Raw genomic sequence first — 51,066 nt, 5'->3', positions numbered from 1 at the left:
TCACACCCCTGAGCGATGCAGCTGTGCCCAGCTGGGACCCGCTCTCAGCAGTGCCTTGTGCTGGGCGGGCTCCTGTGCGCTCCCTGCTGGCCGTGGGGGGAAGGAGCGTCAATGGAACAAGGGGAAAGCCCTCGGGCCCTGGCCTGGCCTGGTGCAACCCAGCACACAAAGGTGCCGCCTTGACAGTCCTGGCCCTGCAGCTGCCTGGCCACAAGCCCTGCCCTCAGCCTCAGGGCTGATCTGTGTTATGCCCCAGTGCCCTCTTCTCTAAGCTCCCCCCACCCCACTGGGCTCCTTCCCCTTGCAATGCCTGCCTGGCCCGGGCCCAGCCAAGGGGGCCGAGGAGGTGGAGGGGACGGGCAGGTGGAGGGGGGACCAAGTGGGGCAGGGAAGTCATGGGCAGCGGAGATCCTGGAAAGGCCGGCCGGGATCACCCCCCTGGCCACGTTGGCTGAGGGACGCAGTGGGGCTCCCCGGGGCGGAGAAGCTGGTGGGTGACTCCTAAGGCCTGTCCCTGCTGCGGGGTGAGTGGCCACAGGGCCGGGCTGCGGTGTCCCGCTCTGCCCGGGGAGGTGAACACGGCACCATGATGTCTTTTGACTCCTCCTCGCGTCCCCGCTGCCCTGTCTGGGAGCAGAGTGGCACAGGCAGAGCGCGCGGTGTCCCAGCACGCGGCGGAGACGGTGCCGGCGCGGGAGACGCGGAGACGAGCAGGAGCGTGCGCGGGGTACGGCACAGAAGGTGTCTGGCAGTGCAGCTCCATGCCAAGGCTGCGAGGACTGAAAGCGCGTGGGCGGTGGAAGCCGGCAGCACACGCCGTACAGTGGGGAAGGGATACAGGACGCCCTGGGATACAGGGATACAGTGGGGAAGGGATACAGGACACCCTGGGATACAGGGATACAGGATACAGTGGGGAAGGGATACAGGACGCCCTGGGATACAGGGATACAGGGATACAGTGGGGAAGGGATACAGGACACCCTGGGATACAGGGATACAGGATACAGTGGGGAAGGGATACAGGACGCCCTGGGATACAGGGATACAGGGATACAGTGGGGAAGGGATACAGGACACCCTGGGATACAGGGATACAGGATACAGTGGGGAAGGGATACAGGACGCCCTGGGATACAGGATACAGGATACAGTGGGGAAGGGATACAGGACACCCTGGGATACAGGATACAGTGGGGAAGGGATACAGGACGCCCTGGGATACAGGATACAGGATACAGTGGGGAAGGGATACAGGACGCCCTGGGATACAGGGATACAGGATACAGTGGGGAAGGGATACAGGACGCCCTGGGATACAGGATACAGTGGGGAAGGGATACAGGACACCCTGGGATACAGGATACAGTGGGGAAGGGATACAGGACGCCCTGGGATACAGGATACAGGATACAGTGGGGAAGGGATACAGGGGGGAGTCAAGGCACAGATTGCTCCTGCCTGCCCTCCGGGCACTGAATGGCCTTGCAGCGGCTCGAGAACAGGGTGAAAGCTGAAGCCAGGGAGCAGGAAAACTCCTGGAATCGTGTCCTGAGGGAAGGGCTGGGAGCCCCATTGCATGGGGCAGGGACCAGCGAAGGTGCTCCAGGGAACAATCCTGCCCTGGGCATGGGGGAACCTAACTGGGCTTTGCTCCAGCCCCAGGCCAGCAGGGAGCCCCGTTCCCCTCAGCTGGGCCCTTTGCCCCAGGGAACAGTCTGTGAGGGGGCTAGAGGTGCCCGTGCCCCCCCACGCAGGGTCCTGCGTGACTCGCGCTGTCACCGGGGAGGCCCATGGCTCGCCCCAGTGCAGTTTGTCTCCTCTGGGACATGCTGTGCCCACATGCCCGGGCCTCACCGTCACCAGCCAGCTGTGCCAGGGGGAGTGGCGGAGGAACGGCTCCCAGCCCCTGCATGCTTGTGGCCAGGGCGTGGCTACGCAGCAGAAGGCTCTGACCGCACAGTCACCAGCTGGGTACTAGCCCATTCTAGGACTCCCTGCTATGGGGATCCCGCCGGCCCCTCCTCGTCTCCCCCAGGCCTTCCTCTGGCTCATTATTTGCACTGCTGTGGTGGCCAAGGGTCCCAGCCCAGGCTGGCTCCGCACCGTGCCCTCGGGGAGGGGACTCCCAGCCCAGGCAAGCTCAGCTTGGCCAGGGGGAGGGTCGAGGTGGGAGAGCTGCTGCCGGCAGACTCTGAGGCTGGTCTGATCAGTACCATGTGGGACAGGAGCCGGCCCCGGCTGGGGCTCTGCAGGCTGGCGAGCCCTGGCCTCTGGCTGGCAGGGGGATATCTGACCTGGCCACCTGGGGTGATGCTGAAAGGCCCCGCGGGCGCATCGTGCCTCGGAGAGGGGGAGGAGGCTGACGTGAGGGCTGGGGTGTTCCAGATCCGACTGCACCCAGCTCTAAAGAACAGGCCGCAGGAACCAGCCCTGGCGCTTAGCCTGGGACAGCTCCAGGCACAGGGGCAGCATGGGGGAAGGAGGCCCAGGGGCCCTGGCGCAGCTAGGCAGGGCCCTGGGAGTGGGACGGGGTGAAAACGGATGGTGGCAGAGCTGGCAGTGGGAGCTGGGGAGAAGCCAGCAGTGCAGATATTGCCCTGAGCCCCACGGCCAAGCCAGCCAGGAGCCCAGCTGAGGTGATTAGCTCAGAGGTGGGCCCCTGGCCCGGGGGTTGGCCGATGCACAGGGCATCCCGTGCATTAGGGACGAGGAGCTGGCCCCGGGGTTGCTCCCTGTGACGGCTGTTGGAGGACTCCTCTGCGATGTGTGTGGCAGCGTCGGGCACCTCCTGGTGGGACAGGAGTCCCTGGCCCCCGCAGAGCTCGCCAGGCGGAGCGGCCCTGGCAGGGTGGACCCTGCATGGCACTGCTGAGTGGGGTTGGCACCGGCCCAGACTGTGTGCGTGAGCGGAGCTGTCCTGCTTTGAGGCAGAAGCGCCGCGTGAGAGCAGCCTCCCTGCCTGGGTGAGTGCCACCAGCCTGCCCCACCTCCCTCCCGGCCGCCATGCCCCCCTGACCTCCCAGGGCTCTGCTCCCCAACCGGCCTCCCTGCCTGGGTAAATGCCACCAGCCTGCCCCACCTCCCTCCCGGCCGCCATGCCCCCCTGACCCCCCAGGGCTCTGCTCCCCAACCGGCCTCCCTGCCTGGGTGAGTGCCACCAGCCTGCCCCACCTCCCTCCCGGCTGCCATGCCCCCCCGCCCCTGCCCCCCGAGGGCTCTGCTCCCCAACCGGCCTCCCTGCCTGGGTGAGTGCCGCCAGCCTGCCCCACCTCCCTCCCGGCCGCCATGCCCCCCCGCCCCTGCCCCCCCAGGGCTCTGCTCCCTAACCGGCCTCCCTGCCTGGGTGAGTGCCACCAGCCTGCCCCATCTCCCTCCTGGCCGCCATGCCCTCCCGCCCCTGCCCCCCCTGGGCTCTGCTCCCCAACCGGCCTCCCTGCCTGGGTAAATGCCACCAGCCTGCCCCATCTCCCTCCTGGCCGCCATGCCCTCCCGCCCCTGCCCCCCCAGGGCTCTGCTCCCTAACCGGCCTCCCTGCCTGGGTGAGTGCCACCAGCCTGCCCCATCTCCCTCCTGGCCGCCATGCCCCCCCGCCCCTGCCCCCCTAGGGCTCTGCTCCCCAACCGGCCTCCCTGCCTGGGTGAGTGCCACCAGCCTGCCCCATCTCCCTCCCGGCCGCCATGCCCCCCCGCCCCTTCCCCGCCAGGGCTCTGCTCCTCAACCGGCCTCCCTGCCTGGGTGAGTGCCACCAACCTGCCCCACCTCCCTCCCGGCCGCCATGCCCCCCGCCCCTGCCCCCCCAGGGCTCTGCTCCCCAACCGGCCTCCCTGCCTGGGTGAGTGCCACATACACACATGAAGGGGGGAGGGCGTAGCTAAGCCCAACAGCCCGGAGCTCTCCCCGGGGAGGTTCCTTTTGGGTCCAGGAGCTGCAGGCTGCTGGCTGCTCGAGGGCGCCCCCTGCTGGGAAGATGGAGAGTGATTTCCACCCGCAACCCGCTAACAGGAGGGGTTCGAGTGGGATGCTTTAGGTTGCCGCTCTTGTTCCCCTGGGTGCATTGCCCACCCTGGCCCCGGTGCGCCCGGCTGGCAGGGGCGAAGGCAGACACAGTGTTTCTGGGAGAGATTGGCTCCCGTCTAACTCCCTTTGCCTGGTTCCCCCCAGAGAGTCCTGGGTCTTCCTGGTGCCTTCCACCCCTCCCTCCTTCCCTCTTGGCTGCCACTCCCACATGCACAAGCACGGGCAGGACCAACCCTCAGGCCCAGCCGGGCCCTCCTGGCCACGGTCCCCCGAGGAGGCAAGGAGCCGATGGGCCAGGGCGACAGTTCCCTGGAGGGCGGCTTGCAGGGGCGCTGGGGTGGCCTCCACTTGCAGCGACGGGGTGCGGTGCTCGGGGACGCTGTGCTGCTGGACGACCCAGGGCTTCTGGGGCAATCACAAAGCCCAGGGCCTTGTTCACCAGGGTCAGACCCTCTCCCCTGCAGCTGGAGGGGCAAATCAATGAGATAAGAGCAGGGGGTCCCCCTAGAGCCCTGTCCCTGGGAAGCTGAGCTGAAACGCCCCTGAGGCCCCCCAAAAGGCTGCCTGATGGGCACCGTTACCAGCCTGAGCCAGTGACCCTCACTCCAGCCCTGCCACTGCTCAGGCCCCGTGGGAACATTTCAGCCCAAGATATTGGATCTGGCCCAGGGACCAGGCCCTGAGCCCATGTGGCACCTGCTGTATGTGCCCCTGCCATGTGACTCCGTCCCAGCTTGGGGGCACCTTGGAGTGTGTGACCCGGACAAGCTGCTGTGGGCAGTGGGAGGAGTGGGGGGAATCATTACAGACCTGCAGTGGTCATCCAGGTGCTTTGCCACGGCCTGGCGTTTTCGGCGTTCTCAGCTCCTGCCTGTCCACAGCTCCGGGCTGCGACCTCCTTCCCCCGGTGACCCTGCCGTGCCCTCCATCCCCCGGTGACCCAGCCGCACCCTCCATCCCCGGTGATCCAGCCGCGTCGTTCATCCCCCGGTGACCCTGCCGCGCCCTCCCTCCCCCGGTGACCCAGCCGCACCCTCCATCCCCCGGTGACCCAGCCGCACCCTCCATCCCCGGTGATCCAGCCGCACCCTCCATCCCCCGGTGACCCTGCCGCGCCCTCCATCCCCGGTGATCCAGCCGCGCCCTCCATCCCCCGGTGACCCTGCCGCACCCTCCATCCCCCGGTGACCTAGCCGCGCCCCCATCCCCTGGTGACCCAGCCGCGCCCTCCTGGGGACTGCGGGCATTCAGAGTCTGCCGAGGAGGGACACCCGGGGGGTGTGCGGCGCTGGGGCTGCCGAGGTGCGGCTCCCCAGACATGGCGCAGCAGTGACACTCTGTGGCCAGTTGGGGTCCAACATGCAGCTGGTGCCCCAGGCTCAGGGTGCAGGGCAGGGTGATGGTGAACGCAGGGCGAGGGAGGCCAGTGCCTCGAAAAACCTCGCTGGGTGGCCCCCTCTCCCTCTGTGCCAGGCAGTGGAGTCAATAGATCAGACCAGGCCAGGACTGGACCAGGCCAGGAGCGGGTGCTGCCCCGTCTCTGGTGCTCCGGCTCTGAGCACGTCCCCAGCCCTGCTCCACGGCTGTTGGTGAGGCCCCCGCATGCAGCAGGGCCATGTGGGTGGCTGGTGCGTGCCCTCAGCCTAGGATGGGGGTTGATGGCTCATCACAGACCTTCTCCTAAACAGCTCTGCAGGCCAGCAGGGCACGGGGCAGCACGTGGGAGAGCGTGAGGGTCCCACTGGGGGCCCCTGAGCGCTAGGCCGGAGCATGGGGCCACAGGACCCTACAGCCCGGCTCTCTAAGCTGCTGCCACTGGCAGGGAACATGGGCGGGGGGCAGGAGCTGTCACCCTTGGCACTGCCTGCTGTCACCTCTGGCACTGCCCACTGCCACCCCGGCACTGCCTGACCCTGGCACTGCCCACTGCCACCCCGGCACTGCCCACTGTCATCACAGCACTGCCTGCTTTTCACCCTGGCACTGCCTGCTGCCACCCCTGGCAATGCCTGATTTTCACCCTGGCACTGCCTGCTGCCACCCCTGGCACTGCCTGACCCCGGCACTGCCTTCTGTCATCACAGCACTGCCTGACCCTGGCACTGCCTGCTGCCACCCCTGGCACTGCCTGCTGTCGTCACAGCACTGCCTGACCCTGGCACTGCCTGTGGGTGGGAAGCTGTCAATGGCCCTGAGGGGCAGCTGGGATGCTCTAGGTCACTGATTCTCAACCAGGGATCCAGGGCCCCCTAGGGGAGCCCTGAGCAGGTTTCAAGGGGGCTGCCAAGCCGGGCCGGCATGAGACTTGCTGGGGCCCAGGGCAGAAAACCGAAGCACCACCGCATGGGGCTGAAGCCAAGGCCCCGAAGCCCCACCACCAGGGGCTGAAGCCGAAGCCTGAGCAACTTAGCTTCATGCAGCCACCTGTGGTGTGGGGCCCAGGGCAGTTGTCCTGCTTGCTACCCCCTACTGCTGGTCCTGGCTTTTATAGGCAGAAGAACAGTTGTTGTGGAACAAGCAGGTCGTGGAGTCTTTATAGCATGTTGTGGGAGGAGGGGGGGCTCAGACAGAAAAGGCTGCGAACCCCTGTTCTAGGTGGCCCAGGGGCGTCACTGCCAGGCCCTCCCTCCGGGGCTAGGCTGGCCAGGGTGTGTAAGTGCCAGGAGCTGTCGCAGTGTGGCTGGCTGGCGCTCCACGGGGCACAGGACTCCTGGGGCGAGGAGGATCTGCTGGGCGAAGAGAGCCGCGGGGCCTGAGCTCCTGCCCCAAGCGAGAGGCTGGTGCTCAGAGCTCAGGGACCAGCCCATCCTCGCCAGCAGAGCGCCAGCCCGTGCCAATCGCCGGCACCGGGCCCTGGCCTGCTGCCCTCTGACGGGCACTGGGGAGAGCAGGGCGAGGCCCGCGAGACCCTCGCGAAAGAGCCATGGCCTGGCTGGTGCCCGAGGAGCAGCTGGGGCTCATTCCAGGGGGATTGAGGCTGTAAGGGGTTGTCCCCATGCGACCCCTGTCACGGAGTCCCCAGGCGATGCTCTGGAACTGCTCCCCATGAAGCCAGTCAGGACCCTGGGGAAGTCTCCTCTCTGTGAGCAGCCTGTCTGCAGGACACACAGCTCACCCGGCTCCACCTTCCTGGGTCTGACCTCGGAGCATTCAGCATCCTCTGCCCCTCCGTGCGCTTCCCACAGCGAGTCCGCCCAGCCGGGGTCCTGGGGAAGCCAGAGGGTCCTGCCCCCCAACTCCGCAGTCAGACGGGACTCTCAGCCAGCCAGGAAAACAGAGGTTTATTAGACGACAGGAACATGGTCTAACACAGAGCTTGTAGGTGCAGAGAGCAGGACCCCTCAGCCGGGTCCATTCTGGGGGGCAGTGAGCCAGACAACCCCGTCTGCACTTCACTCCATGTCCCAGCCAGCCCCAAACTGAAACTCCCTCCAGCCCCCCCTCCTCTGGGCTTTGTCCCTTTCCCGGGCCAGGAGGTCACCTGATTCCAAGATGAGACATCTTGCCAACGTCTCTGAGGAAGCTCATAGTAGGTAGGTGATATGGAAGGGGGGGGTTCAGCTGTTGTGACCTGCACTGGATGTGCCATGTTTGTCTTTCTTCCACAGGACAGAAGCGACTTTGTCTGTACAAAGTGCAAGCTGGTCTCCATATTGGAAGAGAAGATTGAAGGTCTGGAGCAACAGGTAACGACCCTGCGTTGTATACGAGAGACTGAGGATTTTCTGGACAAAACTCAGGGTAGGCTTCTAGGGGCACAAAGCTCTAAAGATATAGAGCAGGTTGCACAGAGGAGCCAAGAGGCCAGTGAAGAAGCTTGGCAACATGTGACCTCCAGAAGAGGTAAGCGGAATGTCCGGGTTCCAGTAACACAGACACAGGTAACTAACCGCTTTCATGTTCTCTCCACAGGTACCATTGCGGAGAGTGGACCAGATGATATGTCTGGGGGAAGAAAGCAGAAGGAGACTCCGCTGGTTGGAAGGCATGAGATGCGATGTCCTGAGGTTGGGGGTTCCACGACCACCACTCCCAAGAGGAGAAGGCGGGTGGTGGTGGTCGGGGACTCTCTCCTCCGGGGGACTGAGTCATCTATCTGCCGCCCTGACCGGGAAAACCGAGAAGTCTGCTGCTTGCCGGGGGCTAAGATTCGCGATGTGACGGAGAGACTGCCGAGACTCATCAAGCCCTCGGATCGCTACCCCTTCCTGCTTCTCCACGTGGGCACCAATGATACTGCCAAGAATGACCTTGAGCGGATCACTGCGGACTACGTGGCTCTGGGAAGAAGGATAAAGGAGTTGGAGGCGCAAGTGGTGTTCTCGTCCATCCTCCCCGTGGAAGGAAAAGGCCTGGGTAGGGACCGTCGAATCGTGGAAGTCAACGAATGGCTACGCAGGTGGTGTCGGAGAGAAGGCTTTGGATTCTTTGACCATGGGATGGTGTTCCATGAAGGAGGAGTGCTGGGCAGAGACGGGCTCCATCTTACGAAGAGAGGGAAGAGCATCTTTGCCAGCAGGCTGGCTAACCTAGTGAGGAGGGCTTTAAACTAGGTTCACCGGGGGACGGAGACCAAAGCCCTGAGGTAAGTGGGAAAGCGGGATTCCGGGAGGAAGCACAGGCAGGAATGTCTGTGAGGGGAGGGCTCCTGCCTCATACTGGGAATGAGGGGCGATCAACAGGTTATCTCAAGTGCTTATATACAAATGCACAAAGCCTTGGAAACAAGCAGGGAGAACTGGAGGTCCTGGTGATGTCAAGGAACTATGACGTGATTGGAGTAACAGAGACTTGGTGGGATAACTCACATGACTGGAGTACAGTCATGGATGGTTATAAACTGTTTAGGAAGGACAGGCAGGGCAGAAAAGGTGGGGGAGTAGCACTGTATGTAAAGGAGCAGTATGACTGCTCAGAGCTCCGGTACGAAACTGTGGAAAAACCTGAGTGTCTCTGGATTAAGTTTAGAAGTGAGTGCAACAAGAGTGATGTAGTGGTGGGAGTCTGCTATAGACCACCGGACCAGGGGGATGAGGTGGATGAGGCTTTCTTCCGGCAACTCACGGAAGCTACTAGATCGCATGCCCTGATTCTCATGGGTGACTTTAATTTTCCTGATATCTGCTGGGAGAGCAATACAGCGGTGCATAGACAATCCAGGAAGTTTTTGGAAAGCGTAGGGGACAATTTCCTGGTGCAAGTGCTAGGGGAGCCAACTAGGGGGGGCGCTTTTCTTGACCTGCTGCTCACAAACCAGGTAGAATTAGTGGGGGAAGCAAAAGTGGATGGGAATCTGGGAGGCAGTGACCATGAGTTGGTCGAGTTCAGGATCCTGACGCAGGGAAGAAAGGTAAGCAGCAGGATACGGACCCTGGACTTCAGGAAAGCAGACTTCGACTCCCTCAGGGAACAGATGGCCAGGATCCCCTGGGGGACTAACATGAAGGGGAAGGGAGTCCAGGAGAGCTGGCTGTATTTCAAGGAATCCCTGTTGAGGTTACAGGGACAAACCATCCCGATGAGTCGAAAGAATAGTAAATATGGCAGGCGACCAGCTTGGCTTAATGGTGAAATCCTAGCGGATCTTAAACATAAAAAAGAAGCTTACAAGAAGTGGAAGGTTGGACATATGACCAGGGAAGAGTATAAAAATATTGCTCGGGCATGTAGGAAAGATATCAGGAGGGCCAAATCGCACCTGGAGCTGCAGCTAGCAAGAGATGTCAAGAGTAACAAGAAGGGTTTCTTCAGGTATGTTGGCAACAAGAAGAAAGCCAAGGAAAGTGTGGGCCCCTTACTGAATGAGGGAGGCAACCTAGTGACAGAGGATGTGGAAAAAGCTAATGTACTCAATGCTTTTTTTGCCTCTGTTTTCACTAACAAGGTCAGCTCCCAGACTGCTGCGCTGGGCATCACAAAATGGGGAAGAGATGGCCAGCCCTCTGTAGAGATAGAGGTGGTTAGGGACTACTTAGAAAAGCTGGACGTGCACAAGTCCATGGGGCCGGACGAATTGCATCCGAGAGTGCTGAAGGAATTGGCGGCTGTGATTGCAGAGCCCTTGGCCATTATCTTTGAAAACTCGTGGCGAACGGGGGAAGTCCCGGATGACTGGAAAAAGGCTAATGTAGTGCCCATCTTTAAAAAAGGGAAGAAGGAGGATCCTGGGAACTACAGGCCAGTCAGCCTCACCTCAGTCCCTGGAAAAATCATGGAGCAGGTCCTCAAAGAATCAATCCTGAAGCACTTAGAGGAGAGGAAAGTGATCAGGAACAGTCAGCATGGATTCACCAAGGGAAGGTCATGCCTGACTAATCTAATCGCCTTTTATGATGAGATTACTGGTTCTGTGGATGAAGGGAAAGCAGTGGATGTATTGTTTCTTGACTTTAGCAAAGCTTTTGACACGGTCTCCCACAGCATTCTTGTCAGCAAGTTAAGGAAGTATGGGCTGGATGAATGCACTATAAGGTGGGTAGAAAGCTGGCTAGATTGTCGGGCTCAACGGGTAGTGATCAATGGCTCCATGTCTAGTTGGCAGCCGGTGTCAAGTGGAGTGCCCCAGGGGTCGGTCCTGGGGCCGGTTTTGTTCAATATCTTCATAAATGATCTGGAGGATGGTGTGGATTGCACTCTCAGCAAATTTGCGGATGATACTAAACTGGGAGGAGTGGTAGATACGCTGGAGGGGAGGGATAGGATACAGAAGGACCTAGACAAATTGGAGGATTGGGCCAAAAGAAATCTGATGAGGTTCAATAAGGATAAGTGCAGGGTCCTGCACTTAGGACGGAAGAACCCAATGCACCGCTACAGACTAGGGACCGAATGGCTAGGCAGCAGTTCTGCGGAAAAGGACCTAGGGGTGACAGTGGATGAGAAGCTGGATATGAGTCAGCAGTGTGCCCTTGTTGCCAAGAAGGCCAATGGCATTTTGGGATGTATAAGTAGGGGCATAGCGAGCAGATCGAGGGACGTGATCGTTCCCCTCTATTCGACACTGGTGAGGCCTCATCTGGAGTACTGTGTCCAGTTTTGGGCCCCACACTACAAGAAGGATGTGGATAAATTGGAGAGAGTCCAGCGAAGGGCAACAAAAATGATTAGGGGTCTAGAGCACATGACTTATGAGGAGAGGCTGAGGGAGCTGGGATTGTTTAGTCTGCAGAAGAGAAGAATGAGGGGGGATTTGATAGCTGCTTTCAACTACCTGAAAGGGGGTTCCAAAGAGGATGGCTCTAGACTGTTCTCAATGGTAGCAGATGACAGAACGAGGAGTAATGGTCTCAAGTTGCAATGGGGGAGGTTTAGATTGGATATTAGGAAAAACTTTTTCACTAAGAGGGTGGTGAAACACTGGAATGCGTTACCTAGGGAGGTGGTAGAATCTCCTTCCTTAGAGGTTTTTAAGGTCAGGCTTGACACAGCCCTGGCTGGGATGATTTAACTGGGACTTGGTCCTGCTTCGAGCAGGGGGTTGGACTAGATGACCTTCTGGGGTCCCTTCCAACCCTGATATTCTATGATTCTATGATTCCTTTGTTCTCCAACCCTTTAGCTTTCACCTCCCAGGGGGGAAGGGCCCAGGCCATCAGTTGCCAGGAAACAGGGTGTCGGCCATTCTCTGTGTCCAGACTCCTGCACACACCTGCCCTCTAGGGCTCTGTAATGATCATACACCCTTATCCCACCATCTAGATACTCAAGAACTGTATAGGGGAAACTGAGGCACCCCCACACTATTCAGAGGAAACATTAAGAACAGTCCCACTTCATCACATCTCTCCCCCCTTCGAGATCGAACTGAGCGGGATCACTTTAGCCGCTGACCTGGGGAAGTTCAAAGCCACCAACGTTCCCATGGATGCCCCAGCATCTCTCCCATTCCTTGGTAGGAGTTACACCAGGCCGTTCCAGTTTCACGCCCTCCCTTAGGTCAGGGGTGGTCAATAGCGCTCGCAGGCCGCATGTGGGAAGGTTTATGCGGCCCGTGCCCTTTGGCCACCCCAAAACCCCAGGGTGTCAAACTGGGATTGGGTCTTCTCCCCAACAAGCTGGCCAAACACAGCCACTTGGTTATAGGACTGTTTAACTTTCTTAACAGCTTTCACCTCATCTGAGACCTTCTCAAAGCTATCCACACTGGATCTTTCAACAGGAAAGTCAGTGGATCCATTCACAACAGAAAATTTCTGGCTGTTAGGAACTGAAACTTTCTTGATTAAATCACTTTCACACCCTTCAGTGGCAGTAAACTGCTTGCAAAGACTCCATGAGGATTTCTTTCCCTAGGGCTTTTCTATGCAACAATTCACCCCTCACAGAAATTCTGCCCTTACCCTCTTCACCTAGGGCTTGCTCTAGAGGAACACTTTCCTGAGCAACAACAGACTCTTTCTGGGTCTCACTTACATCCAGAATTACCTCTGGCCCATCAGGCGGATTCCTACACAATCCCCTTTCAGGCAAACTTACAGACTTCCTAGAGAAAAGGCTAGAAGCATTCTCCTTCCCTTTGCCACACACAAGTTCAGGAATCTTTTCCTTCTTGCTACAGGTTTCCAGACCCTCCGTAGGTAACACAATCACATCACCTTCATGCTCTCCTTGTGCCCTGGCTAGGATCTCACCCTGATTAGACAGAGTTGCGACATCCTTTTCCAGCCACACACTAGCAACAGGCAAAATACAAGCACCAGAATTGTCTGGTCTCTGGGATTTGCAGAGACACTAACTGGATGCAACCTAGTTACAGGGCCATTCTCCCGAGCAGACACAAACTTAGGACCCTTCCCTTCCTGGGCTTTAGCTGAATCCAGAACCAGCTCTGAGACAACTGCACTCCCCTCAACCGTCACAGGCTGAAAGGCCCCTTCTGTCCGCTCCACAGACAAAGAAGAGCCGGACACACTTTTTCCTTTCCCAGACACACAGCTTGGGATCACTTTCCCCTTGTCCCAGCACACAAGGCTGGTCACAGACAACTGCTTGGAGATCAGGGTAGCTCCCTCCATAGGCAAGTCAATACCCCTGACAGACACAGGCACGTTTCCTTCACTGTCCCAATTCTCCACCCAGCTAACAGGTAAGGTCCAGGGACACTCCTCTTCCAGTCTCCTCGCCTTCCCACCCTGCTGACTAGACACAGCCATCAGCTCACAAGGCTGCCTAGGCTCATCCAGACTTTCCTTACTAAGCACCTTGCCACTCCCCACAGATCCCCTGCCCTGCCTGTGTCTCCCCCCAGTCAGCTGGGGCCTCAGCTCCCCCATGTGCTCAGCGCTGCCCTTGCTGTCCCAGTGGGGGTAGGCAGCGAGCTCGCTGCTTTCCTCACTGCATCAGAGCCAGCCTGAGCCCCCTCTCCGGTGTGCAAGGGGGGCAGGGAGCCCCAGGGGTCTGGTTACAGGCAGGCAGGTAGCCTGAGCCTAGCCGCTCCTCCCCCCTGCCAGCCAGGTCATCTGCATTTTCACTGACCATTTCCCTCTCCACCGATTTGGTTCCCTGGATTCAAATTCAAACCCTTGGCAGTTACAGGAGCAGGGCCTGGATCCTGTCCCAAAGAGACACAGTCGCCCCACAACAGGGTCTCACAGCTGATGTCCTGGAGAACCCCAACGACCAGCCAGCCCCACCCCTCCTGGGTCTGCACAGGGATCTGGGCCATAGGCAGGGCGAGGGGCTTCGTCCCTGGGACCCTCACCCAGCTCACCCAGCTCCTCAGCCTCTGAGGCTGCACCACCCAGGCCTGACAACAGTTCTCTCTGTCCCATGATCTCGCCACCCCAGGAATGTCTCCCCATTGACCATCACCTTCCGCTCCCACTGGGGATCCGAGGGGCTTGACCCCAGGAAACTCCACACAGACATATAGGTTGGGGTCAGGAGTGGGAGCCTGTCCACCTCCCCACTCATCTGGCTGACGGAGTCTATGGCCTTGGGACCCAGCAAGGGAGCTAGACACCGGGGCTTTTCCGCAGGGTCCCCCTGGTTCAAATCTCCAGCCTGCTCAAAGGCAGTGAGGTGGGCATCCACATCCCCCCACTCCTTGACCAGGGGCAGCAATTTAGTCACGAGTTTCCCTGCGGAACTGGCCCCCCGGGGTCTATCCCCACTCACCCCTGGGGGGTCCCCTATGCCTCTCCGCCCCACCACCGCCAGTTCATGCTGCTGCTGCTTCTGCCACTCTTTCCCGGGCTCGCGCTGTCTCTCACAGTCCTCTGGCTCTCTCGGACTCAGCTCCAATCCTGTCCATCTCCGATCCCCGGATGGGGAACCCGATCGTGAAGACCCCCGTCTGGTTGGGGACAGGAGTCTTGGGGATGCCTGGCTCCCGCTCCAGCTGCTCCCAGATCCTGCTATAGCCCCATTTGGGGTCAGGAATCTGCTCCTTAGAGCGGTCATCCTCCTCCAGCTGCACGATGAACTCTGCCTTGGTGAACTTTCCAATGCTCAACCCTTTCTTTCTGCACCGGGTTACAATGTCCTTCTTAAGGAGACGGTGACAGGCCGTCACTCCACTCTTCCCAAGTTGTTGTGGACTCACAGGCCTGTGTGCTCTCAGCTCCCCACGGTTTCCAGGGAGAACCCCTAGCGTGCCAGCCCTTCTCGAGGTCACCCCCTCTTTGCCAGGGTCGAGCTGCAGACTCCTCCACCCCTGGGACCGCTTGCTGCAATCCCCCGGGGGACCCTGTTACTGCAAAAGTCCTTCTCTCTGGTCACACACTTCCAGGGTTAACTACCCCCTAAACCGTCTCTCTCTGAATCTTCAGCACGCCTGGTCCCCGTCAATCCCCCTTCGTTTTACTGCTCCCCAGTCACTTACTGCAGGAAGCACCGTCCCGGGGTGCAGTAGATCCCACTGCTACCACCAGTTGTCATGGAGTCCCCGGGCGATGCTCTGGAACTGCTCCCCATGAAACCAGTCAGGACTCTGGGACAGTCGCCTTCCTGTGAGCAGCCTGTCTGCAGGACACACAGCTCACACAGCTTCCACCTTTCTGGGTCCAACCTTGGAGCATTCAGCATCCTCTGCCCCTCCGTGCTCTTCCCACAGCGAGTCCGCCCAGGCGGGGCTCCTGGGGAAGCCAGAGGGTCCTGCCCCCCAACGTCGCAGTCAGACGGGACTCTCAGCCAGCCAGTAAAACAGAGGTTTATTAGACGACAGGAACATGGTCTAACACAGAGCTTGCAGGTGCAGAGAACCGGACCCCTCAGCCGGGTCCATTTTGGGGGCAGTGAGCCAGACAACCCCGTCTGCCCTTCACTCCATGTCCCAGCCAGCCCCAAACTGAAACTCCCTCCAGCCCCGCCTCCTCTGGGCTTTGTCCCTTTCCCCGGGCCAGGAGGTCACCGGATTCCTTTGTTCTCCAACCCTTCAGCTCTCACCTTGCAGGGGGGAAGGGCCCAGGCCATCAGTTGCCAGGAAACAGGGTGTCGGCCATTCTGTGTGTCCACAAAAAGAAAAGGAGGACTTGTGGCACCTTAGAGACTAACCAATTTATTTGAGCATGAGCTTTCGTGAGCTACAGCTCCCTTCATCGGATGTAGCTGTAGCTCACGAAAGCTCATGCTCAAATAAATTGGTTAGTCTCTAAGGTGCCACAAGTCCTCCTTTTCTTTTTGCGAATACAGACTAACACGGCTGTTACTCTGAAATCTGTGTGTCCAGACTCCTGCACACACCTGCCCTCTAGGGCTCTGCAGTGATCATACACCCTTACCCCACCACCCAGACACTCAAGAACTGCATAGGGGAAACTGAGGTACCCCCACACTATTCAGAGGAAACATTAAGAACAGTCCCACTTCGTCACAACCCCTTCCCCTCCCCTCCCCTGGCAGAGCTGCCCCAGCCTCGGTCCACTCAGGGTGGCAGGTGGGACAGTTCACCAGATGCCCAGCAGGTGGCACTCACAGACCACCTCAGCAGCGAGGGAGGCCTGGAGGGGCGCAGCGTAGCCCCGAGTGGGAGGCTGCGGGGGGTCTAATGCGGATCCCTTCCCTGTGCCCCCCTCCAGGCTGCTGCCTCCTTCGGTCCCATCCCACAGCCCCAGCCCAGACCTTCCCACCAGCTCCCCATTCATTGCAAGGGCCTGGCCGTCCCCTCCCCGTGCCCTCCGCCAGCACCGCCTGCCTCTCTGCCCCTCACGCATGGAGCAGCCTCCCGCACCTCGATCGCCCCTCTCCCAGCAGGACCCCACCTGAGACCCAGCCCGGCAGGACAGATGGAAACCAGGCGCCGCCTGCCCCAGCCTGGGAGCTGGGAGCACTGCAGGATCTGCCCGCCTGTGCCAAGAGCCTGCTCTGCTTGGGGGTCCCCACCCCACCCCGCTCCCCTGGCCAGGTTCCGAGTGCGATGCCTTCCCTGGGCCCCCTCTGGGTCAGCTCCGGCACCCAGCCGTCTGGGCAGCCCTCCCCCAGACGTGCCAGGCTCAGCTCCGACACCCAGCCGTCTGGGCAGCCCTCCCCCAGATGTGCCAGGCTCAGCTCCGATACCCAGCCGTCTGGGCAGCCCTCCCCCAGATGTGCCAAGCTCAGCTCCGACACCCAGCCGTCTGGGCAGCCCTCCCCCAGATGTGCCAGGCTCAGCTCCGATACCCAGCCGTCTGGGCAGCCCTCCCCCAGACGTGCCAGGCTCAGCTCCGACACCCAGCCGTCTGGGCAGCCCTCCCCCAGATGTGCCAGGCTCAGCTCTGACACCCAGCCATCCGGGCAGCCCTCCCCCAGATGTGCCAGGCTCAGCTCTGACACCCAGCCGTCTGGGCAGCCCTCCCCCAGACGTGCCAGGCTCAGCTCCGACACCCAGCCGTCTGGGCAGCCCTCCCCCAGATGTGCCAGGCTCAGCTCCGACACCCAGCCGTCTGGGCAGCCCTCCCCCAGACGTGCCAGGCTCAGCTCCGACACCCAGCCGTCTGGGCAGCCCTCCCCCAGATGTGCCAGGCTCAGCTCTGAAACCCAGCCGTCCGGGCAGCCCTCCCCCAGATGTGCCAGGCTCAGCTCCGACACCCAGCCGTCCGGGCAGCCCTCCCCCAGATGTGCCAGGATCAGCTCTGACACCCAGCCGTCTGGGCAGCCCTCCCCCAGATGTGCCAGGCTCAGCTCCGACACCCAGCCGTCTGGGCAGCCCTCCCCCAGATGTGCCAGGCTCAGCTCTGGCACCCAGCCGTCTGGGCAGCCCTCCCCCAGATGTGCCAGGCTCAGCTCTGGCACCCAGCCATCTGGGCAGCCCTCCCCCAGACGTGCCAGGCTCAGCTTTGGCATGGCCCAGCCGCCCAGAGGTGAGGCCTAGAGGGGACGTGGGGTCTCGCCTCAGCCTTGCTGAGTACTCTCCGGGCACTGCAGTCCTTGCTGTCTCAGAGGCGAGTGGACGACGGCAGACGGCAGCCTGGGCACTGCTGCTGGGACGCTGTGCCGGGCTTGGGCAGAGCTCACAGGAATCCAGCCGGGAGGCAGCGAGAGGAGGGGGCCGAGGCCAGACCTAGGCCCGGGCTCAGGGCCAGCAGGAGCCCGTTCAGGGTTCGTCCTGGCGCCTCGTCTCCTGCCGGGGCGAGTTGCTCTCAGACCCCTCGGGAGCGACCCCAGGCAGAGATGGGCCGGGACCAGAACCACTTGGGAAGTGTGGGGGGTAGGGGCTGGGCTGGAGGCTGCCCCATTGCAGTTCTGGCCCCGAGACGTGCGCCCACCCAGTTGTTTTCTCAACCCGGACCAGCTGATCCCAGCAGCTCTCCCCCGTCGGCGTGCGTGGGGGGAGCAGCCGGCAGGGCCAGCTCTCCCAGACCCACCCGCAGCCCTGATCCAAACCCTGCCCTACTCCAGTCTGGACCCAGCCACGGGTCCCCGGCCAGCTCTGCGGGACACCTCCTTGCTGCCCCACGTGCAGCTGGAAAGGGGGTGCTGGCATGTCCTGTCAGCCCTTTGGCCACAGGGCAGCCCTGGCCGGGAGGGGCCAGCCCGAGGCAGGAAGGGCAAACTTTGTCCCCCTGACCAGGCTGTTTGGTGGCCCCATGTGTGAGATGAGTGGGAGGGTCTCAGCCCCGGGCCCACGTCACAGCCACCCCCACCTCCATGGCAGGCACTGGCTGACCCTCTGGCTCGCAGAGGGGCCGGGCTCGGAGCCCACGCTGCCAGGGGCTCTCTGGTACCAGACGGCTGAGGCAGCTGCCAGGGCAGGGGGTGTGTGTTGGTCCTGCTGGGGAGGGGTTGTGGGGCGGCCGCGCTGCCTGGGGGGAGCCCTGGACGTGGCTGTTCCTGGGGCCGGGCTGCGGCCCACGCTCTGGTTCACCGCAGAGGTTGCTGAGCCGCACAGCAGTTGCCAGCCGCGGACGCTCCTGCTGCCCCCAGCTCCCCCAGGCCCCGGGGGCTGCCCATGCCGCGGAGAGTCCCCCGTGGAGCTGCTAAACGCTCCTTGCTCGCACGGGCTGCGGAGCGGCAGCCGCGGGGAACAAAGGGCCCAGCGGCTGGCAGGGGGGACGCCGGCCAGCCCTGGCCACCTGCTGCCCTAATTAGCTGGCTCCCGGCCAGCGGCAGCTGGGACTTTCCCCGGCAGGCAGGCGAGGCTGGGTGCGGGTGGGGGAAGCAGGCCCAGGGAGCGTCTGGGAGCTTGGCCTCGCCTGCATGCAGCCCGGGCGGGAGCACTGGGCACAGCAGCGGGAGCGGAGGACAGGAGCAGCCTCTCCTGCTCACCCCGAGCGCTGGACTGCGGCTGCCTGACCCCCCCGCAGGGCCTCGCCGCGGGAGCCCCCAGCTATGGGGACGTGGCACAGCGTGGCTGGAACGACACCGAGGCCCCCGCGCTGCAGGAGGGCTGGGCAGGGGGCTGGCAGAGGCTGGCACTGGGCAGGAGTCTGGCAGATCCCTCCTGTCCCAGCAGAGCCGTCTCGGTGCCTGTCCGGTTGTATCTGGCAGGGGCGTTAGCCGCCCTCCCCGGGATTCTCTCCCCCTGGCTCTGAGTGTCACCAGCCCCCAGCGGGCAGGAATCGCGCGGCAGGCTCCAGGCAGTAACCCTTTGCCGCCGAGCGCTGGAGGACCTCAGGGCTGGGGACGTCCGGGTGCTCCTAGCGAGAGCTGAGGCTCCCCGGTAGTGCCCTGGTTGCAGGAGCTGAGCTGGTGGAAAGCGCCGAGGGCGGCGAGACTTGCGGTAAAATGCCGACAGCAATTCCGGGCCCCAGGGCAGAACTGTCCATGGGCCCCCTACCACAAGCCACGCCCGCGTGGTCCGCCTGACGTTTGGTGCCCAGGGAGCTGCTGCCGTCTGCGCTGCCCCCAGCACCCCTAGTTCCAGCGGGGCTCCTCCCCCCCCCCCCAGCCTCCCCATCAGGGCGTGCCCCCCCCCCACAGCGCGGCCAGCGCAATGGGGCGTGATTGGTACCTTTCTTCTCCTCCACCACAACGCTGAGGCAGAAGTGGGTGAGGAGCAGCACCAGGACAGCGGCTGCCGGCGGCTCCAGTCCCCCATCCTGGGCTGGGAAATAACCCTCAGGGCTCGGTGCGTCCCCCCGGCAGCGCTCAGCTCCTCTCCCCGGGTCTGCGCCCCACGGCTCTGCTGACCACGCTGAGTGGGTGGGGGGCGGCGGTGGCACCGGGGCTAAGAGGCACGGGCACCGTGCTCCGCAGCGCCTGGCAGTGGCTCCCACCCCATGGGCCTGGCGGAGAAAGTGCCCGGGGTGTGGCTGGGAGCTGGCGATTTAAAAGGGCCTGGGGCCCCTGGGCAATTGCCTCCTTTGCCCCATCCCGTCAGCGGGCCTGCCCTCGCTCCCTGTGGGAAAGGGCTGAGCCTGCCCCCTCTGCGGGCCTAGGGCTTCCTGTTATAAGAAAGGGCTTATATGCTATTTTATATGAATGTTCAATAAGTTTGCTCTTATAACTTAGCATAAGTGACTAACTTAGCATAAGTGATTAAAGTAGTTGAAGCCTTAGGCCGAGGTCAAGCTGACCTGAGAGGAAGGCTGAAGAAGCAGCTACAAAACCAGCTGAGACAGCCCGTTATCCCTGAAGATAAGCAAAGAATGCAAGGAGTAGGACTGTCTCCCGGAGCACATCCAGCACCGACAACAGACTGTCCACTCAGCAACAGAGCTGTCCAACGGGAAAAAGCAGAGACCCCTACTCAAATGAGGGGATTGGACTTTGGACATGGGCGAGGGCGGTGTTACCAACTGTAGAGGGTATAATAGCTTGCAATTTCTGCGGGGCGGGGTTCCCTCTCCGGAGGCACCCAGCTCGAGCTGTATTTCTGTACACCGATAAAAGATGCCCGTGTAGATTGGACTCTGAATCTAGAACTCTGTGGGATCCTAGAGTCGAATCAAGCACCTAGAGGGGTGAGAGAAAGAGCTAATTGTTCTTTTTTCTTAACACTTCTCTCCCCGCTCACATCTGCAATTAGGGGGAGAGCGTGGCCCTTGTCTCCCCACGGGCAGCGGCTGATTGGCCGTGGCTGCTGAGCAGCATCTGGCTGGCCCGGAGGGGCCGACGCATCGGCTCGGCAGGAAAACACGCACTGACGGGCAAACGAGCCCCTGGAGCGCAGCGCCTGCCCACACAAACCGAGCAGGGTCTGAGCTCATCTCCAGCGCAGGCCACGAAATCGGACCTGCTTTTCCCTGCAGTGAGCCCAAGAACTTGTCTGCTTACAGCGGCTCCTCACAGACTCAGAGATACTAAGCCCAGAAGGGACCCTTGTGATCATCTTGTCCAATCTCCCGCAGAGCACAGGCCTGAGACCGCCCTGAATTGAGAAAAACAGCCAGTCTTGATTTAAAACTGGCCAGTGAGGGAGAATCCACCAGAACCCTCGGTAAATTGGTCTAGTGGTTAATGACCCTCACTGTTAAATGTAGGCCTTATTTCCAGCCTGAGTGCGTCTCGCTTCAACTTCCTGCCACTGGGTCATGTTAGACCTTCCTCTGCGAGACTAAAATGATCAAATTTCTGTTCCCCGTGTAGGTCCTCAGACTATGGTCAAGTCACCCCGTAACCTTCCCTTTGCTCAGCTAACCAGACTGAGCTCCGTGAGTCTATCACTGTAAGGCAGGTTTCCAGTCCTTTAATCATTCTCGTGGCTCTTCTCTGAGCCCTCTAATTTCTCAACGTCCTTCTGGAACTGTGGGCCCCAGACCTGGACCCAGGATCCCAGCAGGGGCCGCACCAGTGCCAGGTACGGAGGGAAAATCACCTCTCTGCTCCCACTGGAGATTCCCGGTTTATGCATCCTGGGATCGCATGAGGCCTTTTGGCCAGTGTCACACTGGGCGCTCCTGTTCTGCTGATTATCCACCATCATCGCCAAATCCTTTTCAGGGTCATGGCTTCCCCGGGTAGCGTCCCCCACCCCGTAAGTGTGGCCTGCTGCATTCTTTGTTCCTAGCTGTGTGACCTTACCTGTGGCTGTATTGAAATGCATGTTGCTTGCTTGCACCCCTTTCCCAAGCCCCCCAGATCGCTCTGTATCGGAGACCTGCCCTCAGGGTTACTTACCACCCCTCAATCCTGGGGTCAACTGCAAACTTCTTCAGGGAGGATTTTATGTTTTCTTCTAGGTCGCTGATAAATATGTGGGACCCAGTGAGAAGTGGGACCTCCTCCCCCTTTATGCTGGTGAATCACAACTCCTCCAGCCCCACCTGAGGGGACAGGCAGATGTGACATTGACAAACACCCGTGAAGGGAGAGCGCGGGAAGAAGCAGCTGGCTTGTGAACACTACAGCAAAGCGCATAGGGGAGGGGAGTGCAGTGCCACCCTCCTGACCCACCACCCCAGCCCAGAGCACGGGGGGTGTCCCGGCTTGGCAGGATGGATGAAATGTAATGTGGATAAATGTAAAGTAATGCACATTGGAAAAAATAACCCCAACTACACATACAATATGATGGGGACTAATTTAGCTACAACTAATCAGGAGAAAGATCTTGGAGTCATCGTGGATAGTTCTCTGAAGGCGTCCATGCAGTGCACAGCGGCAGTCAAAAAAGCAAATGGGATGGTAGGAATCATTAAAAAAGGGATAGAGAATAAGACGAAGAATATCTTATTGCCCTTATGTAAATCCATGGTACGCCCACATCTTGAATACTGCGTACAGATGCGATCTCCTCATCTCAAAAAAGATATACTGGCATTAGAAAGGGTTCAGAGAAGGGCAACTAAAATGATGAGGGGTTTGGAACGGGTCCTATCTGAGGAGAGATTAAAGAGGCCAGGACTTTTCAGACTGGAAAAGAGGTGACTAAGGGGTGGGGGGGAATATGATAGAGGTCTATAAAATCATGAGTTATTTACTTGTTCCCATAATATAAGACCTAGGGGGCACCAAATGAAATGAATGGGCAGCAGGTTTAAGACAAATACAGGGAAGTTCTTCTTCACTCAGCGCAGTCAACCTGTGGAACTCCTTGCCTGAGGAGGTTGTGAAGGCTAGGACTATAACAGGGTTTAAAAGAGAACTGGATAAATTCATGGAGGTTAAGCCCATTAATGGCTATGAGCCAGGATGGGTAAGGAAGGGTGTTCCTAGCCTCTGTTTGTCAGAGGGTGGAGATGGATGACAGGAGAGAGATCACTAGATCATTACCTGTTAGGTTCACTCCCTCTGGGGCACCTGGCATTGGCCACTGTCGGTAGACAGGATACTGGGCTGGATGGACCTTTGGTCTGACCCAGTCTGGCCATTCTTATGTTCTTATGGGTTTGTCTGAACACCTCCCTTGCTAACGCAGTGCTGGAGCCACGGAAATGCTCCCTTTCATGCCGGGCTGCCCGGTTCTGCACCTTGTTAGCTCTTTGCAGCTGCATGCTGCACCCACCGCTGGAGGAGCCCATTGTGGCTTTGTTAGCCCAGGTGGGCTGGGACTTTGGGAAAGCCCCAAGCTGTCGCTCTGGACTGGCCTGGGCCTGAAGGGGGAATAACAAGCTGTGACGAAGTGGGAATTTGGCTTAATATTTTGTATGAATACTGTTTGTGCCTCAGGTTCCCCTATGTGCTGCAGGGTTAACTAGGTGGTGGGAAAAGGTGGTTTATTTTTTGAAACGATCCAGGTGTGACTGATGCCTGGCTGTCTGGGGCCCCAAGCCCATGACAAACCCAGAAGACAATGGCCAGGACATCTGGTACCTAGCAGCTAATGACCTGGGACTGCCGGCCCCCTCTCCAGGAAGCCAGCCAGTTTTGGCCAGCGGGAGAACAAAGAGCCAAGGAGGCTGACCAGGTGACCTGTTTTGCCTGGCAATCAGAACAGAGTACGGAGGAGGGGCCCTTGGGTGCGGTATAGTGTGGGCTGCTGAAGCAGGACTCACGCTTCTGGACTGGGACAAGGAGGAGGCTCCGGGGGGTGGGGGGGGAGGGGGGCAGGACTGACCCAGCTGGACTTTGCTGTAGCCACGGCTGGCCTTAGGGAAAATGGCACCCTGGGCTAACTTGCATTTTGGTGCCCCTCACCCCCATGGGTGGGCACCCCCCCATTGCCCCTGGCGCCCATGGGCTCCTCAGGCTCCCCGCCCTCCCTTCCCCCCAACCCCTGCACTGTGCCCCCTTTGTCCCAATGCATGCTCCTCCTCCTGCACCCCTAATCCCTACACCCCCTTCACTCCCAACCTCTGCCCCCCCCCCCCCCGCACCCTAATCCCTACACTGGGCCACCTTCACCCGTAATCCCTGCACTTCCCTCCTGTGCCTCTAACCCCTGCACTGGGCATGCCCCCTTCACCTCAACCCCTGCCCTCCTCCTGTGCCCCTAACCCCTGCACTGTGTGTGTTCCCTCACCCCAACCCCTGTGCACCTCCTGTGCCCCAATCCCTGCATCCCCTTCACTCCTATCCCTGCACCTCCCTCCTGAGCCCTTAACCCCTGCACTGTGCCCCTTTGCCCCTAACCCTTGCATCCTCCTGCACCCACGGGAGGAAACTGACCTGGATGCACAAAGCAGCTGGCATTGCTGCTCACTCTCCCATTGGACTGCTGCTCCTCCACCCCTGTGCAGCCCTAGGGGGTTTTTGGGGGGGGGCAGGGATTTCCGTACACCCCTCCTCAATTTCCCCAGCACTCCCCAGTTACATGCAGTGTTGCCAGTTTAGTCGTTGGTTGGAAATTTGAACTGAAATGGAAACACTCATGAAATGATTTGTAAGCAAGGTCTGAATGAGCTCTCCCTGCCCCGACCGGTGATCAGTTTTGTAACCCGGCACCAGCCAAAATTGATCACTTGGGCAGCACAGCTCTGGCTGCTGAATACGTGTCCAGGCAGAATAGGTGTCCAGTCTGATCCGGAAGCCTTTCCACCCACCACTGGCTCATCACTAGCTGTCACGGGAGAGCTCAGGCAGACCTTGCTTACAAATCACCTTATAATCCCTGGTTAGTGCTCAGCCACCAAGCTCCCAACCCATCGCATGTAAAGATGTGGGGTTTGGAGGGACAATTTGTCCTTGATTCTGGGCGTGGACGTCTAGCCGTTAGAACAGGAGAACGGCCAGACTGGGTCAGACCAGTGCCCCGTCTAGCCTGGTGTCCTGACTTCCAAATTCCCGCTGCCCCCTCCCCCGGAGTTGCGTCTGGGTGGGAATTCCCGCTGCCCCTCCGCCTGGCAGGATGTGGTGGGGTGCAGGGAGGGGGCTGGGCTGGTGGGCTCCATTGTCAGCTGTTTTCACTGAACCTGCTGCTTCTTCATTTATGTCCCGTGCCCTGTGCCCGGCTCCCAAACCGCCTGGCGGCATCAGCTCAACCTGCCAGACTCTGCTCCCAGCTACCCCGGGGGAAATCCAGAGACATGTGCCCCATGTAAACGCCCCAGACCCCCTGCCTCAGAGCAGGCCGGGAGCGGGGAGCAGCTCTGGGCTAGGCTGGGGAGAGCCGTCAGCGGCTGTGACTCAGCACCTCACAAGCTCCATGCTCTGAAATGCAGCCTCTGGTTTTTTTCCTCTGCACAATAATCCTGTATTCCAAGACCAGTACATCCCCTCCCCCTTCCCCGCTGCATTCCCAACAGGCCCCCAAAGCCCCGGGCTGCTCACGCCCGCCTCCAAGGCGCTGCTCCATCTGCAGGACAGTAACCAGCCGGGAGCCCCCAAGGGGCTCGTTAACGGGCCAGCGGGGTCGCTGCCTTGCCGTGCCAGCTGTTCCCCACTGCCAGGCCGAGAGCACTGATCTGGGAAGCCAGACACAAGAGGGGTCATCATGACTGGGGAGGGGGGCGGGGGGGAGCATTGCCTGGGCACAGCTCCCAGCACCCCAGGGAGCAAGAGCCTGGGGCTGGAGAGAGCATCTCCCCTCTGCACTTTCCTCAGCTCCCCGCCCCCCGAAAGCTGCAGCCAGCGCGGCCCCTTCACAGGAGCCCAGCCCAAGGCAGGAGCCTTGGTGTCTCGGGCTGAGGCTCAGACAAGAAGCATGGCCCAATGGTCAGGGCACTAGCCTAGGAGGTGGGAGACCAGGGTTCTAAGCCCCTGCACTGCCGCAGCCTCCCCGTGTGACCCTGGGCGAGTCCTGTCACCTCGCTGTGCTGTGGCTCCCCAGCTGGGGATAACTGGGTGGCTAATGCTGGCGCTCAGTTACTGCGGCGATGGGCACCAGGGCAGTGCCGGAGCTGGACGGTGTCTCACCAGGCATAGTCCCGGAGGGGCCCTGGCAGCCTGTCCCCCTCTGCTTTGGATGGCTCCGTCCGAGTGCCCAGACTGGATGCGCCCACTGCTGGAGTGTATCCCCCCAGGGGCTGAGGCCTGAGCTGCACAGGCCACGCCACGGACGAGGATGCTAAACAAAGGCCCAGGAGGGAGCTGAGTTCACGTTCACAGCAAGTCCCCTGGCTAGGGAGCTCGGCCCAGGGGGTCTGGGCCTGCCCTGGCTCGTGCTGAGGGGAAGCACTGAGGACAGGCTGCTCACGGCCTCTCTGGAGCGAGGGAACCAGGAGCCACCTCACAAGCCACTGGTACTCGAGGGCAGCCACAGCGTCGAAGGACAGAATGGGCCACTGCGTGAAGTTCCCATCTCAGCAACTGGGATACGGACTCACCAGGTGCCGCGGGCCCAGGGTGCACCAGCCACGGTCACTGGACCCCTGCGTCCTTGCAGCAGCCCCCCGGGGTTACCGCCCTTAGGAACCCCCCGGAGCTGCTGGTGACTGAGCGATACCGAAATCCAAAGACCAACAGATCTATCGAGGTTGGACACAGCTGTTTAATGAACACATCTCGCTGCACAGCCCTTCTCACGCCTCGCGGCTCCTCCCAATGACCAGCCGCTGCCCCGGTCCCACTGACAGCAGGCCATGGGGCTGTCTCAGCAAACCTGGGGGGCTGACTCCCCCATGCTCCCCGCTCCCGCTGCAGCCATTGGCACCTGCGCAAAGCGGGGGTAAAATGCAGCCCAGGCAGAAGGGTCGGGCTCCACACAAGGCGCAGGGGAATGGGCCCCTTTATCTGTCCAGTGCCCCCCAGCTGCCACATGGGGTGTGGGAATTTGGGTAACTGACTGGCTCTGCCCCCCCTGACCCTGGCCTCCACGCGGCCTGGCTGGCTGGGTGTAACCCATGCACTTGTTACCGAGCGAGCCAAGCGAGACCTGTGTCCCCAGCCAGCCCGTGGGGCTCACCACCACAGGCCCCCGGAGACGACACTTCCCAGCAGTGCACAGGCTGCAAGGCATGTTGGGACGCGTAGTCTCCGCAGGTCGGGCCTCTGTTAAAGGTGGAGGCTGCACGCAGCTCCATTTCCCGCAAACGAAGGGCAGCCTTCAGTGCCCAAAGCTGGAGCATCACCCTGGGTCACCAGCCAGAGAGAAGCAGGCTGAGGGCTTCAGAGCGGCGCAGAGGGTACAGATGCAGGACTGCCCTCATATCAATAGAGAACGTGTCTAAATCCCCTGGGTGCATGGGGACAGCTCCCCATTTGGTTATCTCCTGGGCTCAAGCAGAAAGATCCAGGAAGCTACCCGCCCCCGGGTCGCTGAGCTTTCCTTTGCCCGTGTCTCCTCTGTCCCATTAACTCAGCAGTGGGCCTCTTGGAGGGAGCCCCCCGTATATTATCCCTGCCTGGTAAGTGCGCCCTCCTGCTACCCTCATTTCAATCCTGAAGTGCACTCGGCGATGTGCCAGCCCTGGAGTGGGAGTACGAGGAGCGCTCGTCCCTGGCACACCGGCTGCGAGAGCTGCCTGAGAGCCTCGGACCCACTGCGAGCGCTGCTCCCGACTCCCCCAGGGAGGAAAGGCACCGCTGGGGGCTGATGCGTGTGTGAGAGCAGGGCCGGCTCGGACGTGCAGCTCATCCGGTAGCCCTGCTGGCTGGCATCACTGCAGCTGCCTCTCGTGGCTTCTCGCCAGGCCATGTCCCGGGTGGTGTCTGTTGGGGCAGTTCCATGGTCCTTCCCTCTGCCATCGTTAAATGGGCTGCCCCACGGAGGGACGGCTTTCACAAGCAGGACCTGTAGGGGAGCGGCCTTGGCTCAGCATCGCGGTCCATGCCTGGGACGCCCACGGGCCGTACGTGACCGAGGGTGCGTTGCAATGCAGCCCGCGGCTCCACTCCTTTCTGACGCAGGGCTGTAGCGCGGAGACTGTGGGTCCCAGGATGTTGTGCTCCACCTTGATCTGGGGGGCACTGCGGGCTGGGGCCTGTTGTCTCCTCACCTGCACCTCCTCTGGGGACGTACGGGTGGGCACAATCTGCTCCGGGTTAGGCATGGTTGGTGCAGCTCGCCAGCTGTTTGCAAGGTGCCAACAGTCGTGTGGTGACAAAGTCTGGGCGTGTTGCTCCACGCCGTCTGTGCCCACGCACCAGGACGAGAGGCGCCAGAGGAATCCCCTAGATAGACAGCATGGTTGGACTCCTGTTTGGGTCACTCCTGTGCACTTGAATCTTTTACATTCAGCAGCAGCAATCCTTCAGCCTCTCCCCACGCCGGGCCCACCCCACGCACACCCTGTGTGGCCCCAGGCTACCTTCACCGTCCCAGTGGACGCGAGGCAGGGCTGCTGAGACGGTGACTCGGGCAAGCCTGTAACGAGGAAGGTTATAGTCTATAGTGTATGGACGGGGATAGAGCAGGAGAGGGCGTTGCAGGCAGCAGGGCAGGCTTCCTGCTAAAAACAGGACGATGTTCTGGGCAGGTCCCTGAGAAGCCAACAGCTGTTGTGCTCCGAATACACTTGAAACAAGGCTAATTGGCCAGTGAACCCCCAAGAACGGAGAACTGCAAGATCTGGAGTGAGCGGTCATCCATGAGCTGCTTCCCGGGAGACAGAGCGACCCCACTGGCCAGACAGTGACCATGGACTCACTGTCGTTGGGGTGGGGTTGCACCTAGGCCCTCCCGTCAGAATGGGATTGATTCCTCCAGCAATCTCTGGCGCTGTCTCCTCTCCTTTCAGCCTTCCCAAGCCAGGCCCACTGGAAGATCTAGCAAAGCGAAAGCGAAAGCATTTGCCACACTGGATCAGACAGTTGGATCCTGCCTCCGGCAAGTCTTGGATCCTGCCTGTGGCAAGGGCGGCAATCGGGTGCTTCCAAAGTGACCCCCCGACATGTGACAATGCCCCATGGGTGGAAATTCCCTCCTGAGTCCTGTGGTGCTCCAGGCAGAGCTGTCAGGAAGGACTTTATTTCCGGCGGTGGCTGGGCCTGGTCAGGAAGCGGGCCATGCCTGATGTAGCCGTTTTATCTCCGCTAGGTTGAACTGTGTCCGATTTCCCTCTCCCATTAGCTGAGCCAGCATTTGCTGCAGCCGCTCAGCTCATATGCAGCTGGCTCTGGGGATAGCCAAGTGCTTATTAATGAGAGGCAGAGCCCGCCGAGGGGGGGGCCCTCTCTGCTGTTCTCGGCACAGCTCACGGAGCCTCTGTCTACACAGGAGAGCTCTTGCTGTGGGAGCCTCACGCCTTCTGCTTTCCCTGCCCGAAGAAACAGCACAAGAGCAAACCTCAGTTCTGCCCAGAACTGCAACTGGAGAGGCCCAAGCCCGCTGATTCTGAGTCCGGGCCCTTGCCGGAGGCTAAGGGATCCAGTGACCTCTTGTTGCTCACCGTGGATCTCCTCTCTCAGGCTCTCAGCTTCTGTACCGGCTCTAGACATCGTGAATGCAGGCTGGTTCCTAGCTCCCCCGATGAGCTGCCATAAGCTGATCCAGGCCCTTTTATAGGCTTCGGGGGCGGGGGATCTGTGGGTCAAGTAGCCGGTGGAGTCCATGGCCACCTTCCTAATGAATACGTCGGCGCGGAGACTACAGATGCCAGCATGCAATGCTCTGTCTCCAACCAAGCGCCCTCTGCTTGGGTTGGGACAAGGCACTGCATTCTGGGCAGGCTGCGCCTTCGCGTTCAAGGGGAAGGTAGCTGGTCCCTGCGGCCGTGTTCTGTGGTGGGTAAGGTGGGTGGGGTGGAAATCTGGTCCCTCCTGAGAGCATCTCAGACGAGTTTGCTGATCTTGCATCATGGTGCAATACTGGCTTCTCTTTGTAGGGAACAGGAGGCACTGTTATGAACAGCTGTCGGGTCCCGAGTGCCAATGGGGGCTGCTAGCACTGGGCCTGTGAAAGACGTGCAGAGCTAGTGCACATGTGTCACCATTGCCCCCCGGTAGGTGGAACTGGAACTGCTCAGCTGTGTGTCATAGCTCCTGTACTGCTAACAGTAAAAGAAGATTCTTCTTTGACTCCGGGCACTGGCCGGCGCTTTTGGAGCAGGAGGGCATGACTTCTATCCTGGCTTATGGCTGTGAAGTCACGGGTGGCTACGGATTCCATAAAGTCTGGCGGAGGTCTCGGAATTCGCAGACATGCGATGCTGCGTAGTAAAGGCAGGTAGCTGGCGTCTGACAACTTTGAGAGGACTAAGAAATCACAAGAAACTCGTCTCCCTTCTTCACGCATGGCAAGGCCAGAAGGGACCACTGTGACCCTCCAGCCTGCCCTCCTGCCTAACCCCGCCCCATGACGCCTGCATCCAGCCCAGTACTGGTGGGTGAGCTAGCAAGCGTCTTCTAGAAAGACATCCCGGGGCGAGGCCCAGGTTACGTTCGCGGCAACGCTTCGACAACTCCTACCACGTCCTCGTTCCATAAACACAGGGGGCCTGATCCTCCTCCCCCACACTGCAGTGAACCCGACTCGCTTCACTGGAGCTGACACTGATGGGAGCGAGAGGGGAAGCCGGCCCCGTGACAAGCAGCCGACACACCGCCCAGCTCTCAGGATTGTCCTGATGGGCCCCCTGGCTGGCAGAGCAGCGCCTGGCGCCTGACCCGGGAGGTGGAGCTGCTCAAACGGAGTTCTCTGTGGCTCGTTTATGCAGCCGCGGCAGTGGGCCGGGTATTTGCCAGCCTGAGGAAAGCAGTTCCCCGCTTGCCCGCTCCTGGGGACACGGAGCCGCTCTGCCCCGAATCCACCCTGTCCCCCACCCAGCCCTCTCGGCCAGGGCAGGACTGTCACTCGGACAGAGACCAGGGTCTGACTCTTCTCCAGGAGACAGGTGTGAACCAGGAGCAGCTCCGTGGTGGCGATCACACTGCTGATCTGGTGGTGGTGGTGAGGGGCGACCCAGGCCCGGTATGCCATGTCCTAGCTGGGGTCTCACGGTGTTCGGCTCTTGCTCCATGCCAGCTCCCCGGCAGGCTGCTCTCCCAGCCGGAGATCTGCTCACACAGGGAGGCTGGAATATGGGTGTCGAGAGCCACCGTGCAGAGCGGAGAGGGTAACACTGCCCTGGCCGCTGGGGACCAGCCCTGAGAGCCTTTGGTGAAAGCGGATGGTGTGTGTGTCTGGGGGCAGGTCCCAGAGAGCAGGGGAGAGGCTGGGACGGTGCCTGGCCCAGCTTGCCAGCGGCAGGGCAGCCCCGCAGGCCTTGCTGCCCCGGCTCAGCCAACACGCCTCCCTCTGCTCTCCACCGGGCACGCCCGTGCCATTGCCGGGCCAGCAGGGGCCTCGTTAGTCCACAGCCACCGGGGTCCGCCGACCTGCCGCGACGGCACAGGGCTACCTCAACTCTGGGAACCGTCCAGCCGCGTACGTGGGGGCTCGCATGGGCTTTCTCGGCCAATCAGAAGCCCGAATGCTGCTGGACTGTTTGTGTTCAGTCCTCTCTCCACTAATCAGAAGTCTGCCGAATTTCGTGGGTGTGTGTGGGGGGGGGGGGGCAGCTCCCTCTCAGCCAATCAGAAACCAGAACTCTACTGAGCTGGGGGTGGGGCTGGGCGTGGTGCGGGGTTTGGGGCCACGCTCCACCCATCCGAAGTCTGCTGGGCCGTGGTGAGGGAGGGGAGCCGGGTGCGGCTACCTGAGGCCCATGGGAGACGGGGCAGCAGGCTGCAGCGCCCCTCTGGCGGGTGAAGCAGACTGTCAGCTCCTCCGGCTGCAAGCTCGGCGAATACAGAACACAATGGCTAGGACTGGGCTCCGTGCGTCCGGCCTGCCGCCCGCTCATGCATCGTCCAGGTTGGGAGCCCTCGCCCGGCCCCTGTCCCGGGCAGCGGCTACGCCAGGGGCTTCAGGTGGATGGCGGTGCTGTTGGGGCGGGCGGCGAGGATGTAGATGACGCTCTCTTTCAGGAAGGTCGGCCAGTCGACAAGCCTGCTGGGGAGAGCGGAGGGGGCTTAGTGTGGGGGCCACAGGGGCAAGGGCTCTGTCCCCAGCCCAGCCCATCTGTGCTACGCGGCAGCTCCCGGCCAGCCCAGCGTGGCCACGGAGCAGCAAGCCCATGGGCCCTACAGAGCCCAGCATGCCGCACTCCATCGGGGCATGAGGGGCTCTGCCTTTGTAGGGACCACTGGGGAGACAGGGTCCCCTCACCAGAGCCTGGCCTGATGGACCTGCTAAGCAGGGGTCTACATTTCCCATCAGCCCCGCCCCACTGCACATCCCCTTCCTTCTGGCCAGGTAAGGGGGCACAGAAACCCTATGAAAGACCCCGAACCGGGATCTGACTGGGCACCTAGGGGAAGCAGCAGCCGCCTGGCAAGCCAGGAGCTGCAGAGAGGGCCCCCCAGGAATTGGATGGAGAGTCCCGGATGGAAGGCTGTGACGGCCGGACGTCACAGCTGGGTGCAGGTCTGTGTGGCAGCTGGCAGGGAGCCAGGGCAGAGGGATCCTGATTAGATACACTGCTAAGGGAGCCTGCACGCGCCTATTTGCTGGACGAGAGCCCTGACTGGAGAGGGCAGCCCAGGCATGGAAGAGCCACCCATGACCCTCAAGTGGGCTGCCCCCCAGACCCAACCAAGAACCGCTATTGCTCACCTTGCACCGTACCTGTTCAAACCTCGGTACCTAGGGTATCGGCAACCTTCCCCTTCCCTGCCAGCCCCAGTAAAACACCCTTCCCTTAGCACATGTCTGAGTGGTTATGGGAACGCCAGCCTCGTGCCTGCAGGGCCTTCAGTGCTTCTCAGCGTTTGTCTCCGAGTCGAGTCGCGGTGCAGCCGGCAGGCTCCTGGCCCCGGGGGTTGGGGCACTCCCGCCCTAAGCAGCTGCACGCAGGAGCTCGGAGGGTAGCGCTCTGGGGTCTCCCCGTGATTCCCGGCCTGCGTAGCAGCCAGGGCGGTGGAGCCGGCAATGAGGGGGGCCGACAGGTGGCAGGGGCACAGAGTAGCACGTTTTCCAGCCCAGCAGCTGGTTTCTGCAGCGCTTGGCGCAGCTCCAGCGTCTTTTGCCCGCCCACCTGCTGCGTCATGCTCCGACCTTTCAGGGCCCGACACCTAAGTCCGGGGTTTGTCCGGCAGCAGCCGTGGAGCTGCTTTAGGGGTCTTTGCCTGTGCCGTGACCGTGGAAATGTAGGATCCTGATCTTAAGTTAACAATACTTAGCACCTCACAAACATGAATGAGCCGTCCCATACCCCCAGGAGACAGGGCAGCACCATTTGTACAGATGGGAAACTGAGGCACAGGGAGGGGAAGGGCCTTGGGTCACACAGTGCGTCGGTGACAGAGGACTAGAAACCAGGAATCCTGACGCTCAGTCCCCTGCTCTAACCACTAGCCCTGGCTCCCTCTTTCCTGGGCAGGAGAACGAAAAGGAAGAGAGGATTTGCTGACTATTCCATTTCAAAATGTATTCACTTGCCAGCAGATATCTGTCCCCCGAGAGGATTCTGCTAACGAGCCGGGCTCCCAAACACACCCACGCCTGGGTGCTTTAACCCGAGTGCTCCCGCCCGCCTGGGAAAGGGACGCCATCACACGATCCTTCCCGGGGCGGAGGAGCCGAGGCGTCTGGCAGACAGAGAGCCCCGCTCAGCCCTCTGCCCCTGCAGCTTTGCACTGATGGGACGCCGTTGACTTCAGTGATGAAGCCGGCCCTTTCTGCGTGGACTGAACGCCATGAAATACATGGAGCTCCAGCTTACCGAGGTGATTTCCCGTCTGGGTGAATTTCCTTAACCACCTAGTGATTTTAATAGGAGACAGAACATTTTCTCCAGACGCATGGACTGGGGGGGCGGGGGGGGATAATTACACTGTCTGCCTCATATATCTATAGTGCTTTTCATTACCCTGGAGACTCTCCAGCTGCTTTCCAGACTGAATATAAAGGGATCACTCCCTTCAGCACCACCCCACACTACAGAAATGCAGCCACCTCTGGGGGGTAGCAATACATCTGTTTGCCGCTGGCTGTGATGGGAGACCATCAGCATGACTCTGCGGGCTGAGGGGTGCAGTTCTGCTCGAGCTGTCGAAGAAGGCCATCTTGATTAAGCTGCTGCTTTCTGTGGATTCCAGGAAAGCTGCTGTAGACCAGTTTTCCTGGAAAATGTCACCACTCTTGCAGAAAGGCACCGGAGGCTCTGTGTGGGCCTGTGTATAGAGCGCTAGGGTGGGGCTCTGGAGACCGGAGTTCTAGTCCTGGCTCTGCTACTCGCCTACTGGGTCACTAGACTTTCCCCATGTGCAAAATGGGGGCAAGGACACTGGTCTACTGGGGAAACGAGCTGTAATTACTGCTGACCACAAGGAGGTACCAGCTCAGTCTGACCCGGCAGATGGCACCTCCAGCAGCCCAAACCGGCACACTGGTTTCTCGCCAGCACTATGCTTAGGAAGGAAAACTCCAGCGAACAAGGGGACGCGCTGGGTGGTCGGACTGCAGCAAAGGCTGGGGGCGTTAGAGTGGGTGCCAGCTGAACACCAGGCAACGGGGTGAGGTAGTTGTGAGACAGGCTCGTATTGTTTAGTCCTGAGAAAAGCAGGCTATGGGCGACCCACCGGATAACAGCCCTCGGCTCTGTCAAGGGCTGCTCTGAAGGGGACAGAGATCAGTGGCGACAGGACGTGATCGGCAGCAGGGGAGCTGTCGGTTGGCTCTTAGGAAAAGCTTTCTAACGCTCAGGGTGTTAAGCTCTGGAGCAGGCTCCCAAGGGAGGTGGTAGGATCCCCGTCGCTGGAGGTTTTTAAGGCCAGGCAGGACAAACCCCCGCAAGGGGGGTCCAGGGTTACTTGGCAGGGGGCTGGCCTAGATGAGCTCTGCAGGACCCTCCCAGCCCCACCCTGCTATGATACCCCTTTAACACCCCACCCCCCAGCAGTGGGGCGGGGCCCTCCGGACAAGCTGCACTGGGATGTGGGGGAGCCCAGCTAGCCCGTGCCCAGCAGAGCTGAACGGAGGCTGCGGCCATGGGCCTGGAGACTCCTACGGCAGGACCCATCTTCCCCCCACGCCCCGCCCCACTCACCTGGATTCCTCCTGCTCTGTGCCCAGCAGGGTCTTCTCCTGGCTCTGGCTGCTGCCACTGCTGGCTGGGCTGCTCTCCGACATGGGCCCCACGTGGCTGATGCTGCGGAGGAGAACGGGCATTTCCCGCCTTTGCAGACGTGCCCCTGGGCACAGGAGCCGGGCTGGGACGCCACCCGTGCCCTGGGGTCGCCTTATGACGAACGCGCGTCGCCAGGGCCGGCTGCGCTGCAGCTGTGCCCCACACGCTGGGCACGTGGCGTCGGGGGTGTGAGGGGAGAGGGGGGGCTCCCCATGCCAATCTCAGGCAGCTGGGAGGGAGATGCGGGGACGCAGAGGGAAGTGGAAGCTGTTGCTTGGGGGGGTGCGGGGGGAGGGCCGGGGGGTCTGGCTGACGCTTTGGCCTGCGCTGGGAAGACACAGGGCAGGGGTTCCGGGTAGAATCGCCCCGCTAACTAACCCCAGGAGTTTGGGCCTCCTGGTGCTCCCCCGGCTCTGGCGTTCGTCCATAGCACGTGTGGGGAAGGGTTCTCCCCCTGGGCAGCCCGGCCCCGTTACCTGACATTGCAGGACGGGGCCTCCTTCTGGTGCTTCCGAAACCACGTGTGCTGGGCTCTCCGGCACTCGCCCTCGCTGATCAGCCCCTGGCCGTCCTGGTTGAGGGGCAGGAAGGTGGCTCGCGCCCGCTCCCGCTCCTTGGCTGTCAGTAGCCGAAGCAGGGAATTCTGCAGGAGGGAGAGAACGGAGCAGGACAGGGGGGCTGGCTGGAGCTCCGGGGCATGGCTGGAGAGGCTGCAGGGGGGCAAAGCTCCCCTCAGGCACAGGGACACAAGCCAAGGGGTTGGGTTCATCATAGCCGTGCCAGCCCCAGGCAACACTGAGGGATGTCCTGGGCAGGTCCCTCTCCAGCTATCCCAGGCCAGGGCGGTGGGAATTCAGCCCCATCCTGCTGATTGGTGTGGGGAGAGGAGACCACACCTCAGCTGGGACGGCCACTGTCTCAGCCTGACCTACAAAGGAGGAGGCTGATCTAGTGATGGGGCCTCCATATAATCTACCCCTCTCGGGCGGACAGAGGGGTTCAAATCTGGGACTCTCTCTCAGCATGGGAAGGTATGAGCCTCTAGGGCTGGAGCAAAAGGAGAAGTTCCTTGGGTGCCTGCTATAGTAGGCTCTTATCCTCTTTTGTGGACCAGCCACTCGAAAATATGAACAGCCACACTGGGTCAGACCAATGGTCCAGCTAGCCCAGTATCCTGTCTGCTGACAGTGGCCGGTGCTGGCCTCAGAGGGAATGAACAGAACAAGACAATTTTGAGTGATTCATCGCCTGTCATCTATTCCCAGCTTCTGGCAGTCCCGACGTTTACAGACACCCAGAGCATGAGGTTGCATCCCTGACCATCTTGGCTAATAGCCATTGATAGACCTGTTCACCATGCACTTATCTAGTTCTTTTATGAGCCCAGTTATACTTTTGGCCTTCACAACATCCCCTGGCAATGAGTTCCACAGGTTGACTGTACGTTGTGTGAAGAAATACTTCCTTTTGTTTGTTTTAAACCGGCTGCCTACTAATTTCATTGGGTGACTCCTAGTTCTTGTGATAGGAGGAGGAGTAAATAACACTTCCTTATTTATTTTCTCCACACCAGTCATGATTTTATAGACCTCTATCACATCCCCCCCATAGTCGTCTCTTTTCCAAACTGTATAGTCCCAGTCTGATTAATCTCTCCTCATATGGCAGCCGTTCCGTACCCCTAATCATTTTTGTTGCCCTTTTCTGAACCTTTTCCAATTCCAATAGATCTTTTTTGAGAGGGGGCGACCAGATCCACACGCAGTATTCAAGGTGTGGGCGTACCATGGATTTATAGAGAGGCAACATGAGATTTTCTGTCTTATTCTCTGTCCCTTTCCCAATGATTCCCAACATTCTGTTCCCTTTTTTGACGGCCGCTGCACATCGAGTGGATATTTTCAGAGAAGTATCCACAGTGACTCCAAGATCTTTCTTGAGTGGTAACAGTTAATTTAGACCCCATCATTTTATATGTATAGTTGGGATTATGCTTTCCAATGTGCATTACTTTGCATTTACTTTGAATTTCATCTGCCATTTTGTTACCCAGTCACCCAGTTTTGTGAGATCGTTTTGTGACTCCTCACAGTCTGCTTTGGTGTGTTGGGTATGAAACCTGGAGACTGGTGCTCTAAAATAACTAAGGTAGATAGCTAGATAGATAGAGGGGGTGGATGGAGATAGACAGATAGATAGATAGATAGATAGAGGGGATGTGTGGGGATAGATAGATAGATAGATAGATAGATAGATAGATAGATAGATAGATAGAGGGGATGTGTGGGGATAGATAGATAGATAGAGGGGATGTGTGGGGATAAATAGATAGATAGATAGATAGATAGATAGAGGGGATGTGTGGGGATAGATAGATAGATAGAGGGGATGTGTGGGGATAAATAGATAGATAGATAGATAGATAGAGCGGATGTGTGGGGATAGATAGATAGATAGAGGGGATGTGTGGGGATAGATAGATAGATAGATAGATAGATAGAGGGGATGTGTGGGGATAGATAGATAGATAGAGGGGATGTGTGGGGATAGATAGATAGATAGATAGATAGAGGGGATGTGTGGGGATAGACAGATAGATAGATAGACAGATAGATACAGGGGGTGTATGGGAATAGATAGATGATAGATGATATGGGGAGGGCTGGACACACAAACAGAAGTCGGGCAGAAAGAGAGATCTCGAGGAATGGGCAGCTCATTGGGATGGGGAGAGGCACTGGGGCAGTCTCTGGGATGCTCAAGGATCCCCCTTGGCCTCCCCGGGGTGCCGAGCCCCCGCCCTGTGGCATTGCCCGGGGGCCCGGCTCCGTGCGCTCGTGGGGGGGGGCTGTCTCAGTACCTGTGGCCGGAGTTTCTGCAGCAGCACGATGGACTCGTGGGAGAGGAAATCCGGCCACTCGACGTGGCCCTTCTTGTCGGGGTCCAGCGCGGAGAACTGCAGGGCAGCTCGCTCCTCCTGCTCCTCGCTCATCGGCCTCTCGAAGTGGCGCTTGTGGACCAGGTGCTTATAGTGCAGGAAACTGTCCTGCATCAGGCAGGTCTCTGCAAGGCCAAGCCAGGCGCCCGTCAGCCCTGTGCTGCGCCCAGGGGAGAGCGCTGACCCGCGGGTCCCAGCCCAGCCAAGGGAGCCGGCGCTGCCGTCACAATCACGCTGGTCCACTCCCCAGCCGGGACCTGCAGCCAGGCCTCCCGTGGTCCCTTGCCACCCCCCCCCCCCCGCCCCATGACATCTCAGGCACACTCTGCATTGTGCCCCTGTGATGTCCTCGATTTGGCCAGGGAAACATGGAACCTGAGTGTAGGTCTTGGCAGGTGAATAAACAAGGAGCAAATCTGGGCCCAAAATCTTGCTCACCTGCTGACCCAGGGCTTTCAGAACTGGGGGTGCGCTGCTGGAGTTCGGGGTGCCTGTGTGAGGCTCTAGATATCCCACATGTGTATGGAATGGACCTAACTCTGGGCCTGCAAACCCTGGTCTCTCTGCTTGAGTTAAAGGAGAAACTCCACCAGCTGTCAGCCGTAGTAGAGCTTTTATCTTCTGGAGCCCCTAGGAGGAGCAATATACCCACCCAGGGGCCAGTACATTGCAGCGTGAGGCGGGGCGAAGGGCAGCACTCACCGGGGATGATCTTGCATTGCTGGAAGGTCTCCATCAGGCTGTACATCTCCTCTTCCGTCAGCAGGAGGTTGAGGTTATCCTGCCGCAGGGAGAGACGTTCAGAGAGAAACACCCAGGGGTTCGTTAGCACCTGGAGAACAGCCCCGGAGCTTCATCCCAGCTGCCTGGCGGGATCCGTAATCCCGCCAGGGGCTTCGCCAGCCCCATCGCAGCAGCATCTGGCGCCTCCCAAGCGTGTAGCCATGGAAATACGGAGAGCCACCAGTCTGTCCCTTTCTCCCTTCCCGGCGTGCAGCGGAACTAGCTCAGCTCGCTTGCAGGCCGCTTGTTACGGGAGGGAAGCTGTGCCCTGTGCGTGTGGATGGGGGCGGGGTGCTGTGCACACACGTGTGAGTGTGGAGGGGGGTGCGTGCAGTGCGGTGTCGCGCAGCGGGGTCGAGAAGGATTTGGCAAGGGAAAGCCGAAGTGACCAAGCAGGTTTTGCATTTTGTTCTGAACATGGCGAGGTCTGTTGTCAGGTTACTGGTGCGAGCGCGGGGCTGCGGCATGCTGGTGTGTTATTATAGGGCTGCTGGGGAATGCTGGGGGGTGGGGGCGCTGGTGTGTTATTGTAGGGCTGCTGGGGAATGCTGGGGGGGTGGGGGCGCTGGTGTGTTATTGTAGGGCTGCTGGGGAATGCTGGGGGGGTTGGGGGCGCTGGTGTGTTATTGTAGGGCTGCTGGGGAATGCTGGGGGTGGGGGCGCTGGTGTGTTATTGTAGGGCTGCTCGGGGAATGCTGGGGGGGTGGGGGCGCTGGTGTGTTATTGTAGGGCTGCTGGGGAATGCTGGGGGGGTGGGGGCGCTGGTGTGTTATTGTAGGGCTGCTGGGGAATGCTGGGGGGGGGGTGGCGCTGGTGTGTTATTGTAGGGCTGCTGGGGAATGCTGGGGGTGGGGGCGCTGGTGTGTTATTGTAGGGCTGCTCGGGAATGCTGGGGGGGCGGGGGCGCTGGTGTGTTATTGTAGGGCTGCTGGGGAATGCTGGGGGGGCGGGGGCGCTGGTGTGTTATTGTAGGGCTGCTGGGGAATGCTGGGGGGGTTGGGGGCGCTGGTGTGTTATTGTAGGGCTGCTGGGGAATGCTGGGGGGGGTGGCGCTGGTGTGTTATTGTAGGGCTGCTGGGGAATGCTGGGGGGTGGGGGCGCTGGTGTGTTATTGTAGGGCTGCTCGGGGAATGCTGGGGGGGTGGGGGCGCTGGTGTGTTATTGTAGGGCTGCTGGGGAATGCTGGGGGGGCGGGGGCGCTGGTGTGTTATTGTAGGGCTGCTGGGGAATGCTGGGGGGGTGGGGGCGCTGGTGTGTTATTGTAGGGCTGCTGGGGAATGCTGGGGGGTGGGGGCGCTGGTGTGTTATTGTAGGGCTGCTGGGGAATGCTGGGGGTGGGGGCGCTGGTGTGTTATTGTAGGGCTGCTGGGGAATGCTGGGGGGGGGGTGGCGCTGGTGTGTTATTGTAGGGCTGCTGGGGAATGCTGGGGGTGGGGGCGCTGGTGTGTTATTGTAGGGCTGCTCGGGGAATGCTGGGGGGGGTGGGGGCGCTGGTGTGTTATTGTAGGGCTGCTGGGGAATGCTGGGGGGGGCGGGGGCGCTGGTGTGTTATTGTAGGGCTGCTGGGGAATGCTGGGGGTGGGGGCGCTGGTGTGTTATTGTAGGGCTGCTCGGGGAATGCTGGGGGGGGTGGGGGCGCTGGTGTGTTATTGTAGGGCTGCTGGGGAATGCTGGGGGGTGGGGGCGCTGGTGTGTTATTGTAGGGCTGCTGGGGAATGCTGGGGGTGGGGGCGCTGGTGTGTTATTGTAGGGCTGCTGGGGAATGCTGGGGGGGGGTGGGGGCGCTGGTGTGTTATTGTAGGGCTGCTGGGGAATGCTGGGGGGGGCGGGGGCGCTGGTGTGTTATTGTAGGGCTGCTGGGGAATGCTGGGGGGTGGGGGCGCTGGTGTGTTATTGTAGGGCTGCTGGGGAATGCTGGGGGGGTGGGGGCGCTGGTGTGTTATTGTAGGGCTGCTGGGGAATGCTGGGGGGGTTGGGGGCGCTGGTGTGTTATTGTAGGGCTGCTGGGAAATGCTGGGGTGGGGGGGCGCTGGTGTGTTATTGTAGGGCTGCTGGGGAATGCTGGGGGGGGTGGGGGCGCTGGTGTGTTATTGTAGGGCTGCTGGGGAATGCTGGGGGGGGTGGGGGCGCTGGTGTGTTATTGTAGGGCTGCTGGGGAATGCTGGGGGGGGTTGGGGGCGCTGGTGTGTTATTGTAGGGCTGCTGGGGAATGCTGGGGGGGTGGGGGCGCTGGTGTGTTATTGTAGGGCTGCTGGGGAATGCTGGGGGGGGTGGGGGCGCTGGTGTGTTATTGTAGGGCTGCTGGGGAATGCTGGGGGGGTGGGGGCGCTGGTGTGTTATTGTAGGGCTGCTGGGGAATGCTGGGGGGGGGGGGCGCTGGTGTGTTATTGTAGGGCTGCTGGGGAATGCTGGGGGGGTGGGGGGCGCTGGTGTGTTATTGTAGGGCTGCTGGGGAATGCTGGGGGGGGTGGGGGCGCTGGTGTGTTATTGTAGGGCTGCTGGGGAATGCTGGGGGGGTGGGGCGCTGGTGTGTTATTGTAGGGCTGCTGGGGAATGCTGGGGGGGTGGGGGCGCTGGTGTGTTATTGTAGGGCTGCTGGGGAATGCTGGGGGGTGGGGGCGCTGGTGTGTTATTGTAGGGCTGCTGGGGAATGCTGGGGGGGTGGGGGCGCTGGTGTGTTATTGTAGGGCTGCTGGGGAATGCTGGGGGGGTGGGGGCGCTGGTGTGTTATTGTAGGGCTGCTGGGGAATGCTGGGGGGGTGGGGGCGCTGGTGTGTTATTGTAGGGCTGCTGGGGAATGCTGGGGGGTGGGGGCGCTGGTGTGTTATTGTAGGGCTGCTGGGAATGCTGGGGGGGTGGGGGCGCTGGTGTGTTATTGTAGGGCTGCTGGGGAATGCTGGGGGGGTTGGGGGCGCTGGTGTGTTATTGTAGGGCTGCTGGGGAATGCTGGGGGGGGTGGGGCGCTGGTGTGTTATTGTAGGGCTGCTGGGGAATGCTGGGGGGGGGGGGGGCGCTGGTGTGTTATTGTAGGGCTGCTGGGGAATGCTGGGGGGGGGGGGGGCCGCTGGTGTGTTATTGTAGGGCTGCTGGGGAATGCTGGGGGGGGTGGGGGCGCTGGTGTGTTATTGTAGGGCTGCTGGGGAATGCTGGGGGGGTGGGGACGCTGGTGTGTTATTGTAGGGCTGCTGGGGAATGCTGGGGGGTGGGGGCGCTGGTGTGTTATTGTAGGGCTGCTGGGGAATGCTGGGGGGGTGGGGGGCGCTGGTGTGTTATTGTAGGGCTGCTGGGGAATGCTGGGGGGTGGGGGCGCTGGTGTGTTATTGTAGGGCTGCTGGGGAATGCTGGGGGGGTGGGGGCGCTGGTGTGTTATTGTAGGGCTGCTGGGAATGCTGGGGGGGTGGGGGCGCTGGTGTGTTATTGTAGGGCTGCTGGGGAATGCTGGGGGGTGGGGGCGCTGTGTGTTATTGTAGGGCTGCTGGGGAATGCTGGGGGGGTGGGGGCGCTGGTGTGTTATTGTAGGGCTGCTGGGGAATGCTGGGGGGGGGGGGCGCTGGTGTGTTATTGTAGGGCTGCTGGGGAATGCTGGGGGGTGGGGGCGCTGGTGTGTTATTGTAGGGCTGCTGGGGAATGCTGGGGGGGTGGGGGCGCTGGTGTGTTATTGTAGGGCTGCTGGGGAATGCTGGGGGGGGTGGGGGGCGCTGGTGTGTTATTGTAGGGCTGCTGGGGAATGCTGGGGGGGTGGGGGCGCTGGTGTGTTATTGTAGGGCTGCTGGGGAATGCTGGGGGGGGTGGGGGCGCTGGTGTGTTATTGTAGGGCTGCTGGGGAATGCTGGGGGGGTGGGGGCGCTGGTGTGTTATTGTAGGGCTGCTGGGGAATGCTGGGGGGGTGGGGCGCTGGTGTGTTATTGTAGGGCTGCTGGGGAATGCTGGGGGGGTGGGGGCGCTGGTGTGTTATTGTAGGGCTGCTGGGGAATGCTGGGGGGTGGGGGCGCTGGTGTGTTATTGTAGGGCTGCTGGGGAATGCTGGGGGGGTGGGGGCGCTGGTGTGTTATTGTAGGGCTGCTGGGGAATGCTGGGGGGGTGGGGGCGCTGGTGTGTTATTGTAGGGCTGCTGGGGAATGCTGGGGGGGTGGGGGCGCTGGTGTGTTATTGTAGGGCTGCTGGGGAATGCTGGGGGGGTGGGGGCGCTGGTGTGTTATTGTAGGGCTGCTGGGGAATGCTGGGGGGGGGGGGCGCTGGTGTGTTATTGTAGGGCTGCTGGGGAATGCTGGGGGGGGCGGGGGCGCTGGTGTGTTATTGTAGGGCTGCTGGGGAATGCTGGGGGGGGCGGGGGCGCTGGTGTGTTATTGTAGGGCTGCTGGGGAATGCTGGGGGGTGGGGGCGCTGGTGTGTTATTGTAGGGCTGCTGGGGAATGCTGGGGGGGGCGCTGGTGTGTTATTGTAGGGCTGCTGGGGAATGCTGGGGGGGGGTGGGGGCGCTGGTGTGTTATTGTAGGGCTGCTGGGGAATGCTGGGGGTGGGGGCGCTGGTGTGTTATTGTAGGGCTGCTGGGGAATGCTGGGGGTGGGGGCGCTGGTGTGTTATTGTAGGGCTGCTCGGGGAATGCTGGGGGGGTGGGGGCGCTGGTGTGTTATTGTAGGGCTGCTGGGGAATGCTGGGGGGTGGGGGCGCTGGTGTGTTATTGTAGGGCTGCTGGGAAATGCTGGGGGTGGGGGCGCTGGTGTGTTATTGTAGGGCTGCTGGGGAATGCTGGGGGGTGGGGGCGCTGGTGTGTTATTGTAGGGCTGCTGGGGAATGCTGGGGGGGGTGGGGGCGCTGGTGTGTTATTGTAGGGCTGCTGGGGGAATGCTGGGGGGGTGGGGGCGCTGGTGTGTTATTGTAGGGCTGCTGGGGAATGCTGGGGGGTGGGGGCGCTGGTGTGTTATTGTAGGGCTGCTGGGGAATGCTGGGGGTGGGGGCGCTGGTGTGTTATTGTAGGGCTGCTGGGGAATGCTGGGGGGTGGGGGCGCTGGTGTGTTATTGTAGGGCTGCTGGGGAATGCTGGGGGGTGGGGGCGCTGGTGTGTTATTGTAGGGCTGCTGGGGAATGCTGGGGGGGTGGGGGCGCTGGTGTGTTATTGTAGGGCTGCTGGGGAATGCTGGGGGGTGGGGGGCGCTGGTGTGTTATTGTAGGGCTGCTGGGGAATGCTGGGGGGGTGGGGGCGCTGGTGTGTTATTGTAGGGCTGCTGGGGAATGCTGGGGGGGTGGGGGCGCTGGTGTGTTATTGTAGGGCTGCTGGGGAATGCTGGGGGGGGTGGGGGCGCTGGTGTGTTATTGTAGGGCTGCTGGGGAATGCTGGGGGGGTGGGGGCGCTGGTGTGTTATTGTAGGGCTGCTGGGGAATGCTGGGGGTGGGGGCGCTGGTGTGTTATTGTAGGGCTGCTGGGGAATGCTGGGGGGGTGGGGGCGCTGGTGTGTTATTGTAGGGCTGCTGGGGAATGCTTGGGGGGGTGGGGGCGCTGGTGTGTTATTGTAGGGCTGCTGGGGAATGCTGGGGGTGGGGGCGCTGGTGTGTTATTGTAGGGCTGCTGGGGAATGCTGGGGGGGGTGGGGGCGCTGGTGTGTTATTGTAGGGCTGCTGGGGAATGCTGGGGGGGGTGGGGGCGCTGGTGTGTTATTGTAGGGCTGCTGGGGAATGCTGGGGGGTGGGGGGCGCTGGTGTGTTATTGTAGGGCTGCTGGGGAATGCTGGGGGGGGTGGGGGCGCTGGTGTGTTATTGTAGGGCTGCTGGGGAATGCTGGGGGGTGGGGGCGCTGGTGTGTTATTGTAGGGCTGCTGGGGAATGCTGGGGGGTTGGGGGCGCGGGTGTGTTATTGTAGGGCTGCTGGGGAATGCTGGGGGGTGGGGGCGCTGGTGTGTTATTGTAGGGCTGCTGGGGAATGCTGGGGGGTGGGGGCGCTGGTGTGTTATTGTAGGGCTGCTGGGGAATGCTGGGGGGTGGGGGCGCTGGTTGTGTTATTGTAGGGCTGCTGGGGAATGCTGGGGGGTGGGGGCGCTGGTGTGTTATTGTAGGGCTGCTGGGGAATGCTGGGGGTGGGGGCGCTGGTGTGTTATTGTAGGGCTGCTGGGGAATGCTGGGGGGGTGGGGGCGCTGGTGTGTTATTGTAGGGCTGCTGGGGAATGCTGGGGGGGGTGGGGGCGCTGGTGTGTTATTGTAGGGCTGCTGGGGAATGCTGGGGGGGTGGGGGCGCTGGTGTGTTATTGTAGGCTGCTGGGGAATGCTGGGGGGTGGGGGCGCTGGTGTGTTATTGTAGGGCTGCTGGGGAATGCTGGGGGGGTGGGGGCGCTGGTGTGTTATTGTAGGGCTGCTGGGGAAATGCTGGGGGGTGGGGGCGCTGGTGTGTTATTGTAGGGCTGCTGGGGAATGCTGGGGGTGGGGGCGCTGGTGTGTTATTGTAGGGCTGCTGGGGAATGCTGGGGTGGGACCCCAGGGGGGGGTGGGGGCGCTGGTGTGGTTATTGTAGGGCTGCTGGGGAATGCTGGGGGGGGTGGGGGCGCTGGTGTGTTATTGTAGGGCTGCTGGGGAATGCTGGGGGGGCGGGGGCGCTGGTGTGTTATTGTAGGGCTGCTGGGGAATGCTGGGGGTGGGGGGCGCTGGTGTGTTATTGTAGGGCTGCTGGGGAATGCTGGGGGGGTGGGGGCGCTGGTGTGTTATTGTAGGGCTGCTGGGGAATGCTGGGGGGTGGGGGCGCTGGTGTGTTATTGTAGGGCTGCTGGGGAATGCTGGGGGGGGGGGGGCGCTGGTGTGTTATTGTAGGGCTGCTGGGGAATGCTGGGGGGGCGGGGCGCTGGTGTGTTATTGTAGGGCTGCTGGGGAATGCTGGGGGGTGGGGGCGCTGGTGTGTTATTGTAGGGCTGCTGGGGAATGCTGGGGGGTGGGGGCGCTGGTGTGTTATTGTAGGGCTGCTGGGGAATGCTGGGGGTGGGGGCGCTGGTGTGTTATTGTAGGGCTGCTGGGGAATGCTGGGGGGGTGGGGGCGCTGGTGTGTTATTGTAGGGCTGCTGGGGAATGCTGGGGGGGTGGGGGCGCTGGTGTGTTATTGTAGGGCTGCTGGGGAATGCTGGGGGGTGGGGGCGCTGGTGTGTTTATTGTAGGGCTGCTGGGGAATGCTGGGGGGTGGGGGCGCTGGTGTGTTATTGTAGGGCTGCTGGGGAATGCTGGGGGGGTGGGGGCGCTGGTGTGTTATTGTAGGGCTGCTGGGGAATGCTGGGGGGGTGGGGGCGCTGGTGTGTTATTGTAGGGCTGCTGGGGAATGCTGGGGGGGTGGGGGCGCTGGTGTGTTATTGTAGGGCTGCTGGGGAATGCTGGGGGGGTGGGGGCGCTGGTGTGTTATTGTAGGGCTGCTGGGGAATGCTGGGGGGGTGGGGGCGCTGGTGTGTTATTGTAGGGCTGCTGGGGAATGCTGGGGGGGTGTGGGGCGCTGGTGTGTTATTGTAGGGCTGCTGGGGAATGCTGGGGGGTGGGGGCGCTGGTGTGTTATTGTAGGGCTGCTGGGGAATGCTGGGGGGGGGGGGGCGCTGGTGTGTTATTGTAGGGCTGCTGGGGAATGCTGGGGGGGGGGGCGCTGGTGTGTTATTGTAGGGCTGCTGGGGAAATGCTGGGGGTGGGGCGCTGTGTGTTATTGTAGGGCTGCTGGGAATGCTGGGGGGTGGGGGCGCTGGTGTGTTATTGTAGGGCTGCTGGGGAATGCTGGGGGGGTGGGGGCGCTGGGTGTGTTATTGTAGGGCTGCTGGGGAATGCTGGGGGGGTGGGGGCGCTGGTGTGTTATTGTAGGGCTGCTGGGGAATGCTGGGGGGGGGGGGGCGCTGGTGTGTTATTGTAGGGCTGCTGGGGAATGCTGGGGGTGGGGGGCGCTGGTGTGTTATTGTAGGGCTGCTGGGGAATGCTGGGGGGTGGGGGCGCTGGTGTGTTATTGTAGGGCTGCTGGGGAATGCTGGGGGGTGGGGGCGCTGGTGTGTTATTGTAGGGCTGCTGGGGAATGCTGGGGGGGTGGGGGCGCTGGTGTGTTATTGTAGGGCTGCTGGGGAATGCTGGGGGGGGGGGGGCGCGGGGGTGTTATTGTAGGGCTGCTGGGGAATGCTGGGGGGGGGGGGGCGCTGGTGTGTTATTGTAGGGCTGCTGGGGAATGCTGGGGGGTGGGGGCGCTGGTGTGTTATTGTAGGGCTGCTGGGGAATGCTGGGGGGGTGGGGGCGCTGGTGTGTTATTGTAGGGCTGCTGGGGAATGCTGGGGGGTGGGGGCGCTGGTGTGTTATTGTAGGGCTGCTGGGGAATGCTGGGGGGTGGGGGCGCTGGTGTGTTATTGTAGGGCTGCTGGGGAATGCTGGGGGGTGGGGGCGCTGGTGTGTTATTGTAGGGCTGCTGGGGAATGCTGGGGGGGTGGGGGCGCTGGTGTGTTATTGTAGGGCTGCTGGGGAATGCTGGGGGGGGTGGGGGCGCTGGTGTGTTATTGTAGGGCTTGCTGGGGAATGCTGGGGGGGTTGGGGGCGCTGTGTGTGTTATTGTAGGGCTGCTGGGGAATGCTGGGGGGTGGGGGCGCTGGTGTGTTATTGTAGGGCTGCTGGGGAATGCTGGGGGGTGGGGGCGCTGGTGTGTTATTGTAGGGCTGCTGGGGAATGCTGGGGGGGTGGGGGCGCTGGTGTGTTATTGTAGGGCTGGCTGGGGAATGCTGGGGGGTGGGGGGGCGCTGGTGTGTTATTGTAGGGCTGCTGGGGAATGCTGGGGGGTGGGGGCGCTGGTGTGTTATTGTAGGGCTGCTGGGGAATGCTGGGGGTGGGGGCGCTGGTGTGTTATTGTACGGCTGCTGGGGAATGCTGGGGGGGTGGGGGCGCTGGTGTGTTATTGTAGGGCTGCTGGGGAATGCTGGGGGGGTGGGGGCGCTGGTGTGTTATTGTAGGGCTGCTGGGGAATGCTGGGGGGGGGGGGCGCTGTTGTGTTATTGTACGGCTGCTGGGGAATGCTGGGGGTGGGGGCGCTGGTGTGTTATTGTACGGCTGCTGGGGAATGCTGGGGGGGTGGGGGCGCTGGTGTGTTATTGTAGGGCTGCTGGGGAATGCTGGGGGGGTGGGGGGCGCTGGTGTGTTATTGTAGGGCTGCTGGGGAATGCTGGGGGGGGTGGGGGCGCTGGTGTGTTATTGTAGGGCTGCTGGGGAATGCTGCGGGGGGTGGGGGCGCTGGTGTGTTATTGTAGGGCTGCTGGGGAATGCTGGCGGGGGGTGGGGGCGCTGGTGTGTTATTGTAGGGCTGCTGGGGAATGCTGGGGGGTGGGGGCGCTGGTGTGTTATTGTAGGGCTGCTGGGGAATGCTGGGGGGGGGGGCGCTGGTGTGTTATTGTAAGGCTGCTCGGGAGTGACACCGTCTGTCTGGGCTCGGTGGGGGGGTGACCCCGCTTCCCGGGGTGAAGGGGTTGTGGGGGACACAGGGTTTCGGTTATGGGAAGCGGAGCCTCTGCCGTGCGGGTCTGGGCCCAGCCAGGTGCCTCCATCAGCCTCTGGCTCCTGTCCTGTGCCCCATGGGGCAGGCACGGCCCTGGGCCTCGGGGCAGGTTAGGGCGCAGCTCACCCCATGGGGCAGGTGTCGGGGACTTGCCTGCTGCTGCCCGGGCAGAGCCTGCTGTGGGCGTCCCCAGCTCGGCGCTCCCTGCCCACCCTTCGTGCGGCTCCCCAGGGAGCCGTGGGGCCCGGGGCTGGCCCCAGGGCAGCGGCCAGGCCGGCCCCCCCGGGCCACACTCACGCAGTAGTAGCAGCTCCAGCCCGTCTCGGTGTGCGCCGTCTCCGTCACCTCCACGGCGCTGCTGTGGTGCAGGAAGCCCATGCGACGCAGACAGCCGTCGTGGTAGACCCGGGTGCACACCCTGCAGGGGAACAGGCTCTCCGCCGTCCACACCTCGCAGATCTCGCACATCTCGTCGCTGCTCACCTGGGCGAGGCAGGCGGGAGGGACGGGGCGGGGGGGGGGTGAGCAGGCGGGGACCCGTCACACGGACCGCCTCGGCGCCCCGCTCCCCCATTCCCTCGGCCTGTAGCCCTCGGCCAGCAACGCAGGGCGCAGGGCCCCGAGGCCTGGATCTGTAACTAGCGAGGGGGCTGTGTGCGGGGAGAAGGGGGCTCAGCTCCTTTGAGGATGGGGCCACACGAGAGAGAGGGCAGAGGACAGATGCATTGATGGGTACATATGGGGATGGATGGAGGAGGGGTGTGTGTCGGGGGGGAGAAAGACAGAGGGCTGTGGGGGGTAGAGAGGGGTGGATAGAGAGGTGTGTATGGCAATGGATGGATGGATAGATGGTTGGATGGAGGGGTGTGTAAGGGGAGGGATGGAGGGACGGAGGGGTGTGTATAGGCAGGGATGGGGGATAGAGGGTGTGTGTAAGGGGAGGGATGGAGGGGTGTGTAGGGGGATGGATGGATGGAGGGATGTGTAGAGGGATGGATGTGTAGGGGGATGGGGAGGGATGGAGGGATAGAGGGGGTGTGTAAGGGGAGGGATGGAGAGGTGTGTATGGGGAGGGACAGATGGAGGGGTATGGATGGGGAGAGATGGAGGGATGGGTGTGTATGGGGAGGGATGTGTGTGTAGGACTATGGAGGGGTGTGTATGGGGAGAGATGGATGGAGGGAGGGATGGATGGGTATGGAGGATGTGTGTGTGTGTAAGGGGAGGAAGGGATGGAGGGGTGTGTATGGGGATGGAGGGAGGGAGGGCGGGGTGTGTAAGAGGATGGATGGATGGATGGAGGGGTGTGTAAAAGGAGGGATGGGGATGGATGGAGGGAGGGAGGGATGGATGGAGGGGTGTGTATGGGGATGGATGGGGAGGGAGGGAGGGGTGTGTAAGGGGAGGGAGGGATGGATGGATGGGTGTGTATGGGGATGGATGGAGGGAGGGAGGGATGGATGGAGGGGTGTGTAAGGGGAGGGATGGGGATGGAGGATGGATGGATGGAGGGAGGGATGTGTAGGGGGAGGGATGGGGATGGAGGGAGGGAGGGATGGATGGAGGGTGTGTAGGGGGAGGGATGGGGATGGAGGGATGGAGGGATGGAGGGAGGGGTGTATAAGGGGATGGAGAGAGGGATGGAGGGGTGTGTATGGGGAGGGAGGGATGGAGGGGTGTGGATGGGGATGGAGGTAGGGAGGGGTGTGTAAGGGGAGGGATGGGAATGGATGGAGGGAGAGAGGGAGGGATGGATGGAGGGGTGTGTATGGGGATGGATGGAGGGAGGGAGGGATGGATGGAGGGGTGTGTATGGAGAGGGATGGGGATGGAGGTAGGAGGGGTGTGTAAGGGGAGGGAGGGATGGAGGGAGGGGTGTGTAGGGGGAGGGATGGGGATGGAGGGATGGATGGAGGGGTGTGTAGGGGGAGGGATGGGGATGGAGGGAGGGAGGGGTGTGTAGGGGGAGGGATGGGGATGGATGGAGGGATGGATGGATGGAGGGGTGTGTAAGGGGAGGGATGGGGATGGAGGGAGGGAGGGATGGATGGAGGGGTGTGTAGGGGGAGGGATGGGGATGGAGGGAGGGAGGGTGTGTAGGGGGAGGGATGGGGATGGATGGAGGGATGGATGGATGGAGGGGTGTGTAAGGGGAGGGATGGGGATGGAGGGAGGGAGGGATGGATGGAGGGGTGTGTAGGGGGAGGGATGGGGATGGAGGGAGGGAGGGATGGATGGAGGGGTGTGTAGGGGGAGGGATGGGGATGGATGGATGGAGGGAGGGAGGGGAGGGTGTGTAGGGGGAGGGATGGAGGGATGGATGGAGGGGTGTGTAGGGGGATGGGATGGGGATGGATGGAGGGGTGTGTAAGGGGGAGGGATGGGGATGGAGGGTGGGTGGATGGATGGAGGGGTGTGTAGGGGAGGGATGGGGATGGATGGAGGGATGGATGGAGGGGTGTGTAGGGGGGGAGGGATGGAGGGGTGTGTAAGGGGAGGGATGGAGATGGAGGGAGGGAGGGATGGATGGAGGGGTGTGTAGGGGAGGGATGGGGATGGATGGAGGGATGGATGGAGGGGTGTGTAGGGGGAGGGAGGGGATGGATGGAGGGATGGATGGAGGGGTGTGTAGGGGGATGGATGGGGATGGATGGAGGGTGTGTAAGGGGAGGGATGGGATGGAGGGATGGAGGGATGGATGGAGGGGTGTTTAGGGAGGGATGGGGATGGATGGAGGGATGGATGGAGGGGTGTGTAGGGGAGGGATGGGGATGGAGGGATGGATGGAGGGGTGTGTAGGGGGAGGGATGGAGGGGTGTGTAAGGGGAGGGATGGAGATGGAGGGAGGGAGGGATGGATGGAGGGGTGTGTAAGGGGAGGGAGGGATGGATGGAGTGGGGGATGGATGGAGGGGTGTAGGGGGAGGGATGGGGATGGATGGAGGGGTGTGTAAGGGGAGGGATGGGGATGGAGGGAGGGAGGGATGGTGGAGGGGTGTGTATGGGGAGGGATGGGGATGGAGGGAGGGATGGATGGAGGGGTGTGTAGGGGGAGGATGGGGATGGATGGAGGGATGGATGGAGGGGTGTGTAGGGGGAGGGATGGGGATGGCGGGATGGAGGGGCTGG

General features: G+C 61.3%; 1 protein-coding gene across 2 annotated transcripts; it reads right to left on the bottom strand.

Annotated features, from left to right (window-relative positions):
* Window positions 1-26,165: 26,165 nt before the first annotated feature.
* LOC119565057 (PHD finger protein 24-like) lies at window positions 26,166-48,418 on the bottom strand. 2 transcript variants are annotated; one of them, XM_037888899.2, is made up of 6 exons: window positions 48,236-48,418; window positions 38,386-38,464; window positions 37,606-37,808; window positions 35,222-35,388; window positions 34,665-34,766; window positions 26,166-31,567 (listed from the first exon to the last, which is right to left on the bottom strand). In XM_037888899.2, the coding sequence occupies exons 1-6, from the start codon at window positions 48,404-48,406 to the stop codon at window positions 31,468-31,470; spliced, it is 822 nt and encodes a 273-aa protein (XP_037744827.2). In that variant the 5' UTR covers window positions 48,407-48,418; the 3' UTR covers window positions 26,166-31,467. The 2 variants fall into 2 exon arrangements, with proteins under 2 accessions (XP_037744827.2, XP_043393621.1); XM_043537686.1 differs by having other exon boundaries at window positions 26,166-31,564.
* Window positions 48,419-51,066: the final 2,648 nt, after the last annotated feature.

This window comes from Chelonia mydas, unplaced genomic scaffold (genome assembly GCF_015237465.2).
Source record: "Chelonia mydas isolate rCheMyd1 unplaced genomic scaffold, rCheMyd1.pri.v2 scaffold_95_arrow_ctg1, whole genome shotgun sequence".
Classification (NCBI taxonomy): domain Eukaryota; kingdom Metazoa; phylum Chordata; order Testudines; family Cheloniidae; genus Chelonia; species Chelonia mydas.
Note: the sequence above shows the minus strand (reverse complement) of the source record. Positions and strands in the feature narration are given on the sequence as shown.

Excerpts from the sequence above, each read along its gene's own strand:
- LOC119565057 (XM_037888899.2), bottom strand. The coding sequence starts at position 48,406 with ATGTGCGAGATCTGCGAGGTGTGGACGGCGGAGAGCCTGTTCCCCTGC. Across the intron at positions 35,389-37,605 it reads TGCAGAAACTCCGGCCACAG|AATTCCCTGCTTCGGCTACT; the intron begins GTACTGAGACAG and ends TCCCTCCTGCAG. Across the intron at positions 34,767-35,221 it reads GCCCCGTCCTGCAATGTCAG|CATCAGCCACGTGGGGCCCA; the intron begins GTAACGGGGCCG and ends TCTCCTCCGCAG.